This window comes from Theobroma cacao, chromosome 3 (genome assembly GCF_053813885.1).
Source record: "Theobroma cacao isolate CCN51 chromosome 3, ASM5381388v1, whole genome shotgun sequence".
Taxonomy (NCBI): Eukaryota; Viridiplantae; Streptophyta; class Magnoliopsida; order Malvales; family Malvaceae; genus Theobroma; species Theobroma cacao.
In genome coordinates this window covers 3532328-3604416 of record NC_142641.1, presented here as the reverse complement: position 1 = coordinate 3604416, position 72089 = coordinate 3532328, and the positions used below count along the sequence as shown (strand labels likewise).

The window sequence follows — 72089 nt, the reverse complement described above, 5'->3', positions numbered from 1 at the left end:
TAACACCTTGAAACCATTTTAATTGGATTATGCTATATGCGTCATATGCATACGCCACTTCAAGTTATGCTACATAATTCCTTTTGAATTTGGTAGCTTCTTTGTATTTATATTGCATCTCATGCAATTGTATAACATAAAATTTGGGTTCACTCCCTCTAATCTCTTGATTTGTATAAGATAAATATACTTATTCATTCTTTGAATCAAACCTTTTGAATTCAAATAATAGAGTGAAATGTATAACCCCAAGTGGAGTTCTTATACATCAAAAACGTATAGATTACACGTCTTTATGTAAAATCTTAAATGTTAGATTCCTTTGCAACCAAGTGATACTTAAGAAACTCCTTTCTAAGTATCATCATGCTCACACTAAGTCCAAGATCCATAGTAATTGTAATATTCAAACCATCTTGAATATTTCATGGAATCTTATTGGTTTGAATGTTATAATGGGCTTCATGTATTGAAGAGGTATGGACTGATTCATATCATTTTATGAATTTGCATTCTTCTTTGAATGAATATCTTCATGTTTTATTCATAAGAAAGTTCCATTTAATATGAATCTTTGTTCATCTTTGAATAATTAACTATGAGATCATGTAATCTTTCACTAAGATATCATTTAAGTAAAGTTACTTGCCTTAGTAGTTAATATGAATTCTTACCCTAAACTCATTTGAAAATATTTAAATAGTTTGATCTTGAAATTCATAATTGATCAAATATAATTACAAGGATAAATATGAAATGTGGATAGTGAATTGATATAATTTTTCCAAATAATTATTCAAAATGAAACATAAAAGTTTAAACATCCAATGTCAAAACATAAATGTTTCCTCAACCATTCATATGGCAATAATCGAAATATCAAAATGTTTCAAAAACATTTGATCAAATTATGCAACATATCATATCTAATAGGAGTATAACCACCTAATGCAGCATCCAATGCTCCATCTTGTCCATCCATGTTGTCGCCTCCTCAGCCAAAATCCTACACACCTTTCTCCTTGGTTCCTACAACATTTCATACACATTATAACCAATTCCAAGGTATCATATACCTTTAAAGTAAAATAGAATTACTTAGCAAATAGTACTTGAACTTGAACCTTCACCAACCTTTTTTTTCTTGTTCACGATAGCTAAATATTCCTTACAATTCCTTCTTCAATGCTAGGTTTGCCACAATGATTGGCAAGTCCCTTCTCATTGTCCTTGTGCACACTTACCTTAGGCTTTAATGCCTTTTTGGTTTGAGACTCCACCTTCTTCCATTTGTTGGCTTTCTTTTTTTAGGTTTCTTGTAAGCTTTTGAAGATAAAACAAGAAGTAAAACTCTTTTGTCCATCTTGATGGACTTTTCTACCATGTTCAGCATATTCAGAAGCTTAAGAAGAGTAGCTTCCAAATGGTTCATATGGAAGTTCAACATGAATTGAGTAGAGTTGTTAGGGAAATATTGAAGAACTTAGTCTGTACTTAGCTCATGCTCTTACGACAGTCCCAATTGTCCAAGCCTTTCAATGAGCCTAATAATTTTCAACACATGGGCCTTGATAGAACTACTTTCTACCATTTTGCACTAGAACAATTCCTTAGAGATCTCGTATCACTCAATGTACCCTCCTTATCAAATAACTCTTTAAGGTGAAATATCATGGCTCGGACATCCATATGCTCATGTTACTTTTGAAGCTCGAGAAACATGCCCGCCAGCATCATACATGTCGCTTGATCATCATCATCCTTATAATGTTGATACGAATCCCAATTCTCAACACTAACATTATCAACAACAAGTGGTGGAAGAAGAGTGTTTGGGACATATGATTTCTTCTCCTGTTTCAAGACAATCTTGAGGTTCCAAAACCAATCAAAGAAGTTTGGGCTAGTGAGTTTGTTTGCATCTAAGATGCTTCGAAGTAATAAGTTGTTAGCCATTGCAATGTATATAATTAAGCCTGAATAAATAAGCGATTTGTAAATATTATGTATAGACTATTTAAAACAAGGTTTTAATATTTTAAACAACTTTCACACTATTTTATTCAAAACAACAACCCTCGAAGCCATTTTAGAAAGTCTCTACTAGGATCTTTCTAATGGGCAAAGACCCCATTCAACCTACCATGACCTTGAGTTACTCAACAAGCTATGATATACCTAATTGGGTAGATAACTTAGTTTATCGATAACATCTCTTCTATGACTCTTGGATTCTGTTAGGTGACAACTTTTTGCCTAAGTATATCATATATACTTGGTCTAACTATTGCCTCTAAAATTGCATAGTCAAGTGTGACACATCCAATCCATATAATTTTACTTGATTTTTGTTCAAGTAGACATTACAAGTCTCTTGAAAGGATTAGGTGATGTACATTCTGTTTTTTGGATATCCTAATGGCTATTGTAGAATGACAAGGTCTTTTTGTTAACTTGGGGTCTTTTTATTAGAAGTACTTGGATTACTCTAATGAAATGAGAATATTTTCTAATGAAATAAGAATATTTATTATCTTTCCAAAAAGAAAGTAGTGTAATTAGTTTGTACATTGTTTGTACAAATGGAAAGTTAATGGTTTTTAATTACTAAAGAATAACCTTTGATGTGTAAAAGTAAATTTTGGTACAAACGTAATGCACGTTAAACAAAAATTGGTGAAAGTACCCAATTTAGTCCACATATGATAGATCTTTGTTCAATTTAGTCTTTGTATTCTATAATTTTATTTAATTTAGTCCCTAAGATGTAGTATCATAAAAATGACATGGGAAAAAATTTCCAAAAAGTTTTTATCAAAAAAATTTTTTGGGCATGTCATGTCATCTTTGCCATGTCAGCATGTTAGTGCCACGTCAGCTCTATTAATGGTTAATTTGGACGGTAGTAGGAGTGACTCGATTGCACAAAATTTCAAAGTATGGGGACTAAATTGACCAGTTTTGGATTGAAGGACTAAATTGATGAAAACCTCATAGTAAAGAGACCTATTGGGTATTTTGACAATTCAAAAATAGTTGGATCAAGGTTTAGAGTGCCCTCCTAGCGGTATATATAGAAACTATTATATTTTATATTATATTTATAGATATATGTATAATATACAAATAAAGTTATTATTTATTATTAATTAGAGGTATTAACTTAATAATAGAATACATTTAAAAATAATTAAGATGTAATCTAAATTAAAAAATAAAAATTTACATGAAAATTAAATTAAATAATTAAAAAAAAAACAATTTTGAAGTAAGACAAATTGAGCATAGGTTATATATGTTTTTTGGTTCAAGGTTGGGTATTAAAGTTGATAATCTAGTGTTAAGGTGGAGCAGGCTGCCTCCCTAATATCAAGTGGTACCATTGAAAATACCAATAAAAAAAGTAAAATTTTTTTAAAGAAAGTAACATATTAAATGAATTAAATGTAATAGTTTATGAAATTTTCTAAATAAGTTTCCCTTAATATTTAACATACACTTGAGAATTTTAAGGACAAGTAAGATGAGTTACGAAGATTAAAAACCAAAATTATGCAAGAAACAAATAAATATATTAAAGGATTTTTACTCAATTTCCAAGATGTAACTTGTTATGTTATATTTTAAATTTTGTAGGTATGAGTCGCATTTCATTCAAGATATTATTAAACGGGTTCAAAATAAACTCCATTGCACCACTTTATATGTCCCTCCGTATTTAGTTGGGATAGATTTTACTGTGGCATCCATTAATTGGTGGTTGGGAGATGGATCAAATAAGGTTGGCATAGCAACAATTTGCGGAATTGGAGGGATTGGGAAGACAACCATTGCCAAAGTTGTTTACAATCTTAACATCCAAAGATTTGAAAGTTCCAGTTTCCTTGCTAATGTTAGAGAGATTACTCAAGAACACAATGGCTTGATTCGTTTGCAAAGACAACTTCTTTCAGATATCTTGAAGGGGAAAGCAAACAAAATATACAATTCAAATGATGGAATCACGAAGATCAAAGAAGTTATAAGCCGTAGACGTGTGCTTTTTGTCTTAGACGATGTGGATGATTCAGAAAAAATAACTAAAATAATTGGAGTGCAAATTCCTTTCCATCCAGGAAGTAAAATTATCATAACTAGCAGGCAACAATGTTTACTGAGTGATCCTTTTATTAGGCAAATGTTTGATCTTGAAGCATCATCAAGTTATCAAGACTTATGCAAGGTATTTGAGGTAAAAGAATTAACTTTCAATGAATCCCTTCAACTTTTTAAGTGGTATGCCTTCAGACAGAATGATCCAATTGACAGTTATATGGAATATGCAAGGAGTATAGTGAAACATTGCGGTGGTCTTCCTTTAGCTCTTCAAGTTTTGGGTTCTTCTTTGGCTGGTAAAAGTATAAATGTATGGAAAAGTGCATTAGAGAAATTGAAAACAATCCCTGATAGCAAAATTCAAAAGATTCTAAAAATAAGCTATGATTACCTGCAAGATGATCATGATAAAAGTCTATTCCTTGACATAGCTTGTGTATTCGTTGGGAAGGATAAAGACTACACAACTACAATTCCAGATGGTTGTGATTACTATACAGTAATTGGTATTGAAAATCTCATAAATATGTCTCTTTTAGTTGTTAATGAGAAAAACATGCTAATGATGCATCAAATGATTAGAGACATAGGAAGGAACATTATTCGTCAAGAATCTCCGAACCTTGGGAAACAAAGCAGGTTGTGGCATAAGGATGCATTTGATGCATTGAGAAAGAAAATTGTAAGAAATACTTCATTTTCTTCTACTTTCTTTTATGCAATATATTTTCTTATGTTGTACTTTTTTAACTAAGTGATTCTTTCTCCAACAGGGTACACAGACAATCAAGTGTCTTACCATGGACCTACAAAGATTATTGGAAGAAAAGTATGAAAAGACAATAGCAAATCATTCAAAAAATCCATTTCTCATGTCAAATGAGGTAGATATAGAAATTGATGCATTTGCAAAGATGCAGAGACTTAAACTACTTCAGTTGGATTATGTAAAACTTAAAGGAAACTACAAAGACTTTCTGAGAAGCTTAATATGGTTGTGTTGGCATGGATTTCCTCAAGAATATCTTCCTACAAATTTAGATATTTCTAAGCTAGTTGTTCTTGAGATGTGCAACAGTAGCCTCAAATGTATTTGGCATGATACAAAGGTGTGATACTATTTCATTTCTCTTTACTTTTTGTGAAGTAAAACAGAATTATATGGCTAAGTGTTTTTTTTCCCTTTTCTACAGTACTTTCTTCCAAATTTGAAGATCCTTAATCTCAATCACTCCGATGGCCTTCTTAAAATCCTTAACTTATCAGGTCTTCATAGTCTTGAAAGGTTGATGCTGAAGCATTGCACAAAGTTGATTGAGGTTGATCAATCCATCGGTAAGATAAAGACTCTTACTATTTTAAACCTTAAAGGTTGCAAAAGTCTTAAGAAACTTCCATGGACAATTAGTTTGTTAGATTCTTTGGAAGAGCTTATTTTATCTGGTTGCTCAACATTTGAAGATGTGCCTAAGGATTTGCAAAAAATGAAATCATTAAGAGTGCTTAGCTTAGATGAAACTGCTATATATGAATCCAATTCATGGTTGTCTTGGCTATCACTAAAAAGAAGCAAAGAGTTGGGTTTCTTTTGGACATCTTTGCCTTGTTCTTTGGTAAAGTTGAGTCTTGAAAGTTGCAGACTATTTGATGATGTTATGCCCACTAATTTGAGCTACTTACCTTCCTTGAAATCATTAAATTTAAGTAGAAACCCAATTCATAGCCTTCCTAAGAGCATTATCTGCCTTACAAAGCTTGACGAACTTCTATTGACTTGTTGCAATGAGCTTCAATGGCTTCCAAAGCTTCCAACAAGTGGCTTACCCATGATAACATCTCCATCGTTGTACAGGATTACAAGTTTGTCATGCTTATTAAATTTGAAAAGGTGTATTGTCTTTGGTTGTGAAAAGCTAATTGAGGTCGAAGGCGTGTTCAAGTTGGAACCAATTGAAAACTTTTAAATGGAACAGATCGAAAGCTTTTTCAATATGGACTTGATTGAAAGCATTGAATTACAAATTTATAACTATCTTACGGACACAAAAATGTTCACTACCACCCAGGTCTTTTCTCAATCTACTAAAACTTTTTATTTTCTTATGTTACATTATTCAATACTTTCATAAATAATGGTTTCAATGTCTCAGGTTTTTCATGATAGCGGCATAACTAGTTGTTTTGTCTTCGAAAATGAGGTTCCAATCTTGTTTGAGTATCGCTCTAAAGGGTCCGAAATTTCTTTTTCTCTACCACAAAATCTTGGTGGAAAAGTTAGTTGGTTAAACTTATGCATAGTCTATTCTCTTCTTAGTGATGAGATATTTGAGTTTCTACCATCGGTGCATATAGTTAATGAGACCAAGAGGTTAAAGTGGTCTTATCTCTCAAGTTTCATTGGAATTCCTGAGAAAACCAATAATAACACAATCTTATGGCTAATCCACTGGCCAGTAATGGATTATCAGTTGGAAAATGGTGATTTGGTGAGCTGCAAATTCGCAACTTCTGGTTTCAACGTAAGAGAATTTGGTGTTACATGTGTATCAGAAACCAAGATTATGTATGAAGATGACATTACACAACACTCTCAAGGTATGATTGCACTAGATAGCATTTATATGAACTTTTTATCTTTTGGCTTGACTTTATATATCAATAGTTTCTTCTATCTTGCTTTTTTCATGGAAATTTTTTATATTAATCTATGAGTATCTGAGAAAAAAAACTAAGCACGAAATATTTTCTAGCTACCAATAAGGGAATATCTAATCATGAACTTTTCATGTAATCAAGTAATTTAATTAGTAACCCAACATATTTAATTATATTTTCTAATTGATTTGATAATTCAAAATTTTAAGTCATAGTTACTCATGTTGTGATTTTTTACACCTGTATACTATATGAAATGAATATATAAAAAAAGTATACATGATGATTTTAAATTTAAAAAAAATGAAATGATAGTGCACCACCTTGGTCCATGACCTAAGAAGAAACATTAGAAGATAGTCTTCATGCTAAACGTTGCTAGTAGATATATTCAAAGGCCGAACATTCTATTTAAGCCTAAAAGCTCGGCTCGATTGGGGTCAGGATTGGGCTTTAATTTTTACGGTCAAATTCAATTCGAAGATATTTTTCTAATGAAAAATATATGTTAAAATATATTGTTTTAATTTTTAATTTTTAAATTTATTTAAAATATTAATATAAAAAATTGGCATAATACTCAAAGAATCCCCTATATTATTCAAGAAAATTCAAATAAACTCTTTTTTTTATTATGTTCCATCAAACCTTTGTATTTTTATTTTAGGTCAAATAAACACCTATGACTAATGATTGACTAATTATTATTAGTTAAACTGTCACTTGTCATTTTATATCTACATGACACTGACATGACATTGATATGGAGAGTGAAAAATATCACATGACCATATTATCATGTCACATTATTATCAATTATGATATGTCAACATGCCACAACATTATAAATTATGACATATCAGCATATTACAATCAGTACCATGTGGCATTAAATGACGAATGACATTTTAATTAAGTCAATCTTTAATTATAAGGACTTATTTGACTCAAAATAAAAGTAAAAGGACTTGATTGAACGTAATAAAAGTATAAAAATTTATGAAATTTTCTTGAATATTTCAGAGACATTTTTAGATATTATGCCAAAAATATTTTCAATATAATAATGAACAAGAAAATAAATAGGCCATGTTGCCCAAACTTTAGTTTTTGACTTGTTAATTGGGCTTGGTTTATCCTATAAACACTTGAGGATGCTTGTTTTAGGTCAATATAATTTATAAATCACTTGAGGTTAAGTATAGTCATAAATATAATAAGAAATGATAATCTTAGATTGTTAGACTGCACCATGTTGCAGGGTACTGTTCTTTTTGGCTCTTTTAGATGTGGAACTTAACTTTTCAAAAAAAAAAAAAGTGAATCTTTTCCCCTGAACATTAAACCCCCACTCAAGAATAGATTGTGTTTTCTTTGAGGGTTAGAGTATGGAGTCCCATGAACAAAGCCATTTGTTAATGTTAAAGTTGTTGGACTGCATCCAATTACAAGATATTATCCATTTTGAGATCCACTATTGTGATTTTGTTCTTTTAAGAAAAGGTACCTCGCAAGGAAAGGGGCATGCCCTTATTTATAAGTAATATATAATCTAGTCCTTGGTTCTTAAAAATGTGAGATCTTTCTCCCTTAGCAATGACCTCTTCACTTATAATATTGTCCATATTCTTATACATAAGATCTTAAGCTACATAAATGAGATGTAGCACTTTCTCGTTTAATCTCATCCTTTTTTCCTACGATTTGAACTTGAGTCTTTTAAATTAATTGGGTTTCAGATTCTTAATTGTTGGGGCATTCTTTTAATATATTAATATTAATTTTAAGTTGGATCATAATTTTAAAATTTAATCATTTTTTTCATATACCACTGTACTATTGTATCTATAAGGGCTTTTTTTTTGTTGTATTTCTAAACTCAACTTATTTATACACGGATACTCTTGGAAACAGAGAATTTGATGATTAAAATTATATAATACTGACTTATCTATTTTTCACATTTTTTAGAAAATGAAGATATTTGGAGAGAGATTGAGTTGAAAGTAAATGAAGAGTTACTCAAATTGAGCTCCAGTGGAAATTTCAAAGTGCAAATTTACAATGATTTAGAGGAATAAAAAATGATTGCTTCCCCTAAGGTTTCCTTGATCTCCTTTCCAACATTTTGGTTTATTATTCTTTTCTTTCTTTTTATAACTTATAATTATTTCAATATTGTTACAGGTGTTTTATGATTGTGGGATAATTAGTGCATATGATATTTATGGCCCTCCGGAGGATAGGTACAATTATCATGCTCATCCTGCTATCGGGAATAAGATTTCATTTGTAGTGGCCCAAAGCCCTGGTCAACATATTGGCTATCTAAACTTGGTGGCCATTCTTTTTTTTGAAAATAATGAAATATTTGATTTTTTATATCGTATTGAGATTGTCAATGAGACCAAAGATACAAAGTGGATCCATTATAAACGTTTCATTGGAATTCCTGAAATCAAGAATAACATCTGTTGGTTTAGTTCTTGGAGATTTATGGGTGAATTGGAAGATGGTGATCAAGTAAGTTGTACAGTATTTTCTGATTTCTGTATAAAAGAATTTATCATTGATATCATATATGAACCGGATGACAATCTTCTGCATAAATGCAACTCTGGTTATCAACATTTGCGAGGTAAAACTATAAGTTTTTGTTGGCTTTTTCCACTTTTTATATATCACTTGTTCAAGTCCCAAAGGACTCTTTATAGGATTAAGAGTTTAGACAAATTAGAGTAACTATATGTAATCTTGTTGTAATTAAACGATTCATGCCTTGATATCAATGCAAGAATTGCCATTGATAGCAAAGGTTTTTGTTTCTAAAATTTTCATATCACCTCCATATTGTTATTTCTCTATCTTTCTCTTCTCTTACTGTATTATTTATTACCATGCCTTGAAAAGGTAGTCTTATATAGGGCCTACCCAAGTCGACAACCCAAAATAAAAAAGATGAGCATGGTTTAGTTTGGCTCAGTTCAAGGGTAAATCTAAACTGAATTGAAAATTTTGTTTCTATTTTTTTAAATAACAAATCAAACCAAATCATATTATAATGAAAATCAAATTAAATCAAACTAAAATATAATAATTCAGTTTGGTTAATTTGGTTTCTTATTCTATTTCAGAATCTTACGACAAAGCCCATAATTTTTTTTCATAACTTTAATATTTTAAATAAATTAAAATTTAAGAACTCATAATTTAAGTCATCAACTATTGTTGGGCACAAAACATCGACAACATGACAATATTTGCTGATTTGATCTTGTTTTCTTATCTATCTTTTCTTATATCTTTGTCTTTAAATTTTTTTAAATCATGTAATCTCGTGTAACAATTTTATACTTTACACTATATAAATATACAAATCAAGCTCTCAATCTTGAAATAGGTGAGTGCATAGTCATTATAACTTCTACGCAAACACTTGTCTCCTTCTAGGTCAAGAACCTCATACCATAGGTTTGCCAACCTGACTTTCAAGCTGGTATTTCGTCTTAAGTCTACTTATTCAATTAACTTCAGCATTTCTTATGCTTAAATATTATAAATGGCTTATATAGGTAGATTATTAGAATCACTAAAAGAATAGATATAGACAGGATGTGTCGTGGAAGAAACGAACGGACTTGGTGGCAATCTTTGTGAGTGATTAGAGGTGGCTATAAACAATTTATGGGAAATATGGGACGGTTTTGGATGCATTTATCTTTAAGAAGAGATACATAAGGGTGAGGAATTTTGGGTTTGTGAGGTATAGCCGTATAGACAGGAAGTGTCACAGAAGAGAAATCTCAAGATTGTAAAAAACTTGATAACCTTCATGTTGATAACACAATGATGAAGAGAAACTAAAAATATATGTTATATATATTTATATATTGTGAAATATAACTTGTAAAAACAATTATGAGAGGAAGTATTTAGAAAGTAAGACTTGTGTTTTTAAAAATGAAGTGATGGAGGATTTGCAAGTTAATAGTCCTTTATCTAAATAGAATTACGAGATAAAAATAATGTTAAAAAGATTTATTTGGATGGATAATATTCAAACTAAATTTTAATTTTAATTTAATCTAATCTACATTTAAATAAAGAGTATTAAAACTCTAATAGCCACATTTTAAACAAAGAGTTTTCAGAACCTTGATAAGATAATAATGATTCTCATTGGTTTCAACTTCTAAATAGATTGAACTTGGGTTGGGTCAAGAATCATTCATTGATTAGCCAAATTTCTCTTTGAGATTGTGACAAGTAGTGGATAGCTAGAAAATAGCTTTAGAAGTTTTATATTCAGTGATGGAAAATTCGTTGAAGTAAGGAAATTTTGTTAAAGTAATGCAAGGGGTTTCAAGGACAGACATTTGAAAGGATTTAGTGTGGACCTATGTAGAGGGTTCTTTTGATAAGGAGAGAGGTCATGTTGCAACAAATAAAACGGAATACACTAGAGGCGATGGAGAGGAAGATTAGAGTGGTGCTTCAAGCATAAGTGCTTTTATGGTAGGCGGTGAGGAATAAGAAATCAAGGAATAAGTGGAGAGAGTGATGGAGCATGATGGATGGAAAGAGCAGAGTAGAGAGAATATTTGAAAAAGCTTTGATAGAGTTTTAAGAGTAATCTTTGATGATTTTCTAATCCTCTACTTAATTGCCAAACTTCTATATTTATACTAAATAGAAGCCCTCTCTTATGAGCAATTGGTAAAAGGAGAGCACTTTTAAGAGAATACGCTTTATGTGTAAGAATATGCTTGTTATGGAAAGAGCATGTCCATTATGAGAAGAATGTTTTATGGGAAGAGAACTTTAAAAGAATGGCTTATTTGACATTATAAGAAGAGCTCAAAATTGATAGTGTTTTAAGGAGAACACATTTTGTATGAAAGTACGTGCTTATTATGGGAAGAGCACATTCATTATGGAAACAATAGCTTATGGAAAAAGCACGTTAAAGAACGAAAATAGCACGTAATTGGATAGTGCATATAAATTTTTAGTGAAGTAATGACACTTAACAATGTGCCACGTATACTCTTAAGAAAGAAGAAAAAGGTAAAGCATATATACTTCAAGGAAAGGTTAAGAGGAAGTCCTTTTAACTACCTCTATATCTGATCCACCAAGTCAAACTCTCTAAAGATAACTCATGAACAATGCCACTCGTCTTGAGTTACTTTCACTTCCTTATGTGAAATGACTATTCTAAGCTTGTTCCTATTTTGTAAGACAATACTTAAAGAAATAATAGTTAGTCAAAATTAGGCATCTACAACCTACAACAATTTGTTCAATAGGTGTTGGAAGGAAATTAGGTTGGTTTTGGTTTTCTGGATCTAGGTTTCTAAATTCAGTATTTGTTTGGGTGGGTTTTTGGACTTTTCTTAAATTTGAAAGTAATGTGTTTAGGGCTTTGGGTTAGGGAGATTGAAAAGAGTGGAATTATTTTAGTTGGGTTGACTTTGGATGTATTTTATATGTGCCATTAGTTTTATTGTTCTTAGGTAAAAAAAAAATTTATTATTGAATTAGTTTAAATTAATAAATTATAAATTATAAATTTATATAGACAATAATAAAAGGAAGGTATAGACACCCATTTAAAAAAAAAATCATCTTTCCTTTTATTCTCCATTTTATTTTATTTTCATTCTTATTTTAATTTTTAGTCTTTAGGCCTTAGTATTTGTCCAACTCAACTTAAGGCTTAGTCTTTAAGGGCCTTTGGGCCTTTTAGTTCAATAAACTAGAAATAGGCCTAATGGCCAGGCCCAAAAACAAGTTTAACTAATTAATCAGACTTAAAGATAGACCAAATGTCATAATTAAATGAAATTAAGCAAGAACCAGAACGAAGAAAAAGAGAACATTATGGAAAAAGTAAAGAAAAGAAAAATAATAATAAAGAAAATAATAAGCAAATGAATAATGGCTAGCTGGACATGATGATTCTCGAACCTAGTCAAGCTAACTAATGGGGTGAGGTGGATGTACGACCACCCACCCCTCAAGAGATTGTGGCTATAAAAACCCACAACCCTCATATCAAAGGAAGAGGCTTTTTTGAAAACAAAAACCCTAGAAAGATTTATGGAAAAGTAGAAACCTTAGAAAAAAATTAAAGAAACCTTAAAACCAAAAAAAATAAGAAAATTGTAGAAAGAAAAGAAAAAAGGAACATAAACCTTAGTTTTCTTTCCTCTAGCAGTTAATATTATACCCAAATATCATAAAAAAAAATTAAAAAGCAACAAAAAAAAAAGAAAAAACTGGGAAGAACAATGATAGAAGAAAAAATATACTAGGGAGGAGAGGTGATTTTTTCTTAGGGTTTTAATAGTAGGGAAGAGCTAAAGGGCTCTAAGGTCATGGAAAGAGGAAAGGAGAGAGAAATCGATCAGGTAACAGTGATTGAGTGAAAGAGTAGCAGCGTTTAAAGAGGGTTGGGTTTCAGTTTGAAAATATTGTTGAAGATTAATACTTAATCTGTGAAGCAAGCATACTGGAGTCATTGGCGGGAAGCAACTGTTCTGGAGGCTAAGGAATTTGTTCAAGGAATGAAACACTATCGTTAGGGACTTAATAAGTTTAGTGATACAATGGTTTCTTGTGTCGTTTAACTTGGTTTTAATTTTTTAGTTGTCATACGCAGTATTATGTTGTCGTTTTGTTTAACTCCACCCAAGTTCACCAAAGAAAACTATTCTTTCTAGAGTGTGAAGATAGAGGCATATCTCAAAGCCTTCACGTTGTGGGAAGTAGTTGAAACCAATGAGGAGCCAGTGCAAAGAAGAGTTAATCCTACTATAGCTCAGATCAAGCAATTTGAGGAAGACAAAGCAAAAAGGTACAAAGCTTTGTCCTGCCTTCATTCAAATTTATTTGATGAGATTTTTGCTTGGATTATGCATTTGAGATCTCCTAAACAAATTTGGGACTATTTAAGGGATGAATTTTTTGGAAGTGAATGAACTAGGAAAATTTAGGCTTTCAACTTAACTCAGAAGTTTGAAATGCTTAAAATGGAGGATAGCGAGAACATTAGAGATTTTACTGGTAAAATGATGGGACTAGTAAATCAATTAAGGTTACTTGGAAAGGAAATTACTGAAAAACGTTTAGTGAGTAAGATGTTAGTGAGTTTGCTTGAGAAGTATGAATCAAAGGTGTCATCATTAGAAGACTCTAGAAATTTGGCTCAAATTACTCTAAAAGAATTAGTTAATGCTTTGGAGGCACTTGAACAAAGAAGAGCCTTTAGGCAAAAAAGTGTAGCTGATTTTGCCTTGATTGCTAAGTCTAAAACTTAAAAGGAGGAGGATAGAAAGTTGAAAAGTGATTCTACAAATAAGAAAAACAAAAGAAAGACAACTGGAGAGAAAAGACAAGGAGAGAAAAAGAAAAAGTTTTCACCATGTTAGTACTGCAAGAAGACTAATCACACTGAGAAGTTTTGTTGGTACAGACCAAATGTGGTATCTAGAACTTGTAATCAAAAAGGTCATGTGGAGAAAGTATGTAAGACTCGTGCCAAAGGAAAAGAAAAAGCTAATGTAGCTGAGCAGATAGAAGATTAATATGATGAGGTTTTGTTTATGACAACAAGTGAAGAAGGTCTGAGTAAAAGTACTATATGGTTATTAGACAATGCATGCTTACACCATTTAACTGGGAACAAGTCTCTTTTCTCCACTCTTGATACAAGTTTTAAGTCAAAAGTGAAGATTGGAGATGGTAATTACTTGGATATATGTGATACCCCAACGTCTATAGGCTTGTAACTAAGTATAGATGTAATAATATGAGCTAGGGGTAGTTTCGTTATTTTCTCTAATAAGCTTCCAGAAGAAAGTTTTATGATATTTTAAGGCCTAAATAGGCATAAGATAGTATAAACGATGTGTGCTGATGAAAACACGAAGAAAACTAGAAGTTTCAACAATTTTCATAACAGGGGCAAAATGGTCATTTTTCACCTCGGGTTAAAATTTTAAGTTTTTATGAACCCGAGCATGTTTAGACCATTATGGATCTTGTCCCAGTGTTAAGAGAGCAAAAAGATTGCATAAAAGATTAGAGGAGAGTAAGTTAATTGGTGGAAGGGTAATTTGGTAATTTTATGGGAAAGGATAAGATTGGCCTATAAATACCTTGAATTTCCAACAGCTTCTAGAGATTTTCCAGCAGCTGGTCTTCTTCTTCTACTTCTCCTCTCTCACGTTTCTTCAAAACTCCATGGAAGCTTGATTTGAAGCTTGAGTGATTTTTTCTCTCTAGCTCTAGTTTTCACACCTTTGAACCCTTTTGACTAGAACCTTTGAATTCTTTCATCCTTTCACTTTAAAACCCTTCAAAAATCTGGTTTTCACACTTTCTCTCACTAGTTGGACATTTTAGAGAGAGAAAGAGAGAATTACACCATTTATTTGGAAGTAATTGGAAGGGAATTTGACTACAAAGGAGCCCTAGGGCAAGTGGTTAACTAAGCTCAATTTTTAGCTGCAGAAAATGGTTAGTAATTAGGATTTATGAGCTGTTTTATTGTTTAGTATGTTCATTACTTTTTAGTGATTAAGATAGTGAACATAGATAGCCATTTAAAGTGGCAATTGAAAACTAGCTAAGAGATAGCTTTTAGAGTTCATAGTTTGTAAATTAATCTATTGTTTATGTTAATGTGATCCTAGGTTTGCAAGGAAGCACCATCATTCCAATTGGATCATTAGGGGAATTTGAGTCAATTAAAAGTTCTATAATCAATTGGTGAGTGAACTACCTTCAAAACTGATTTTGGGAATATGATGGATTTGACAAAGTGTTTGAATGATTTTATACAATTTTTCATGAAAATGAATGCCTTGGGAACAAGCTTTTGAGAAAAGATTTATGTTATGAAATGTGATTATTATGGATTTCTATGTGGCTGCATTATGTTGATATATATACATGCTTGAGTATAATGTTGTGTAATTATATTGACTCGGTTATGTGCGAGTAGGGAGTGCGCATAAGCCGAGGATGACTCGGTTATGTGCGAGTAGGGAGTGCGCATAACCCGGTGATGACCCAGCCATGTACGAGTAGGGAGTGCTCATGAACTGGTGATGATGATGATGAGATGGTGTGATGATGATGATGGGTATGTATGTATATATATATATATGTAAATATGTGTGTTATAGGAAATTAATGGATAATGGGTTATGGTTGTAATGCATGTGAAACTTGACATGTTAAACCTTGAGAAATTGTTATGTGTTTTCATGTTGGTTTGGACCTTTTGGCAGGGTGATTTTTCCTTTGGGAGGAAGGTAAATTTTGCATTGATGCCCTATATTTCGCTGCAACAAGAATCATTCTCTCTGCAGCGAGAAACTCTCGGGTTTTGAAAGGGTAGGCTGGTCAGAAACTCACTGCAGCGAGGATTCATTTTCGCTGCAGCGAGAATGACACTATAGCTTCTCGCTGCAGCGAAATACATTCTCGCTGCAGTGAGAAACTTTCTGTTTTCTGGATTGCAATTTCGCTGCAGCGAGATTCTACAGCGAGAAACATTATGTTTTTGGGTAAAAATTTCACTGCAGCAAAAAACTTTCTGTTTTGATCTCTTATCTTGTCCAATTGTTGCCCTATCTTTCACTTCTTTGCTACCATATGGGAGCATGGACTTCCAACATTAAGGATTAAAAGAGTTAAGTTTAAAATGAGGAGGTTTAGTGAGAAACCCTTGGCCAGTTGAGAAACCCTCGTTCGGTTAATAACTAAATTCCAACGTCGCTGCATCGAAAATTCATTCTCGCTGCAGCGAAGATTTGTTGTTGTATTTGACTTGCTTGTGTAATATTGAAGCTTTCATTCTTCAAATGATTCGCTATGTATGGGTTCGTGATTTTCGAATGATTAATCACTTAAGGGCTCGATAAGGGGTTTTATTAGGAATGAACCAAATTACATTGTTTTGAAACTAGTGCATCATGATTTTAAATTTTCCTTTGTTGTTACTTGTTCCCTTCCTTGTTCACTCACTGGGTTTATACTCACCATTTCAAATTCATGTTTTCAGATCACGAGGCAGCCGGTAACTAGGACGAGGTATCCTTGTAGACTTGTGTCCATCTTTTGGTAGGTGTCTCGGCATTCAGTAGCTATACATTCATCCGAGTCCCTCCACTGGAAGTCAAGTCTTCTTTTTGAGATGTATAGGCGAACCTAATGTACATTATTGGAATACATGTTGTAGACAGTGTATGTATATAATAAATAAGAAATGCCAATACGAGTTGGCAATGTCTATTACTATTTTGATTTTAAGTTTTGAAAAATGACTTAGCAGTTTATGATGGAATGATGAACACGTCGGACTATTAGGCTTGCTTGGGCTTAGTGGACTACGTCCATTGGGCCCATGCGTCGGTCATGGCCCGAAATTTGGGTCGTGACAATATACTTGGTGTTGGCACTGTTAAAGTTGATATTGCCTTTGAAGATAAGTGCATCAGTAGTGTGCATTATGTACTAAGTGCCAATCATAATTTGTTGAGTATGGGACAATTGGCCAAGGATCATTATACTTTTCTATTCAAGGGTGAAGTTTGCACAATGATTGATCCGAATGGTGAGGAATTGTACACTATTGCAATGAAGAACAACTGTTATCCTCTTAATTTAGCTAATAATGCTTCACATTTGGCCTTGTATAATGAGCTGGATGTATCAGAAAGATAGCACAGGAGGTTTAGACATGTCAATTATAGCTCCTTGTCCCTAATGGAAGTAAAGAATTTAGTGGAAGGCTTACTTGGAATTGTAAAACCATCTAAGCTTTGTAAAGCTTTTCAACTTGGAAAGTAGAATAGGAAAACTTTTCCTAAGCAAAGTGGATGGAAGGCTACCAGAAAGCTTGAGCTAGTGCATACTGACATCTCTAGTCCCATGAAGACTTCTTCACTCAATGGAAACTGGTACTATATCATCTTTATTGATGATTATACAAAGTATTATTGGATTTTCTTCCTAAAACAAAAATCTGAGGCATTAAACTATTTCAAAAATTTTAAGGCAGCTGCTGAAAATTTCTCTGGTCAAAAGGTCAGAACCTTGAGGATTGACAATGGTAAAAAGTATACTTCAGCGGATTTTGAGCAGTACCTTAAGTCCTTGGGAGTGCAGCATGAGCTACTTATTCCATATGGCTCTCAACAGAATGGTAAAATTGAGAGAATGAATATAACTTTCATTGAGATGAGAAGATGCTTGTTGTATCAAATGAATATGCCAAGGGCATTTTAGGCTAAACAAAGCTTATACAAGGGTCTTAGATAGTAAAACACCTTATGAAATGTGGTTTAAACATAAACCAAGAGTGTCTCATCTTAGAACCTATGGAAGCATTTGTTATGCTATGGTTCCAAATGCTAAGAGGTCCAAATTTGATCCCAGTCTGTTATAGTAGTGTTGGTTGGTTATTGTGAAGTTTCAAAAGGCTACAAGTTATATGATCCTGAACTGAAGAAGATTTTACAAGTAGGGATGTGGCATTTGATAAGAGGCAAAGTTGGAATTGGCCTAATAAGGGTGTTGGACAATTTGATTTCACTGATACAGCTAATGTAAAGGAAAAACAGACTGCAGCTAATGATGATTCTGATTTGAAGGATGAGAGTAAAGCAATTAGAGGTACAACGAGCTTAGCTGACATTTATAGCAGATGCAATGTGGCATTAGCTGAACCAATAACCTTTAAGCAAGCTCAGCTAGAAGATCACTAGAAATCAGTAATGGATGCTGAAATGGAGATGATATCCAAGAATGGGACATGAATTCTTGTTGGCAAACCAGTTGACAAAAACATCACAGGAGTCAAGTGGATTTATAGAACCAAACTTAATACTGATGGTACTGTAAACAAGTATAAGGCTGGTTTGGTGGTTAAAGGGTATGCTCAAGTTTATGGGGTTGACTACATGGAAACATTTGCTTCAGTGGCCAAACATGACACAATAAGGATGCTTGCAGCTTTGTCATCCAAGGAAGGATGGAGAATTTATCATTTGGATGTCAAATCAGCTTTCCTTAACTGCATTCTTATTGAAGACATTTATATTGAGTAGCTTGAGGGTTATGAGTAGCAAGGGTTTGAGAAGAAAGTATGCAAGCTTATTTAGGCTTTATATGACTTGAAGTAGACTCCAAGAGCTTGGTATACTCGAATTGATTATCATTTTAGAGAGCAAGGGTTTTAGAGGAGCAAAAATGAGTCAACAATGTATGTGAAGAGTGAAAATGGCACTAAGCTGGTAATTGTGGCATTGTATGTTGATGATCTTCTGATTACTGGTCTTGAAGGAGAGTATATAACTAAATTTAAAACTTAGATGAAGAAGGTGTTTGAGATGACAGATTTAGGAGAAATGACTTACTTTTTTGGAATGGAGATTATGCAATCAACTGATAAGATTATGCTATGTCAGAGGAAATATGCTCGAGAGTTGCTGAACAAGTTTAATATGAGTGAATGTAAAACTGTAAGCACTCCATTATGCACTGGTGCAAAGTTCTACAAAATTGATGGTTCTGCTAAAGCAAATGGGCAGTTGTATAGAAGTATCATTGGTTCTTTTTTATATTTAGTAGCTACTAGACCTAATATCATGTTTGCTACAAATTTGCTATCAAGATTCATGCAAGATCCTATTGAAACTCACTTTATAGCTATAAAAAGGATCTTGAGGTACGTGAGAGAAACTATGGATTTTGGACTAGTATATTTGAAGCAGGAAAGTGGTCAACTATCGGGATTTTCAAATGAAGATTGGGCAGGATCTATGGATGATTCTAAAAGCACAAGAGGTTTTTGTTTCTCTTTTGGAAGTGTTGTTTCTGCTTGGAGTTCCAAGAAGCAGCAAGTTATAGCTCAGTCAACAGTTGAAGTTGAGTACATTGCTTGTGCAACTGCTACTAACCATGTTTTATGGTTAAGGAAATTACTAGATGAGTTGGGGTTCAAGCAAGACAAAGGAACATTGATTAATCTTGACAATTTATTAGCAACTGTAATAGCTAAAAACTCTGTTCAACATAGTAGAACAAAACATATCAAGGTTAAATATCATGCTTTAAGAGTGGCTATAAAAGAGGGTGAGATAGAGTTTGCTCATTATTCAACAAATGATCAGTTTGCTAACATTTTCACAAAAAGCTTAGGAAATGAGAGATTTGAGTATTTGAGATCCTGTATTGGAGTTCAACAGAGGTTGTGTTGAAGATTAATACTTAATCTGTGAAGCAAGCATACTAAAGTCATTGGCAGGAAGTAACTATTCTAGAGGCTAAGGAAATTTGTTCAAGGAATGAAACACTGTCATTAGGGACTTAATAAGTTTAGTGATACGATGGTTTCTTGTGTCGTTTGACTTGGAATTTAATTTTAAAGTTGTCATACGCAATATTATGTTGTTGTTTTGTTTAAGTTGAGTTCAGAACACATCATTTTGATGTCGTTTTGTTTAGTTGTAATCTTCTGTTTTCAAGGCCAATTGTTAGGGGAAATTCTTATTTTTTGTTGAAGCTGTGCTTCAATTGTTGTGAAGTTTTCATCTTGATCCGATTTATGAGGAAAGTTTGTAATTAGCTCAATACAAATACAAATTTTAAAATTTGGATCTATGCTTTTGGATTCAAAATTTTTAGTCTAATTTCTTGCTTTTGTTTTTTAGCTCAAAAACTCTTTGAGCTTCTTAAAGTAATATTTCCCAGAAAATCATTGATTAGCTATTTTCTTCAAAGATAAAAGGGAGCAACATGTAGAGAAAGAAAAAAAAAGGGGAGAAATAAGGAGAGAGAGAGAAAGAGGAGGTTAAATACAAAGAGTGTAGGTGGCTAAACGATGTTGTTTTCTGTAGGTTCCATAATAAGAGGACATCAACATTAAAATGGTGTCGTTTGTTTAATGTTTTTGGGCTATTGCTTTGGGCTTTGATGGCTAAATTTCATGTGGGTGGTTGCATGTAGTTAAGCCTATTATGTTATGAGGGAATTTGAAAATAAAAATATATATTTTTTGAAAATATTATGAAGTATAATCTAAAAATATTTATTTTTATAGTAAACAGATTAAGAATTTGGAAATGGAAAATTATGGAAAAAGGTAAGCATAAAAACAATATAATATTTATATAAAAATTAGAAATGATACTTAGGTAGACAAAAAAAGGAAAAGATATGATATTTAATTATATAAAATATACTTACATAGGCATAAAAAATATAATAAATAGAAAAGATAGCATATCTAGTTATACAAAATTTATATAGATTTACATAGAAAAATGAGAAAAGAAAAATATGATAAAATAAAAATTATAAATATAGCATGGTTACCTGATGATGGAATTTCATTTGGAGAGGCAAAAAGTTGAGTTTTCGAGATGATTTTTCTAGGTGCGGAATTTGATTAGTATTTTCACCGAAGCATCGAGATAAACCCTTGGTTTATATTTCAATACTCCGTTAATTCAAATAATTATTCTAATGGGAATAATAATAAAATAAAATAAGATAATGCTAAATTTTTATGAAATAGTTAGCTATATAAAATATAGGCAAGTATACATAAAAAAGAAAGAGAAAAAAGAGAGGCAAGGGAGATAGGATAAAATAAAAAAATTAATTATGAACATACAAATAGAATGGTTATTTTGAGTTAACCCAATGATGGAATTTCACCCGGGAAGTTGAAGAGTTGCGTTTTTTGGATGATTTTCCTAAATACGAAATTTAATTAGGGTTTTCACCTAAGCATCGGGATAAACCCTAATTTTATATTCCAATACTTCGTTAATTCAAATAACTATTCTAATGGGAATAGTAATTTAAATGAATTAATCCATTAAATACTTTATTAAAATTAATTAGTTAAAATTGATAAGTAATCAACAAATAATTCAGGTAATTATTCTAAATAAGAGACTTTTGAAGTTAATTTCATTTAGCATCATCCATGATTTTTGGCATTACATACGACTTGATTATTTCACCAATGGGTATAAAAATCTCGATGATAGGATTTTTTCAATAAGCTTGTAGAGACAAGTTCTCTCGAGAATCTCCCTAAATGAGAAAAAATTTTTAAACTTCACCAAAACGTTGAGATGGTCTATAAATGATTTTTTGGATACAAGATTTTTGTTTCCCATTATTTAAAATTGGAAAGTCATGTCATCATTTTATTATTGCATCAAGTGCATTAGTAACATATTTAGTTCGTGAGTGACAATCTCTAACAATGAAATATTCTCAAGGGACTTGTAGAGACGAGCTTTCTCAAGAAATTTTCTAAGTGAGGAGAAATTATTAGACTTCACCAAAGAGTTGGGATAGTTTTAGAAAATTTCTCCGAGATGAAGATATCATTCATGTACTGTCATGACCCAAAACTCCCCATCGAGCCCGTGACAACCACCGCAAGGCCTCGACAAACATTCTTCACTTCGAATGTCTATCGAAACCTCGCAAGGCTCTCGTATCAGCTTTCGCACTTCCCCGGTGAGCAATAGTTATCAAATATCAAACTTCGAAGGATTACAAATTATTTTCAAAGCAGAACATAACATATTGTTTTCTGGCTCACAAGGGCATTTTCGTCATTTTTGTCGAAAATCTTGAAACTTGCTAAAAATGTAGTAGGTAAGCAGAAAATATATATTTAATGATTTAAAAACAAATTAAGTATCTAAAACGTTCATTTGAAGTGAAACTTTGACCATTTGAATATAATAAAAATATTCAATAAAATAAACTATTTTCTTGTAAAATTAATTTTCATAAAACTATCGGTACATAATTCTTATAGCGTAAAAGTTAATTATATTCATATATACTATAAAGTAAATAACCAAAGCATAAAATTTCTTTTACAGTGACACGTGAGCCCACATCTAACCAAAATGCATCAGAAGTTGGAAACCTACAGCTTTTACCGATTCGAGTCCAAATGAAGGTCCTTGTCAAGTCAGCTAACTATGGAATTCCCTGAGCCTGAAATGTGAGGAAATGAGGGTGGTGAGATTATAACATCCCAGTGAGTAAACAGATACCATCTAAACTATCTAAAGTCGAGTAAATGTAGACAATTGAAATAAGTCATCATACTGTAATTTCATTGCCTTCAACTCATTTCAACCAAATAAAATCAATCCATATAAATCGAGTAATCAACTTGGCTTATGAATTTCTTAAAACTTTGGCTCGTGCCAAAACTCATACTCGGTGATATCTTGCGCAGGGCATCCAATCCAGTCCACCAAGGCTGTTAAAATTTTTGTATACACTTAAAATATATTTTTAGTTTGAGAAAAATGCAGTCATTCCTTGGTGTTGGCTGAGTTCCCCTTCACGTGGTGGTTTGGCGTGAAGTGAACCCTAAGCTTTACCCTAGGAGATACCTTATACGCCTCTCCGTTCGAGGTAAGAATATAATGGAGTTTACCGTGCCCCTCTAATAGGCTGGTCCACGGAACCCCCTTTGCAGCGAATAATTAATATATACTCCACCAATTAATAAATTCATTCTAGCATGACATAGCAATTTATCGCAACCTAGCCTCTCAAGGCTGAATACTCAGTACAAATAATTCTAACACCAAAATTAGTTTAGCCATTCATGCTCATTTATTGTCATAAGCCATTCAATTCAAAACCATAAATTTGCAACACAAGCACGCAGTCTCCAATTACTCTATTTCAAAATCAGTATTCAATTTTTCAAAAAATTTATAAAATCATTTTATAAAATCGCAATTTCTCCTAAAACATAGCAATTTACCATTTAAACCAATTTTTCATAAAATCACACAATTGTATAAAACTACTCTAGATAATTAAGATGATAATAAGTTCACTCACAGTTCTAGGAGTCGATGTACTCCTAATCCTAGTCTCCAAGCACAATCTCTGTACTTTTACCAGTGTACTTTGCTCACCACCTATCCATAATGTACAATACATAATTGACCACATCAATGCTTGACCATTATAAAATCAATTCAGGCTCGGTATATATGCATGATATGATATACAACTTATCAGTCTCGGTAGCAAATTACGAAAATACCCCTAGTGGGTAAAAATTTATATTTTTGCTCTGAAAATTTCCATTATTTTTCTAGGCTCATAATTCATCATTTCTTAACCAATTCTCCTAGAATGAAAATCAAATTCATCCTCACTCAACACATGGTAAATTCGACCATTAAGGGTTGTGGGAGAAAATAAATTCTTTTCTTGTTGTTTTGTTTCTAAATATGCTAAACTAACTTAAAACACTAACATAACTTAAAATCAAATTAATCTAATAATTTTCTCTCTCCTAACCCATTTTTCAGAATTGAATTCATCATAATAACTCAATATTCAACCATGGAAATCAAGAACAAAAGCATGAGTAAGCTAGGTATCAAGGAGAACTAAAGAAATTCTAACTTACTTAACTTGTTTCCTTGATTTCTTCACTTTTTCTTTGAATTTTCACCTAGGTTTTCTTGTTTTTCCCTTTGTTCTTCCTCTCTTTCTCTCTCTTCCTTGCTTGGCCAGCCATATGAAGAAAATGGGCTGATTTTATACCTTTTTATAAAGAAACAATAAAATAATAAAGGTATGACACATGGCATTTTCTTATTGGTCCATTTTTAAAACTTTTAAAATTTTAATCCTTTTTATCTCCACCACACAATTAGTCAATGGTCAAAATGAGGATAAGGAAGACCATGTGATGGAAAAATGTCTTGGTGGTAGAAAATTACAATTTTGCCCATGGGTGGCAAAATTACCATTTTACCTTTTTACTCCAAATTATACCGAAATTAAATTTTTTCACTTCTAAACCTCAAATCTTACTCCAATAAGTCAAATTATACTCCAATAAGTCAAATGGGGCCAAAAAAATCTTTTCTAAAATTCTCATTTTGTCCCTAAGTGGCAAATGACCATTTTGCCCCTAGATAGCGAAAATTTCAGTTTGACTCTAAATTGATACTCGAACTCCGAATCACCATATTAAACCATTCTGGGACTTTAAAATTCTTAATTTCATCGTGAATTCTCTATTTGATCTAGTTCGAGGCTTAAATCAACTTTGTTGCACGTCTAGGTGCAATACCGACTTTTGTAAATTTTTCGGGACTCTCCTAGCATGCAAACATGCTATCCATCACATGTATGTCATGACAAATATTTTATAGAGTCGGGCTTGTCATCTTCTCCCCCACTTGGATCAACCATATGATCCTTCTTCATGACTGATTTCGACATCAGGCTAAATATTAATATTTTAATATTATTTTACTAATAAAATATTATTTTATTCTAAAACTTTTATCTTGTCTCCTTGGTACCCAAAATACCTTATTATGCCTCACTTGACTTCCAAATCGTCTTTTATCTCACAAATTCTCCTCCGATAATATTATTATTATTTTATTGTTATTTTTTCACTTGCGAAATATTTTATCCTAAACTACTCCTTTCATCTTTTATCACTTCTAAACATTTTAATTGACCTCAATTTGCATTCGATCAACTTTATTTATCACCATATCAAAGTATGGGGTATTTCAATCTCCCCCACTTAAATAGAATTCGTCCTCAAATTCCCGTCGATGTTGTGTTATCAATCTCCTTCTATGATCCTACTCCTTGTTCCTTCTATGGGGACAGTCAATTTATTTACCTCGTTCACCTTCAGTTCAATTAAATGCTTTATTTATGGCAATTATCATCCTTTGGAACCGGATCAGTAATACTTTTCACAACCGTGATCTCTTATATCTAGACACTAAGCATGCCTTCATCACCATTATTAAATTTGAACCATAACTTCATCTCAATTATATCGATTTCGATCACATATCATACTTACTGATGTATACCTATTCATCATTTTATTAATTTGCTCCATACCAAATTTCTCAACCTTAATTCATTCATCTTATACTGGTCCATACCCTTCATTTAATAAAGTTCCATTAAGAACTTAAACAATCCAAGGTTTACCTTCAAAGTCATTCATAACTTTAATCGTTCATTGCATGTCTGTTAACACTTTAGCTCACTAACCTCCTCTAGCATTATTTCAAAATCTCCTAATTACTAAGAACAATTCTTCACCTTAGTTAGTTAAATTATCAATTTCATATATACATGTGTACATGTATTTTCAAATGTCAACATCTCTCGTTATGTATAGAGATCCATGTGTTCACATACCTTGGACTACATTTCCCTTTATTCATCCGCATTCAAATCCTAGTTTCAATATAACGATTCTTATAGTGCATGTCAACCTTCTTATTATGCTTGCGTACAACTTCATATCATTCATATCTTTTCCAACCATATGTTTGAGTTTCCTTATACTATATATCATTGCATCACAATGTCATCACCATTGAATTATAATCTATTATGCGTGTATGCTTTATAATCCTAATGATGCCTCAAAGATTTATCTTAACTTGATCATTGCATCTCATGCAATACCACAATTCTTAAGAGTCATCCTTTTGTCCTTAATTATCTTTCATGCCTCTATATTACCTTCTATCTTTCTTGCATTACGATATTGATTTGTCACTTAAGACTCAAACTCATTTGAATCATGTATACCTCAAGCATTTTCGAATTCCAATTTTCGTAATATATATTAGGAAAATTTCATTATTTGACTTCATTTTCAGGGTTAACTTCTATCATCCTTTGTTTCACTCTTTCATATGAACATAACATCATTCTTCCTTAACCAATTTATAAATTGTACTTGAAATTGTAAAACTTAAAACTAGATTCTCCTCAAGTATTTTTCAATATTAATACTAATATCACTCTCAGCTTACAGCTTCCTTTTTATAATCACATAACTTAGTGCTTACTTTAACGAAATCCAGAGCAAAACTTCTCTTGAGTATTTCCATGGGAATATCTATCTTAAACTTATGTCTTACAGCATGTGATCCCTTAACTTGTCATTTAGCCATTAGGCTTCACAGCAAGTTTTAAAAATTTTACGTTTCATACTTGCTGTGTATGATTAGAATCTCTTCTCAAAGATGTTTATGTATTCCTAAAACACTTAATCTTAAAGATATATAAATACGTACTCATCCATTCAATCCCTAACTCATCTTCATAGGTTTCTAGGGTGTCACACAATTAGCCTCATGCTGTTCCTAACTCTTGTCATTTTACTGTATCAAAACAGATATTACAAATTCTCGTAATGATATTCTATATAAACTGATTTTCTATACCAGTCTCGTAATTCTTCCTTTACACTTTCATTACTTGGTATCTCATCTCTATATAGTCATTTCAAGAATCTTTCAATTTTTCTTTTAATTATATGCCCATATACAAGGCAATAAAGAAGTTTTTCAATTCATTTGGGTAAACATTCTCCAGAATATTTAAAACTCCCAGATAACAAAACACAATGACCAATAACCAGAATTCAATTTGTAAGCTCATTATCGTGTCACTCCCATTTTACTCATGTATCATAGGCGCAAGGTATTCGGAGCATCACAGCGTTGAACAGTCAATGCTAAAGTACTGTAGCTATTGAAAATTTTCTCATCAAAGCTATTTGTCTGCATTCAAAGTCACCACATCAATCATTCTCAACCAGTGGTTTCCCTTCTAGATATATATCATGAGTTCCATAAGTATAGGTACCTTCTATTTTCTTGTCATACACACTAAGCCAAATTAATACTTTCATCTCATGTCATCTTTTGACTTTTATCAACATTCATAAAATTTCACCTCAAAACATCCTTTCCATACAGTGTAATAAATTCATGATACATATACCACTCCATACATAAGTTGCTTACTATCTACAACTTTTCTCAAATTTATTGTCATCCCTATCCAATTATCTTCTTTGTCTTATACTCCAATAATTTTATTGACTTTCGGTATAATTAACTACGAAAATAGCCCAGTTTTTTCCTCACTTTATTCTCGCAATCCTTACTGAATCAAAATTTTATATTCCCCATATTCCATAATTTAACTTCATTGGGTTATATTTGTGCCCAACTATTACCTCATAGTGTCATAACATCACTGAATAATCCCCTTCATGCTTAAATTACAATCATTAACGTAATCACATTATCCATTCCGAATGTCATTTATAACCTTATTGCTTCCTTCTATAACCTTCCTCAATAATTATATTACCAATTTATCTCCGTTATACTAAAAGATTCTCATACATATCTAATTATTTAAACAACTATTTTACATTTCGTTCGAGTCATACAAAATAAAAGCCACTCCTGACTCCTTTATACAGGTAACTACCACATTTTCCCTTAAACGATACTTGCCTATATTTATGGTAATACAACTTCAACTAAAGTATTAAACATCTTTAGGTTCCTCATTATCTTGATCCGGGCACATCAATGGATCCTCTTCCTCCTAAGATTTTCTCCTTTGTTCTTCAATCCAAGCTTGTTGCATTCTCATACGTTCCTTATCACTTATCGGTGCAATATTTCTTCCACAACCAGGAGGAAAATGTCGTACAACGTTCACCCCCCTACGGGGTTTACTTACCACTGTTACTTTCTCCTTATTCTTTTCTGGTTGTTCCCTTACATTTCTCCCACAGCCTGGTGGAAAGTGTAGGACTACTGTCACGCTCTTCCTAGAATGAATACCTGCTTCGGCTATCCTTAATTTCTCCCTTTCTTTAGCATATTCCTTAGATTCTCTCAAAATAGAACCTCTCATGCTTACATTAATATTATTACTATCTGCACTTTTGGACTACTCGGTTCGGGCTGCCATTAGCTCATAGCAGTAGAATCTAGCGATCCCTCGCTAATACTATGAGAGGTGTCGGGACTACCTTCTCTCCTAGACACGGTGTGTGTGTCACCAGCGCACCTCAAAACCTATACGCAACCAAGTAGTAATTACTTAATCATTCATGTATCCCAAAAGTAGGTAGGTTTCTATATGTAGATGCATGCATTCTATTCAATCTAACCTAACTTAACTTAACTTAACTTATCTTAACTTAACTGGACTTTGAGCCACGCAATGTCAGTGTAGATTCCTTAAAACAACTTTAAAACCAAAGACTTTAAAATCCAATGCTTTAAAATCAAAATATCTTATCTTTAAACCATGCTCTGATACCAATCTAAATTGTCACGATCCGAAACTCTCCATCGGGCCCGTGACAACCGTCGCGAGCCCTCGACAAACATTCTTCACCCCGAATGCCGATCAAAACCCCGCAAGGCTCTCGTATCAGCTTTCGCACTTCCTCGGTGCGCAATAGTTATCAAATATCAAAATTCGAAGGATTACAAATCATTTTCAAATTAGAACATACCATATTGTTTTCTGGCTTACAGGGGTATTTTCGTCATTTTTGTCGAAAATCTCGAAACTTGCTAAAAATGTAGTAGGTAAGCAGAAAATATATATTTAATAATTTAAAAATAAATTAAGTATCTAAAACGTTCATTTGAAATGAAAATTTGACCATTTGAATATAATAAAAATATTCAATAAAATAAACTCTTTTCTTGTAAAATAATTTTCATAAAACTATCGGTACATAATTCTTATAGCGCAAAAGCTAATTATATTCATATATACTATAAAGCAAATAACCAAAGCATAAAATTTCTTTTACAGTGACACGTGGGCCCACATCTAACCAAAATGCATCGGAAGCTGGAAACCTACAGCTTTTACCTATTCGAGTCCAAATGAAGGTCCTTGTCAAAGTCAGCTAACTATGAAATTCCCCGAGCCTAAAATGCGAGGAAATGAGGGTGGTGAGATTATAAAATCTCAGTGAGTAAACAGATACCATCTAAACTATCTAAAGTCGAGTAAATGGAGATAATTAAAATAAATCATCATACTGTAATTTCATTACCTTTCAACTCATTTCAACCAAATAAAATCAATCCATAAATATCGAGTAATCAACTTGGCTTATGTATTTCTTAAAACTTTGGCTCATGCCAAAACTCATACTCGGTGATACCTTGCCCAGGGCATCTAACCGAGCTCGCCAAGGCTGTTAAAATTTCGTATACACTTAAAATATATTTTTAGTTTGAGAAAAATACAACCGTTCTTTGACGTTGGCTGAGTTCCCTTTCACGTGGTGGTTTAGCGTGAAGTGAACCCTAAGCTTTACCCCATGAGATACCCTACGCGCATCTCCGTTCAAGGTAAGAATATAATGGAATTTACCGTGCCCCTCTAATAGGCTGGTCCACGGAACCCCCTCTGCAGTGAATAATTAATATATACTCCACCAATCAATAAAATTCATTCTAGCATGACATGGCAATTTATCGCAACCTAGCCTCTCAAGGCTGAATACTCAGTACAAATAATTCTAACACCAAAATTAGTTTAGCCATTCATGCTCATTTATTGTCATAAGCCATTCAATTCAAAACCATAAATTTGCAACACAAGCACGCAGTCTCCAATTACTCTATTTCAAAATCAGTATTCAATTTTTCAGAAAATTTATAAAATCATTTTATAAAATCGCAATTTCTCCTAAAACATAGCAATTTACCATTTAAACCCATTTTTCATAAAATCACACAATTGTATAAAACTACTCTAGATAATTAAGACGATAATAAGTTCACTCACAGTTCTAGGAGTCGATGTACTCCTAATCCCAGTCTCCAAGCACAATCTCTGTACTTTTACCAGTGTACTTCGCTCACCACCTATCCACAATGTACAATACATAATTCACCACATCAATGCTTGACCATTATAAAATCAATTCAGGCTCGGTATATATGCATGATATGATATACAACTTATCAGTCTCGGTAGCAAATTACGAAAATACCCCTAGTGGGTAAAAATTCGTATTTTTGCTCTAAAAATTTCTATTATTTTTCTAGGCTCATAATTCATCATTTCTTAACCAATTCTCCTAGAATGAAAATCAAATTCATCCTCACTCAACACATGGTAAATTCAACCATTAAGGGTTGTGGGAGAAAATAAATTCTTTTCTTGTTGTTTTGTTTATAAATATGCTAAACTAACTTAAAACACTAGCATAACTTAAAATCAAATTAATCTAATAATTTTCTCTCTCCTAACCCATTTTTCAGAATTGAATTCATCATAATAACTCAATATTCAACCATGGAAATCAAGAACAAAAGCATGAGTAAGCTAGGTATCAAGGAGAACTAAAGAAATTCTAACTTACCTAGCTTGTTTCCTTGATTTCTTCACTTTTTCTTTGAATTTTCACCTAGGTTTTCTTGTTTTTCCCTTTGTTCTTCCTCTCTTTCTCTCTCTTCCTTGCTTGGCCGGCCATATGAAGAAAGTGGGCTGATTTTATGCCTTTTTATAAAGAAACAATAAAATAATAAAGGTATGACACATGGCATTTTCTTATTGGTCTATTTTTAAAACTTTTAAAATTTTAATCCTTTTTATCTCCACCACACAATTAATCAATGGTCAAAATGAGGATAAGGAAGACCATGTGCTGGAAAAATGTCCTGGTGGTAGAAAATTACAATTTTGCCCCTGGGGTGGCAAAATTATAATTTTACCCTTTTACTCCAAATTATACCGAAATTAAATTTTTCACTTCTAAACCTCAAATCTTACTCCAATAAGTCAAATTATACTCCAATAAGTCAAATGGGGCCAAAAAAATCTTTTCTAAAATTCTCATTTTGTCCCTAGGTGGCAAATGACCATTTTGCCCCTAGATAGCGAAAATTCCAGTTTGACTCCAAATTGATCCTCGAACTCCGAATCACCATATTAAACGATTCTGGGACTTTAAAATTCTTAATTTCATCATGAATTCTCTATTTGATCTAGTTCGAGACTTAAATCCACTTTATTATACGTCTAGGTACAATACCGACTTTTGTAAATTTTTCGGGACTCTCCTAGCATGCAAACATGCTATCCATCACATGTATGTCATGACAAATATTTTTATAGAGTCGGGCCTGTCATCTTCTCCCCCACTTAGATCAACCAAATGATCCTTCTTCATAACTGATTTCGACATCAGGCTAAATATTAATATTTTAATATTATTTCATTAATAAAATATTATTTTATTCTAAAAATTTTATCTTGTCTCCTTGGTACCCAAAATACCTTATTATGCCTCACTTGACTTCCAAATCGCCTTTTATCTCACAAATTCTCGTCCGATAAAATTATTATTATTTTATTATTATTTTTTCACTTGCAAAATATTTTATCCTAAACTACTCCTTTCGTCTTTTATCATTTCTAAACATTTTAATTTGACCTCAATTTGCATTCGATCAACTTTATTTATCACCATATCAAAGTATGGGGTATTTCATAATCTCTTAATTATCCAAAGTATAAAATAATGATAGGTGAAATTTATGGGCTTGACAAGTGTTATGGTGGTGTAAAATTCTAAAAATTTCAATTACGTCCTCATGGGCACATAAAATGACTGTTTTGCCCTTATGTTCGAAAAAATCTCAGAATTAAAATTTTTCATTTCTTAAATTCAAATCATGCTCCAATTAGTCAAACTTGGCCAAGAACTTCATCCAACATTCCCATTTTGCCCTTGGGTGGCAAAATGACCATTTTGCCCCTAAGTTATAAAAATTTCCGATTGGACTCCAAATCAATCCTTGAACTCCAAATCACCATATTAAGACATTCTAAGATTCAATAACTCTCAAATACATCCTAAAATCTCTATTCAAACTAGTTCGATGTTTTAATCGACTTAATTGTACCACTAGGTACGATCAAGACTTTTAACGATTCTCCGAGGCATCCCAGTATATAGATATGTTATCAAGTACATGAATGACATGACAAGTATATAATAGAGTAGGGCTTGACAGATAATTTATGATTAAATGATACCATTCATAGAACGAGTGTCACGGGTACTAATCTTTCCCTTTGCGTAACTGTACTCCCAAACCCAACTTTAAAATTCTTAGATCAGGTTTTTTTATTCTTTAAAGGAACCTAAAATCAATTTAGCACTTCGTTGAATAAAACCAATTTAATAGGTGGTCAATCACACATTGATAAAAAAGATTAGTGACAACTCCCCAAAATTTCAACGTCGCATGTTGTGACAGAAGGAAAATAGACAATAAATAAATCACTATAATAAAAATTATAATGATGATAAGCATGAATGTAATTAATATGTATACCAACGGAGAGGCAAAAAATAATTTTAGGATGGGATCAAAATTGAAACATCCAAATAAAATATTATCAGTTTAAATTAAACAATGATAAAAAGAAGAAAAGAGAAAAAAATTAAAAAATAGAAAAGTATAGTTTGGTATAATTGGAAAAAGATAAAGAGTGACATTAGTATGAATTGAAAAAAGTAAGCATGAGGAAAAATGAATTTTTCCTGAATTTTCTTTTTCGGTTTTTCGTACGTATGAATTGGTGTGGTATGTGGAGTGATTGACCCGCAAGTATATTTGCAGTAGAAATGCATTTGCTTGAATTGACATTTTACCAGAAATTGATTGCCAGAAACGGACGGGCAAAACCGTTTAGATCTCAACTCACTTGCAAGTTGCAAAAGAAGTCAGGAGATTGGACTAACAGTGTGTACTGTCATGTTCAGGCTAAGAAAATGAGAGACAGCAAATTACGTCTTGGTCTGAGATTGGAGTATTGAGAAAAAAAAGTCAAAAATTTTACTAATTATATATTCAAGTTATTTGACCTTTATTTTGAATTTTTAACACCAAAATTTTATAGTTATAAGATTGAATTTTATATAATATATATAGGATGCGTTTGGTGTGTAAGTTGTACGAGGATGAATAAGGTAAGTGAATGGTATTAGATAATATCATCTTATTGGCCGATGATGGGTGGGGAGAAAAGGAAGGAGGAAAAAGAAAAAAAGAGAAAAAAATTTGGAGTTCGCTAATCAAATAATGACACTTGTCATTTTTAGATATAAGTTTTAAGGGTAAAATGAAACATGTGAAGCCTTCATCATACTATTTTATGGATCAACAATAATACCTGATTAAAAGTGACAAATAAGACCATAGACTCAAATGTAATTATCTCATATAAAAATAAGATTATGCATGCATTTTTTATTTATAAATTTAAAATCTGAACTTTTTAATTATTTCAAAAGATTTTTCTTTGGTTGCGAAATGTACTTGTTAAGTAATAGTAGCAATATAAAAGAATCTTTGATAAGCTATTGAAAAATTTTAAGTCATAGAAAATTAAAGTTTTCAACGATTTAATTTTTTAAAGATCGAATAAAATATTATCAATTTAAGTTAAATAATGATAAAATGAAGCAAAAATAAAAAATAAAAAGCATACACTACAACATTTTTTACCTTTGGCTGCAAAAGAAAATTGCAGTCATAGGTGAAATATATGTAGCCTTAGGTTAAGGCTGCACTTTTTTAGTCAATGTATAAAAAAGTATGGCTGCACTTGAATAAGGGATTCAACAACAAAATTAAAATGCAGCTATATACTACATAACTGCAATCTTAAATCATATGGTAGCATATAAAATATGCAGCTAAAAGGTATAAGATAGAGACACATAAGTCCATCCTCGAGTACGACGTAAAAGACATTCAGACACTGAATTTCAATAGATAAAATACTCAGTCTAGCCTCAGATAGAGCCATGGATATGGGAGAAAATGGTGAGGCCTCGGAAGATGCCATCTCGGTGAATTTTACAACGAGTTGGGAACGCGAGAGGTATTTCTAGTCATTTCGAAACCCATGGTAGTTGCTTCTAAAGTCAATTTTATTCACATAGATTGTTGTAACATGGAAGTGTTTCAATTTTATGATGATAGTAAAAATTATGGTCATAAAATGAAACACTCCATTCTAGGTGCTTTTCTTACTTACTTTTTCTATTTTAAATCTTATTTTAGTGTATTGTCTCAATGTAATAGTAGGGAATATTTGTTTTACTGTAACATCAAAAGTTATACATGTAAAATGGATTTCCCTACTCTAAGTATTTCTCCAAAACTTTCTTACGATCATGTAACTTGGAGGTACGGTTTATGTCCCCCTCCTTTGTTCTTTTTATTTCATAGTTAATAAACTTTAATAGGGTAGCTAGACCCTATTATAAAAAAAAAAGATAGACACATAAAATCTTCTAATAGGTGCTAAAAACGCATGCTTACAAATCATAAAGTGCCTTCCAAGTCAAATTGCAGCAACTAATGCCCCAAAAAACATATGCCTTAAAAGCCATTTTCAAAGGTCTTTACAATATGTACAGTATGGGGTTTCCTCAACTAATTTTAGTAATCTCTTTCTTTCTTTCTTTTTCTTTCCAATTCCTCTCCATACATATTTATTTGTCCATTCTCCAACCTAACAAAACCATCTGACATTGCAGTTCTCAGCCTTCCTTACTTGCAAAGATTAAGTTGCAAGATAATATTCATTTGCAAGTAGTTCATAATGTAATTTGAGACAAAGCAAGATAATATCTAGTTAACTGCAAATAATAGGTAATATTAACAACATTTTGAACTAGATTTATGTGCAAAAACTGTCTTTGTGTTTTAACATCTATGATAAGGCCTCTTATGAATCAAATATAGCTTGAATGCATGCTATCTCAATGATTTTAGAGTAGCTATATTTGATATCCTATAAATCCAGCCCCTAGCAAGAAACCTTCTAAGAGTAAACAACCAAGCAAGAGCCCTGCCAATGGCTTATGCTTGGAGATTACAGGGAGGGTGCAGCAAGACAGCAATGAACTGAAATATGTTATGTGGAAAAACAAATAAAAGCAGCTTGAAAGGGATATTTAGCAAGGACACTTTAGTAAATGACTAAAATGGTGGTTTGCATGCAACAGATAGTGGTGAATATTCTCTATATTACTATTCTTGCTTTCTGCAATGTTTGTTTCAATCCTCTATACATCTCTCATCGATGAATCAAAACCACATTTTGTTTCTTTTTTTAAAAAAAATCCAAAACTCCATTCATGTATAAATTATGCAACACTTTAAGAATTTTAATTAAATAATAATTCAAAAAGCAACACAACAATCTAAATATGTCTAGCCATGAACAATCAATTAATCAGAAGCCAAATACCATTAATCTAGTTGATGCCATGCCACAATAATCAGATTGAACAAACAATAAAGCCATTACCGGTCACTTTCATCAAATTCCGATGATAATGCCAAAACAAAATTATCTTCAAAGCAATTACATAAATTAATGTACTACTTTTGTTGTTGTGTAATAATTAACATAAAATGACTTACAGAATTTATCAAGAGCAACATTTGGAATCAATTCTTCTAGGTATCTTTTTTTTTTTATAATTAGGGAAGGGGGATTTGAACCCTGCTCTTTAGGTAGAAGGATAATGCACTAACTAATGAGCCAAATGCTCGGGGTGCATTCTTCCAAGTATCTTGTTAGGCTCATTTGTTCCAAGTTGTGTCTTTATTCTTCAGAGAGAAGTTGAGGAACATTGACTTCCACCATCTAAAAAAGATAAAAATGACATCACAAATCATATTATAAATTAGAACCTCAAAATGGTAAAATTTCTTAAAGTGATTGCAAGTTACTAACTTTAAAAATTTGATTTAGACATATATTATCAATTGTTTGTTCCATTTCCTAGCAACCAATCAATGATGATTCATGAAGCTACAAATTATTATAAGTAAAGAAACTTGAGAATCGAAAGAAAATAAAAATAGTTGCAATAGATGATACCATTTGTGAAAAAGTTGATGGCTGGTCATTTTCACGTACTACTAAGAGTACTAATTTTTGTGATATCAAAATCCAAATTTCTATATCTTTCTTGGCCTCTGGACTCAAATCCTATCACCTTCTAAGCAAACCCATTCCCTTCAAAATATCCATCAATGAATAGTTTCTTCCAGGTGTTTCAACTTAAATCAAAGTCCACATGTCCTCATTATTTTCATATTGGAAACCACCAATGTCCCTTTTGCTTCCAACATGTTCTTCCACTTCAAATATACAATGGCATGTACATGCGCCTAAAAAACTATATTTGAAGCTACAATGAATACATGCGCTTAAAGAAATATATCAAAATCCTCTCCTTACTCACGTGGTAGAAAGAGAAAAAGAAACCTAACCAACATATCATTCCATTATATTCAACGAATACATTCCTTAAAATCAAACTGTTTCTATTCAAATCTTTCTATCTTATGATAGAAATTTATTGAAAATAAAATAAAATTAATCCATTGAGGATGTTAAATTAAAAGCTTTCATCCTTGTAAAATTTTTTAAAAAAATCAAAGAAAAATTAAAGCAGAATCGAAGAAGTTACACACCTATCACTTGAATGGAAGAAACAATAAAAACTGTTGGGGTAACTAAACCTTTAAAATTGAAGAGAAACATAAAACCGAACCTTTAAAATCTGAATCAAAAATCTAAAGGGGAAAGAAACTATGAGAGAGAATAGAAAAGAGGAAAGACAAGAAAAGAAAAGAAAACAAGAATTTGAAATCTGTTGGAAGCAAGAATTTGGTGTATTGTAAGAGTGAGAGAGAGAGACAGATGAAAGAATAGTGAAAGAATAGAGATTTGAAATCGGTAGAGAGAAAGAGAGAAAGAAAGAGTACACGTGACAAGTATGGTTTTTAATTAAAAAAGTATTTTTTAACCTTATTTTTTAATTAAAATAAAAAACCATAAAAAGTATTAGATTTTTATGAGTTGTATAAAAAAATCATTTAAATCTTAAATTCAAATATTATAACTAAATATTTAGATGCAAAAATAAAAGTGCATCTCAAATTGTGTCATTAAAAGTTGTTTATGTTGTAGTGTATTTTACAATTAAAATTAAATAAGCACATATTATTTATTAATAAAATAATCTAATCATGTCAGGCCGGGCTTAGATTTGAAAATCTATGCCCAACTTGTGAGCCTAGGTGGCGAGTAACCCAACCCTTTTGACACCTTTAGTAGGAAGCATACAAGCAATATAATGGTTGCACATTGTTAGGTGGGTAGTTTTTATTTTATATTTGTATGTTAATAGAAATTTAAATAGTATAAATGAATGGATAATTTATTCATTGATTTCTAAACAAAGAATAAATAATAAAAGAGGTACATTTGAGTGTTTTTGTTGAATAATGCATACCATAACATAACATGGAAATCTTTGGTTATAACTTCTAAGTTCAACTTCCTACAGAGAGTTATGCCTAAATAAAGAAGATATTTAAAAAGGAAATTCATCAATTAAAATAAATTAAAGGTAGCACATGAGCATTTGGTTTAATAGTAGTTACATGTATCCTTTGTTAAAAAAAAACGTAGTTGAAATCCTTTCTTTCCAAAGACAAAATTAGAAGTACCTTTTGGGCTTTCCTTATAGTGATAGAGCTCTTGTTCTTACATTGTAAGAGTGCCGACTGATCACAACAAATGTTTGATACAAACTGATCACAATAAAGGGAGATCAGTACAAGAAAAGAAAACAAGCACTTCACCTTAGTTTACAAATAGCCAGAAAATCAAGGGGAAATTCAGCACTAGGTAGGAAGGGGCATAAAATTGGGACATGTCATCTAGAAGAAGGGAAATTGAAATCTCATGCAGGCGCTAGGTAGAAGTTTGCTGAAGAACCCGCAATCAAACAAGACAGAACATGAATGGCCAACGTAGTGAAAGCAAAACAAAAAAATGGACCCTATTTTATTTTATCATAAAAATAAAATCCACATAACAGAAAAAAAAAAGGAGAACATGACAAGTAAAAAATAGAATTCACATATGGCATAATAAAAAAGAAAGAAAAAGAATATGATTGATGCTTCACAGAAATTTGTGAAAAAAATTTATAGAGATTTAGAACATAGAAGTAAATAAAATAAAAATGAAAACAAATAAATATAAATAATAATATAAATCCAAACCCATTAAACTTTAATATAAATCTAAGCCTATCATAACATATTATGTCTTAACAGTCTAACCTAATAGCCTATCTGTAGACACCTATTACCCAAATAAAAATTAATCAAAAAATAAATAAAATAATCAAATAATACAATAAAAATACAAATTAATTAAAAAATAATAAAAAAAGAGAGGGGAACAGAGAAGGGAAAAGATTGAACATTTGTTCAGCCTTTTTCTCTAGTCACCTCCAACTACTTGTCCCGAGCTTGCTTGTGCCAGGAGTCCTGCAAAATCACATGATTGCACTCCTTTTGGACAATCTAGATCTTTTAAAATGTAGGCAAATTCAACAAAAAGAAAAAATGATTTTGAAAAACCAGAGAAAACGATCCAAAAAAATAATCCTTCAAAAAAAAACACAAAAAGCCAAAATCAAAAGCCCTAAGTCTTCTAGCAACCAAAACCACAAATTCTCAAACAAAAAAATACAGAAAAATCAAAGAAAAATACAAAAAAATACACAATGGCTGGCACTGAAAGAGTGATTCTTGGGCTTTTTGCCGTCGATTTTGGAGAATAAGATTTGGGTTTATGCCGTCGGTGTCGGGAGAAGAGCCTTGGGTCTCTTGCCGCCAATTAGAAAAGAGATTCTAGGGGAGGTTTCTAGGCTACTGTTTGAACAGATCTAGAGCTAGATTGGCCGACGAAAGGGAGGAAAGGAATAGAGAGAGAGAGAGAGCACCAATCGATGCCAAAAGGAGAAAAGGAATAAAGAGAGAGGGAGAGAACCAATCGGTGCCAAAGGGAGAGTCGATCGGCGGTATTGAGATAGAGAGAGAACTGGCAGCAAGGTGAGCTGGCTTGGGAGGTCGGCGGTTTGGAGGTCTAGAGGTTTCTGTTGGGAGGCCATCTGCAGATCGACGGCAAAGAGGAAGTCATCGGCATGAGAGTGAGAGAGAAAGGGGAGAGGAGAAGTTGGGGGTTTAGAGAGAATGAGGAGGGTCCAGCGGCTAGAAAGAGAAAATGAGGGGAAAAATGGGAAGAAAAGAAAGAAAATGGGGTTTTATATCTAGGGTTTAAAGTGAAACAGCATTATTTTGGGGAAAGTGTAGTGGTGATCAAAACGGTGTAGTTTTGGGAGGCAAGAAGGCTTTGGTTTGTGCACCAAAGCGGTGCGTTTTGACAAGAGGCTACGCGGGCCTTAAGGAGGCAGTTTAGTTGGAGCAAGTCGGCTATCTTGGGCTGTTTTTAACCCAGCAAGGTAAATCCTTAACCTTTTTATGGATCTGTTTGTGTTTTAAGTTGGCCCATTTTATATGTTTTTTTTTTTAAGAATATTAGGTAGAATTAATTCTCAATTATTATAGCATAATGTTCTAATTTTTTTTCGATGATATTTTAGACTTAGGAAATTAATACAAATAGAAGAACATAGAAATAATAAAGCATAAAAAATAAAATAAAATAATAATATTTTAAAAAATGTTTAGTCATACAAAGAACTTAAGCTTAGGAAAATATTTACTACAAATATATATAAAAAAATAATAAAAAAATAAAAAATAATAATATACCATGACATTAACTACAAGTACAATATACCGATGATGGGATGTCCATTCGAAGCGCGAGAAGTCGCAATTTCAAGCAAACTTCCCTAGGTTAGGGGTTTCAATTAAGACTCCACCAGTACGATGGGAGGGTCCTAATTCAGAATTCCAATGTTCCTAATTGTAAATGAAATAAAAACTATATAGTTAACCACCAATTAATCAAAATATGCAAAACAAAATAAAATAGAAATCAATGATAACAATAAATTTGTTAATCATAATAATAAAAATGGAAAACACATATGCATGAATAATAATAATAATAATTACGGATAATAGAAAAAACTTGATCTAACAAAATATATAGTTCTAAAAAATTTCATATAGTAAAATAAATAAGCACTTATATAGCAAAATGCATAATGAAGCAAAAAACAATAAGTAAATGTAAAATATTTGTTCATAATAAATACGCACACAAAGAAAAGTAGTAAATTTTGTGAAAGATAAGAAACAAATATCGAGTGTACGAGTGCATCACGTATCATCGTTGCATTGTTAAATGTCATGGCATATAAATATATTCCGTATACGAGGTATAAACCCCGATGATGGGACTTTTCGAGAAAGCTTACGAAGGTGAGTTTCATCGGTAAACTCCCTAGGTGAAAAGATACCTCCGAACTCCACCAATACGATGGGAGGGTCCGGAGAAATATCTTTAATAAAAGGCTTTTATCCGTATTAGGATTTGCATTCATGAAAACACTATTTTTTTACTCACAAATGACTATCCCGATGATGGGATCTACCAAGTAAACTTGCGAAGGTGAATTGCTAAGTATTTCTCTAGGTGAGAGAATACTTCCGGATCCCACCAGTATGATGGGCAGATTCGAAAAGTACGCTCAATAAAAGATTTTCGTTTAACATTATCTTGATTTCATGCCATGCATTTCACAATTGCATCACGTGCACGTCAAATTCGTAAAACAAATGAAACATTTTAACTTGTTAAAAGAATCAAAGATGAATTAAATAAATCAAGTTAAGGAAGTATAAAAATAAAATTAATGGGTTAGGATAATATATGATTAAGTGGTACCGTTCGTGGAACGAGCGTCACAGGGGTGCTAATCCTTCCCTGTACGTAACCGTACTCCCGAACCCAGCTTTAAATAAAATACGTAGACTAGTTTATCGTTCTTTCGACGAAATTAAAATCAATTTAGGATTTCGTCGAATAGAACCAATTTAATAGGTGACCGATCACACCTAATAGGAAAAAAGATTGGTGGCGACTCCCAAATCACTCCGCTCCTAGCGGTCGGTTTCCCGAACTCGCACGTTACGACACTATCATAACATAATATATCTTAATAGTTCAACTCAATAACTTAATATGTTAATAAGCAATTTAAGAGGTAAATAGAAAATAAAAAGAGAGTTAGAACATACAAAGTAAAGAGGCAATTCATTTGAGTTTGAAAAATTGTTTTCTCATCTACGATTATGCTCAAATAGTGAGAAAGACTCATTTTATAGTTCCATTCAGTCATATATATAACTGACACCACCATTACTGTTAATGTGCATTTTTTTGTATGTCCAATATCTTTTGAATTTTATTGAATGATTTAGATGAGTGATAATTGAATTATATATAAAGTTCTCTTTAACCATTTAGTGTCTCTTTCTATTTGACCCCCTTTTAAAAATGCTCTAGCTTCGCCCCTGCCCTTGTTTTTAAGTTCTATTAGTTCGATTAGAAATTTTTTTAATTAAAACCAAACCAAATTTAATTGTGATAACCAAACTCTAATGTCTAAACTAATCGAAAACTCAAACTAACTTAATTGAAAAAATCAAACTTACTTTGGCTTGATTTGGTTCTTCGATTCGGTTTGTATTTGCACACCCCTAGACATGGAGTATGATCCAAGGATGTGATGGCAACAAGGTGCTGGGGCTTAAGGGATTTAAGTTTAGTTTTCCAAACAACAGTGAGGTTATATCAAGGATGAGGTTATAAGTTTTCTACATGATGTCTTCCATTCATGCACACTCAAGGATAGTATCAATGCTTCTTTCATTACTCGAATTCGTAATCGTAGTTCACCAATAGAGATTAATGACTATAAGCCCATAAGTTTGGTTGGGAGCTTGTACATAATTGTAGCTAAAGTGTTGCTCATATTAAATTATCATTATAAATTAATTTTTATTATAATCTTAAATTTTAATTAATTAGTGAGTGTTAATTTCTGTTAAATTTTTTTCTTCTAATTTAAAATAAATATTACTTAAGTAAAAACTAATATATGTAATGATAGACAAACGAAATCTGTCAATAAGAATTATGATAAGAGAGTCATTATCACCCTATCAGGATTAAAAAATCTTGAAAAAAAGACATAAAAAGAGTACAAATATCACAATAATTTGCAGTATGTATTATTGAAAATTAATTGATTATAACAGTAATTTTTATTTGTACATTTAATATTATAAAATAATATACTATTTGTATTACAACAATTTAGAAATATAGTAAGTAGTCCATCGAAAAACCAGCGTTGTGGTGGGGTACCGGGTGCTTTTTTATCTGGTGGTCTATTTGGTTTATTTTTATGTGGTGGCTTGTTTGGACTTGGAGAGGGGGGTGGCTTTGGATCTTCTTTATGGCTGATGCTGACAAACCTCACCATAGTTTTTGAATCTGCAAAACCCCACATTCGTACATATAGTTGGTCAAGCAAACAACAAATCTTTTTCTATATATGACAATATTTTAAGTACAGCCAAAAGTTAAAGAAAGAGAACACGAGACAAGAAATGAAAGCCAAATAAACCGTTGTTGCTCTTGCAACGTGAATTTACAAGGAGAAGAAATGATTGGAACCGGCATCATTAATGGAAAGATGGCGCATGCTTGAAACAGAAGTTATTAGAATGGCTAGAACGAGGAATCGGTAGAAGAAATGCAAAGCCATTTCAACTTGCAACTACAATTTTGGGAGTCTTTGCTTTCTTTCTTCCTCATCCTCGTGTTGTTCCCATTTATATACACCTTTAGAGTTGAAGAAGTCAGCCTCTTTTGAATGCCATCTTTCTAACTTGTACTTATTTTAATGCCCATTTTTTTTATTATCTTAACTAGAAAGAGAAAATGGAAAATTTATAGCTGTCAAATATATTTTAATATGCTTAAGTTTTTCCTAATTGATATATTTTAATTGGGGGAGTACGTATGATTTGTTGAAAACTGAAATATTCAAATAATTAAGTTTGGAGATAGAAGAGAAACAAATGCCCTGATGTATATACTTATAGGAGCGAAGGAAAAATAAATTGAATTGACTCAAGCTTACTTTTGTATTCAACTTCTTTAAATTGAGAAAAGACAAAAGGTATTGCATCATCCGGAAAAGAAGTAAAGGAAAAATACAAAGAATTTAATTCTAATTAAGTTCGACCAAATAACTTAAAGGATGACTTTTTTGTTTTGACCAAGATACATGTTAGAAGTAAAAGTTCCATTCAAAAACATATGCAATTTTATGTCACATAATATATACATATATACATAAAAAAAATTAATTAATAAACAAATTAATAAAAAAAAGTTTACACATTGTTGGACTGAGTCACACATGATAAGATTGAACTTAAGACCTAACGACATGTTTGGTTGGGCTTTTTTGTTCACAGGATGACCATTTTGATAAATGATTATTTCGAGAGAAGATGGAATAGTCATTACCTAGCATTCTTTCGGTAAAAACTATATCGCGAGCCACAACATAGCTAAAAAAATTTTAAACAAAAATACCCTTTATTATTTTGTGATATTAATATTCTACATATAATGAAATATAGCCCTAGCATATAAAAGCTTTTCATTTTCATTTTGTTCTTTCTTTCTCTACCTCATCAGCCCCTTTCCTTCTCTCTCTAAATTTCCTCCACAGCCAGATCTGGTAACAAGTTAGCATTGATTTGGGTTTAGGGTTTAGGGTAAAGTTAGATCGACTCTCCATTGCACTGATCACATGTTTAGATAGATTCATAAATAAAAAAAAACAAAAAAAAAAGAAAAATGCAATTAAAACAAAAAAATTATATTAAAATTTTAGTTATAAATTACAAAAATGAACATTTCAAATTATAGAAACAAATTAAAATTTTAACTATAAATTACTAATATTTTAAATAAATTATAAAATTTGAATATTTTAACATTTTTAAAAAATACAAAAAAATAAATTAAATTAAATTAAGTAATCAAAATAAAATTTTCATTAAAATTTATTAATATTTTTAATAAATTATAAAAAATTGAATATTTTAAATTAAAAATCATAAATTATAATTAAGGAATTTTTTATCACATATTCTTTTGTTATTTCAAAACTTGTTTGCAAACCACACATTGGAATAATATCATAATGGCAATTCCATTCTATGAACCAAACTACATAATAGTTATTATTGCCTTAAGTTAGTCTCACGAAATAGCTATTTCATTCTTCCTGTATTCCATTTCGCGAACTAAACATGTCATAAAAGTTTCAAAATCTCCTCCTTAACTTAAAAAAAAAAAAAAAACCTCATTGATTTAAGCAAAAGTTAGGATCTTGGAAGGTGTTGAGTTTTTAAGTGATTCATACCTTGGTATGTAACAAAGTGATTCATGTCTTAACAGGTAACAATTATTGCTAAAGTGATTAATGCATTGGTGTGTAACAAGGTGATTCATGCCTCAGTGTGTAAGAATATGAGGATGAAGAAAAAAGTGGGAGCGTAACAACAAGCATGATGTTTTCTTTTATGTTTAAAAGGCAACTTTGTTTTGTCGTGTTGTTTTTGTTTTGAAAGCCGTGGGAGGCTAAGCATTTTATTCTTTTGTTTCTTTTTGTTTTGTTATTGTATTCTGAAAACCATTGTTGGCATAGAATCCCATGTTTAGAATACTATGCTCAGCTATATTCCTTAGAGTTTTGCATTATCCAATACCGACTCTCAAGGAAAAATTACTTTTATTGTTGGTGTGTGAAAAATAAGAATCCATCTTGTAAATTCCATTTCTTACTATGGTCATCCTCTCTATTCTTCTTTTATTTGAGCTTTTTTACATAGTATCAGAGCAATGTTTCTTGAGGGACTTCTGATTTGATCATTTTTTTTTCAACTTTTTTCAGAATATTCTCCACTCTCAACTTAAATGGCAACAACTGGTTTTTCAACTTCAACTCCTCCTACTTTTTCTAGATCAAATTATTATATCTGGTCTATGAAGATGAAATCATATTTGAAAGCATTTGATCTTTGTGATATAGTTGAGGTTGGTGGAGAGCCTCTTGTCCAACGACACGCATATCCTACACTAGTTCAGATCAAACAACATAGCAAAGAAGTTGAAAAGAGGCATAAGTTTCTCTTTTGTCTTCAATCTGTAATTTTTTATTTTATCTTCACAAGGATCATTAATTTTAATGATCCAAAAGTAGTTTGGGATACCTTGAGAGAAGAATTTCAAGGTAATGATAGAGCAAAATCATTCAGATTTTGAATTTGTCTAAAGAATTTGAACTGTTGAGAATATAAGAGAGTGAAGTGATTCAAGAGTATTTTAATAGTGGTAAATCAACTCAAGTTGCTGGGAAAGGAGGTGTCAAAAGGGAGAGTTGTTAACAAGTTCTTGATTAGACTTTTAGAGAGGTTTGAAGCAAAAATCTCCTCTTGGGAAGATTCAAAAGATTTAACTAAGATTTATGTGAATGAGCTAATTAATGCTTTATTGGCTCAAAAGCAGAAAAATGCTTTAAGGACTTATGATTTTGTTGAGAATGCTTTAATTGCAAAGACAAAGGTTTGAAGGTTAAAACATCTGGTTCAAAAAAGAATGAAGTTAAGGACAAAGGTAACAAGTTTGGAGATGAGAAGCAGAAAAAGCAAAGTAACAGATTACCACCTTACCTTCATTGTAAGAAAAGGAATTACACAAGCAAGTACTGTTATTATAGGCCCGATGTCAAGTGCAAGGTATGCCATCAGATGGGACAAATTGAGTAGGTATGTAAAGTCAAGAAACCAGAAGCTGAAAATAATGTTGCAATAATTGAGGAAACTAGTGATGCTAAAGAACTTCTATTCATGGCTAAACTAAATGATGAGTCTACTGCTAACAACATTTGGTTGATCAATAGTGGGTGTTCAAATCACCTTACAAGTAATGAACACTTATTCACTGAGCTTGACAAGAGTTTTGAAGCTAAAGTCAAGATTGGAAATGGTGTTTTTTAAATATACTTGGTGTTAGGACAGATGTTATTAATACTCCTGCTAGTGTTTATTATATATCTGGTGTGCATTACATTCCTAAGGCTGATTAAAACCTATTTAATGTAGGGAAACTATGTAAGAATCATTATGCTTTCCTATTTAAAGATGAGTATTGCATCATATATGATCCCATTGGCGTTGAGTTGTTAATAGTGAAAATGAAGAATAATTGTTATCCATTGGACATGATGAATGTTGAGAATATAGCTTTCTACAGTGGATATGATGTCTTAGATATTTGGCATAAAAGATTAGGTCATAAAAGCTATGATTGCTTAGCTAAGATGGCCTTTAGTGATGTAGTTATAGGTCTTTTGGGAATAACCAAATTTGAGAAATTGTGCAAAGTATGTAAGTTTGAAAAGCAATGCAGAAAGCCTTTTCCAAAAGAGAGAAGTTGGAAGGCTATGCAAAAGTTAAAGTTGGTTCACACTAACATTAGTGGACCTATGAAAACTCTGTCATTAAATGGTAGCAGGTATTATATCTTTTTTGTTAATGATTTAATCAAATTCTATTAGGTGTTTTTTCTGAAGCAGAAGTCTAATGCCTTAAAAAACTTTTTAAGGTTCAATGCAATGGTAGAAAATTACTTAAGATTGAGCATCAAAACTCTAAGGAGTGACAACGATTCTAAATATAGTGCTATAGAATTTGAAAACTATTTGATTGGGTATAAAATTTAGCATCAACTTACTGTAACCAAAAACCTAGATTTTGATAGATACACTTGATGTTAAAAATGTTATTGGAGTCAAATGGATTTATAGAACCAAATTAAATTCAGATGGCTCTATCAACAAGCATAAAGCTAGATTGGTGGTTAAGGGCTTTGCTCAAGTTTATAGAGTGGACTACATGGAAACTTTTGCACCTATGTCTAGACATGACACCAGCAGGATGCTTGTTGCTCTTACTGCAAAAAAAGACAAAAAAATTTACCATTTAGATATCAAATCAACATTTTTAAATGGTTCCTTGAAAGAAGATATATATGTTGACTAGTTAGAGGGATATAAAGAAAGTGGTTCAGAGGGAAAAGTCTACAAGTTGATTAGGGTATTATATGGCCTTAAACAAGCACCTAGAGCCTGGTACGATAGCATGGATGAACATCTTAGAAACCAAGGTTTTAACAATAGTTCTAATGAAGATACTCTTTATATAAAAAGGTTAGAAGAATTAGTTGAGCATGTTGTAGCCTTATATATAGATGACTTGCTTATAACTGGTATTGAGAATGACAGTTTGATAAACTTTAATCTTTAGATGTTGAATGTTTTTTAGATGACTGAGTTAAAATTGATGTCTTATTTCATATGAATGGAATTGATACAATCTGCAGCTCTGATTTTGTGCATCAATCTAAGTATGCTCATGATTTGTGGAAGAAGTTTCATATGAACTTCTATTAAGTAGTCAGAACTCCATTAATTGTTGAAAGCAAGTTATGCAAAGATGATGGTTCTGCAAAAGCAAATGCAACACTTTTTGGAAGCATCATTGGCTCCATATTGTATCTTGCTACAACCAAACTAGACTTGATGTTTGCTACAAGTCTGTTGTCAAGGTTTATGCAAGCACCATCAGTGCTGCACTTTACTGTAATAAAACGTAGTCTCAAGTATGTCAGAGGCACAACAAACTTTGGTTTGAGATATCTAAAAGTAGAGAGTAATGAACTTCAAGGTTTTATGGACAGTGACTAGGTAGGCTCCATTGATGACTCAAAAAATACTGGTAGTTATTTTTTCTCTTTTAGAAATGTAGTATTTGCTTTGAGCTTTGACAAACAAGAAGTAATGGCTCAATAATCAACTGAAGCTGAATATATTGCCACTGATTCAGTAGCAAATTAGGCATTGTGCTTAAGAGAGAGTTGTTAGTTGATTTGGCATTTACTCAAAACAAGGGAACATTGCTCAATGTAGATAACCAATCTGTAATGGCAATTGCTCAAATCCAATGCATCATAGTCATACCAAGCATATAAGGGTCAAGTTTCATGCTTTCAAGGATGCTGTGAAGGAAGGTCACATTCAATTGGAATATTGTCACACTGATGAACAAGTGGTAGACATATTTACTAAAGGTTTAAGTGTTGATCAATTTGAATTTCTGAGAAACAAATTGGGAATTTACCCGTCTAGAATCAAGGAAGGGTGTTGCGTTTTTCAATGATTCAAGTCCGGTAGAAGATGCCTTGGCATGTAACAAAGTAATTTCTGCCTTAGCGTGTAACAAAGTGATTTCTGCCTTAGTGTGTAACAACTACTACTGAAGTGATTCATGCATTAACGTGTAACAGGGTGATTCATGCATTAACATGTAACAAGGTGATTCATGCATCAACGTGTAACACAGTAGGATCAACAAAGAAGTGGGTGTGCAACAACAAACAAGATGTTTTTTTTTTATGTTTAAAATGCAACTTAGTTTTGTCGTGTTTTTGTTTTGAAAGGCATTGGTGGCTATGCATTTTATTCTTTGGTTTCTTTTTATTTTACTATTACATTCTAAAAACTATTACTGGCACAAAATCTCATGTTTAGAATACTGTGCTTAGCTTTTTTCCTTAGAGTTTTTCATTTTCCTATACCGACTTTCAAGGAAAAATTAGTTTTATTGTTAATGTGTGAAAAATATAAATATGAGAATGAAAAATAGGAATCCAACTTGGAGATTCTATTTCTTGCTCTGTTCATATTCTCTATTATTCTTTTCTTTGAGTTTTTCTACTGAAAGAAGGCTTCTACCATGTGAAGGGAAGGTTGATATGTTGAAACTGATGCTAGCAAGTTTATCGATCATTTACATGAGTTTATTCCAAATTTCATGTGAAGTTACAATGGAGATTCTAATGGGGAGGCATTGTAGTGAATCGCAAGCTACATTTGGTTGATTGGAAATCTAGTTGTAACTATAGGGATAATGGTTAGACTGGAATTAATTGATCTGCATGTTAAAAATAAAATACTTTTAAATAAATTGATTTGAAGATACAACAACCGGAATAATTGCATGCAGAGGAGAAGGATTGTTGAGAAATACGAGTGAGGAGGAAATTAACCACTAAACTCCTTTTCTTTCTATGTCCTAAAACGTGGATGCTATAAGGGAAATAGTGCAAGTGTTGAGGAATATGTGGGTTTCTCCAAGCAATGCGAAGGACTTTATGAATATTCAGATGGAAACCAAAGTGAGCAAAGATAATGTTATGGCATGGAGAATGGCATTTTTGTCATGGTTTGGTCCATTTGGATGCAAAGGAATAAAATGGTCTTTAATAACAATGTGGGACATTGAGCAAACTTTTGACATGATAAAGTTGAGATTTGCATGGTGGCTTAAAGCCAAGTGTACGGTAGCCACTAAGTCGATCATGGATGTCATACATCTATAAGTTAAATCCCGGATCCATGTGCGAAGATTAGAACGCCAAATTACTTAATTAATGTTGCATACCTGTTTGAATCATTGAAATAGCCATTACTCGTAATGAAATAACAGAGAATTTATGGTCAAGACTAAGTCTTCCTCTCCGCACTTCTCTTTGGTTATGACGACTCTCAATGGGTAGATACTATGCGATGAATGGAAGAGGGGACCTAGCCATATATATAGTAAAATAAACCCTAGTACAAGCCTCCCCATTAAAGGCTTACTAGGCCAAGGCCTACACAACTGCTAAACCACACCGACTCAATTAGACATGCAGAGCTCATCATTAATCAATCACTTTAATATTAGTTGAGCTCTCATGTTTTGTCTCACAATGGAAATAAATCATCAGTCTATTTTATCAAACCAAAATTACTAATTAATAATAGCCCACAACAAAAAATTCTAACATTCTCCCACTTGGGCAATATTAATTGGAGTTTATTTTGACCTTAAGAAAACACTTTAAAAAACAAGACTCCCAACTAATTAACTTGACTTTGATGTGGCCATAATATAAAGAAAAAACTATTTAGCCCTTATAGACAATGTCTCAATGATCTTGTCCAAAAAACAAAATCTAATTTTGAATTATGGCAGCCATTATGTCACTTATTGACATAAGACCAATCCATAGTTACAAGTACCAATGATCCTATCGACAATGGATCTCTATGTGGCTATGTAGCAAGAAAATAACATCCAAATGTGAACCCAATATGCTATTTTCATTGTCAATCCTCTTACTTATTTCTCTAAACCTAATGAGAAATGTATGCAGCATTAACAACATGCTTGTATGCCTCTGACTTATCCTTAAGGTTCCTTGCTGATGTCATTTATGAGACACACTACTAAAATGACTCTTGAGATTAAAATCACTCTTGAGATAGACACCAATCTCAAGATTTCACAAAGCATATAAGCAATATAGCAATTTCGATAAATCAAGTGTACATATACAAATAGTATCAAATAACAACATGAATTATCAATCAAAGATGATCATCAATAAATATAAAATTAAACATCTCATCGATGTCCAAAGACATAGAAAAGGGTCTCAACACAAATAAATGCAAACCATGATGTGAGAGTTTAAAAATATAAATAACATACTCCCACTAACCAAGTATATCAAAAGACCCCAAGAATACCCATGCTTTCAACATGTCTACTAAAAGTTGTAGGTTTTAACCCCTTAGTCAAAGGATCAACCAACTTGTCATTAATGTCAATGTGCTTAACAACAATGTCACCTTTTTTTTACAAAATCTTTATCTGTCAAATATTTTATCTCTATATGCTTAGCCCTTGTGATACTTTTATTATTAGTAGTAAAAGAAACTACTGCAGTGTTATCACTATGAAACTGTTTAGGTCTAGATATAAAGTCAACCACCAACAATTCTTTAATGAGATTTCTTAACTAGAAAACTTGTGTAACTACACCATAGTCTACTACAAAATTATGCTTACATAATGAATGAGGTCACAAATATTTTCTTTATGTCTTTTTTAAGATAGTACACCATCTACCAACATAAAAATATATCCTAATGTGAGCTTCCTATTATTTAAATAGTTGGTTAAGTTAGAATTTATATGACCTAGTTTAAAGTCTTCAACCTTTTTGATAAACTAGCGTATAATCCTTAGTCATATTCAAGTATCTCATCACATTCTTTGCAATTTCCTAATTATCTTTATTGGGACTAGATAAATAGCTTCCTAAAAGACGCAGTGCATAAGCAATGTCAAGTCTCATGCACACTTGAGCATACATCAGGCTCTTTATTACACTAGTATATGACATTGTTTCCAATATTCTTTCTCAACAACATTTTAGGATATTATGCCAATTTCAATTTATCAATTTTAACAATTGGCCAATCTCCACTTTTTCAATCAAGCATATAAAATATATTTAACATTCGATCAAAGTATGCACACTAAGAGAGTCCAAACAAGTGATGAGATCTATCTTTATAGATTTTAATCCTAAGGACATAAGATGCTTTCCCAAGATCTTTGTTGTCAAATTCCTTAGATGCAACTAGCAAGATATCAATAACATACACAAAAAGAAAGATAAACTTGCTCCCACTAATCTTGAGATCTATACATTAGACTATCTTATTCTCAACAAAATAAAAAAAAAGGTTATTACTTCATCAAATTTAAGATATCACTAGCGAGAAACTTGTTTAAACCCATAAATAGACTTTTAGTTCTGCACACAAGATGATCTTTATCATTCTTTTTAAATTATTGACGTTGCAACATGTAAACCTTTTCAATAAGATTCTTAATTAGAAATGTAATCATAACATTTATCTAGTGTAGTTCTAAATGATAATGAGCCATTAATACCATAAATACTTTAAACAGTATCCTAGTAGGATACAACAAAAAAAAAGTTTAATTCTAATTAAAATCTTTGGCAACCAGTTTGATGTTAAGCCTTTTAATCTTTTTTTTTAGAATCTTTCTTGGTCTTGCATACTTATTTACAACTGATGAGTTTGCAACCATTATTTAGCTTAACAAGCTCCCATAAACCATTGTATAACATAGATTTGTATCTTATCCTTCATTGCATCTCACCACAAATCTAATTTAGGATTGAAAACAACCTTTTAGAAAAGGTAATAGATATATTACATGACCAATATCATAATCACCCTCTTAAAGATAGAATTTATAGATGCCTAAATAAAGAGCAAACTTCCTTATCCTTATGGATCTTCTTTATGGCATTTATTATACAACATACTAACATTGAGGGATCTCATCAAGAAATCGTTGAACTTATTCTTGTTCCCTAACTGGTGTATGTGCCATATTATCCTTCTATATAGGTATAGGCATATTAAAGTCTTCATATGCTTTCCTCCATCTCTATCATGAGGCCAACTACTATTAGCCATATTTAATTTTAAAAAATTTAGTTGTTTTTACCTCAACAATTTTACCACCTCTATTATGTAGTAAAATTTACAATCCTAAGAACAATCTGAGCTCCCAATAAAATGACAATAAGTGAAATGATAGGCACACTTTTAAAGGACATCCCCAAATACATAAGTGATTAAGATTAGGTTTCCATCAAGTCCAAAACTTAAAGGGGATTTTAGGCATAGATTTAGTAGGGATTCTATTCAAGATATGTAATTTTATTTTGATTGCTTCTCCCTACAAAAATTCTAGTAAACAACCCTATTAATCATACTCCTCATCATATCTTTAAGGATGTGATTCTGTAATTTAGCCACACCATTTTGTCCCAAACTACTTAACATATTATATTGAGACACCATTCCACAAGTTTCTATATATTTGACAAATAGGCTTAATCTAGGGTTTTGTTTATTATATATATCTGGCTAGGTCCCTTCTTCTCTTCTAACCAACGGTATCTAGCCATTGAGAGCTGCCACAAACAATAGAGAAGTGTGAAGAGGAAAATCTAGCTTTAGACTAGGAATTCTCTATTTTTTCGTTATGAGCAATGGCTACCTCTATGAATCCAATAGGTACGCAACAAATAGTTAATACTTTTAGTATTCCGATATTCACACATGGATCTAGGGATTAAACTTACATGTGATATCAGAGCAACTTGTGTAGAATTAGAATCCAATAAAATTTAGGAATTTAATGAATTTACTTTGTAAAATTGTATGTTAGGGCATACTTATTTTGATCGTTAGAATCCCATTTTTCAGCCACCGTTTATGGACATAAGGTTAGGCCTTTTGTTCCTCACAATGCATAAATTAATTTTGTATAAACTTTTTCTCTTAACTCGTATGGTAGAGATAGGAATTAGATAATAAGTTTTGAGTTTGAACATAAAACCCAAAATCTAGTTCTTGATGAATCACTTATATTTTATGTGTTCTAATTTAAATTGGACTCTTAAAATCAACTTACATTTATTATAAAGTTGATATAGAAGTTTAATTACATAAAATATATATGTATTGGAACCAAATTTAAAGAAAACTTAAAATGGGTTAAGAATGGGTTTTCAAAATTAATTTTCTTGATTGATTGATCGTAGTTTTGTAGTTTTTTGATGAATTTTAATGATTGGGCATTATAAAACAAAGTCTTAATTGAGATTTAGAAGGGTCAATTTCATTAAAACTTGAAACTGCAAGAATTAGAGAGAAATTAGCATAAAGACCCATATGGGTTGAATTTGACCCAATTGGAAGTTAAAGAAACAGAAAAATCAGTTGGACAACAAAGCCCACTCTCAAGCGTGGAGTGTAAGGCGCGTGGGGCCATTAAGCTTATGATTTTCGAAATATGTTTTGGCAGTTCACCTCCACTTGCCAACTTTACATGTTATACTATTTTTCTAAATTTTTAATGCACGTTTAATATTTATTTATTTTCATTTGCATTTAATTAATTATTTTGAATATTTTGATGAGATATTTCCAGAATGCATGTAATAAAAAAATAATATGCATATATTTGAGTTTAATGGCTATATGTACTCTCCTTAGATTAGTCTCCAAATTTGTATACTCTTGGGTTAAAATTATTTACATAATTTAGAGAATATATTGCATTTTTTTTAAGGTCAAGACCCTAAGTTTTAATGCAATGAATGCTATTTAGGACTAAATGAGACATACCCAAGCTTAGTATCTCAGCAAGAATGATCTGTTGCATACATTTGGTTGAGTATGCAAATTAAAGGATTAGGACAAATAATTAATTCCCGATTTAAGAAAATTTTATTAATTGATGTAAAAGCTTGGCTACCAAAGTGGCTTATTTACTGTAATTAATGGATTATTTTTTTAAGCAAAAGGTTACGGGATGGTTTTTTCAATCGCTTTATACAATCACCTGCACAAAGGGGGTTATTATGTAAGGCAATTTAGAGTGGGACATGAAACATCATGGTTGAAAGTATACAGATTTAAAAGGTCTGTCTACCCAAAGGGGATAGTCTTTTCAAAAACTAAAATGTTCTCATATTTGCTTTATGTAGAGAGTGCCTATTAGCGTGCCATATTCTCTGCCCAAAAGGGAGTCTGTGATCATGCACCTAGACTCTTCAGTTATTTTCCTTTAGCACATTATGGACTGTTGCTAATTATTTTGCTATTGCCCAATTAACTAATAGTTGCATTTCTTATTTTGAACAATGACCTTTACTATGAATAATAATCAAGCTACTATTGAGATTCTTATTGGGTCTAATTTTAAGAGATGAAATGAGGACTTGTCTTTTGCCTCCGTTATGAGTGAAATAAACATAGCCTTGTGAGTTGATAAGCCTACTACCCTACTGGCAATAGCACTACTAAGGAAAAAAAGTTATTTCCTAAATGGGCTAGAGCAAATCGCATTTGTTTTCATGCCATTAAAAGATCTATTTCTGAGCAGTTATTAAGTGGGTTGCAAAAGACTGAAATTGCTAAGGAACTTTATGAAGCAGTAGGTGAAAGATACCAAAAGTCCAATAAGTCTGAGGCTGGGAACCTTATGAGTGAGCTTACAAGTATGAAGTATGACAGTGTTGGAGGGGTTAGGGATTTTATCATGAAAATGGTCCACATTCAAACTAAATTAGATTCCCATGGCATTATCCTTCTTAACATATTCATTGTTCATCATGCATTTAATTCCTTTCCTATTGAGTTTACCCATATCAAAACTGCCTATAATGTTGTGAATGAGGTTTGGAGTGTTAATGACCTTATTCCTAAGTGTGTCTCTGAGGAAGAAAAACTCAAGAAAGAAAAAAGTGAGAGTGCTTTGCTTACCAATAATTCCAAACCTTACTATCAAAAGAATTTTAAGAAATCTAGAAATGCTCATAAACAAGACAATAAAAGGCATGGTAATGGTCAGATTAGAGGAGTAGGAGGTCCTAAAGCTATCATAAGGTAAGAGGTTATGTGTTTTTCTTGCAAGAAGAAAGGTCACATGAAAAATGAGTGACTTAAGTATAAGTCTTGGTTAAAGAAAAAGAATGAACAAAAAGGTAAATCACTAGCTCTAGTTTGTTTTAAGTCTTATTTTGTTAGTGCACCACCAAATTCGTGGTGGCTTGATAGTGGTGCAATTGTTCATGTTGCTGTTACATTAAGAAAAAGGCTAAGCTTAGAGTTGGAAACAATGTCAAAGTAGATGTTAATCATATAGGAACTATAGGTTTAAATTAGAGTTTGATTTTGAACCTGTTTTGGAAAATGTTTTTCATGTACTGACATTTAGGTGAAATTTGATTTCAATTTCTTTTATGGATAAACTTGGTTATTATTTTGGCATTAGTCATGAAAAAGTTGACTTGCTTTTACATTCTAAAGTCATTAGAGAGTTTAAGCTAGTTGATAATTTATATAGATTATGGTTAGTCCCTAATAATGAATATAGTTGCATGAATGTTAAAAACATTGTGTCTAAAAGATCTTTTATTAAAGAAAACTCTTCCTTATTGTGGTATAAAAGATTGGGTCACATCTCTAATGAGAGAGTTGGAAGATTGATAAAAGATGGCATTTTACCTAATCTTGATTTTGAAAGTTAGACACTTGTGTAGATTGCATAAAGGGTAAAATTATTAAGACTAAGAAAAATAGGGCAACTCATAGCAATGACCTTCTAGAAATTGTGCACATTGATATTAGTGGACCTCTTGCACCCACCTTGTGTGGTAACAAGTATTTTGTTACCTTCACTGATGACTTATCTCGTGATGGTTACCTTGACTTAATAGATGAAAAATTTTATGCTTATGAAAAAATTAAAAATTTCAAAACTGGGGTAGAGAAACAATTAGGGAAAGTTATCAAAATTGTTGGGTTTAATCAAAGGGTTTAGTATTATGGTAAACATGGTACAATTGGACAACACATGGAACTATTTGCCAAATACTTACAAAAATGTGGAATTATTGCCCAATATACCATGCTTGGCAATCCTGAATAGAATGGTGTGGCCGAAAGGCGAAATTGCACCTTGAAGGAAATGATAAGGAGTATAATGAGTAAAATTAATCTTCTTAAGTCCCTTTGAGGTGAAGCCATTAAAACTGCTTAGTACATTCTTAATAGAGCGCTTAATAAGTCTATTCCTGCAACACCCTTTAAGTTGTGGATCGATAGAAAACCTAGTTTGAACTACTTTCGAGTTTGAGGATGTCCTACAAAAGTTAGAATTTATAATCCTTTTGAAAAAAAGACTAAGCCTAGAACTATTCATTGTTATTTCATAGGTTACCCAAACCATTCTAAAGGATATAGGTTCTTTTGCTCTACACGTGAAACTAAAGTTGTAGAATTACAAGTGGTAAAATTTTTAAAGTTAGATGCTGCTGATAAGGCTACGACTGAAGTTGTTGATGGTGGTGAGCCTATAGACATGTAACCAATCCTTTGCCAACTTTAGAAGGTAGTGTAGTACTTGTGGCTATTGAGAGAGAGGATCTTGGGCAACATGATATAAATCTTCCTTCTTAAAATCCTATTCCTACTCCTATTGATGTTCATCCTGTTCAAAAAAATAAGGTTAAGGTGCCTTTGAGAGGATCTTCTAAGTAAAGGAAGTCTGCCATTCCTATGATTATATGGTTTTTCTTGGAGAGAGTGATTATGATATCAATCATGTGGTGGACCCTGTGACTTTTAGTGATGCCATTAATAGTCCCCAGTCTACCATATGGATGGATGCAATGAAAGATGAGACTAGTTCTATCGCTCATAATGGTATTTAGGAGCTAATTGAACTTCCAAAGGGATGTAGGCCAATTGGTTGCAAATGGGTGTATAAGACCGAGAAATATTCTAAGGGAAAACTTGAAAGGTTTAAGGCTAGGTTGGTGGCAAAGGGATTTACTCAAAGAGAGGGAGTAGATTATAATGAGACTTTTTCACTAATTCCTTCCAAGGATTCTTTTAAAATCATCATTACCTTAGTAGCATATTTTGATTTAAAACTTCATCAAATGGATGTGAAGACAACCTTCTTGAATGGTAACCTTGAAGAGGAGGTTTATATGGTTTAAACTCAAGGATTTAAGGAATTAGGGAGTGAAAATTTGGTATGTAGACTTAAGAAGTCCATTTATAGTCTGAAGCAAGCTTCTAGACAATGGTATTTAAAGTTTGATGAGATAGTTATTTTCATGAGTTTTGAGGAAAATAAGGTTGATCAGTGCATATACCTTAAGATCAGTGGGAGTAAGTTCATTTTTCTTATGCAGTATGTGGATGATATCTTGCTAGCCAATAATGATGTTGGATTGTTGCTTAAAACTAAGCAGTCATTGTCCAAGACTTTCGACATGAAAGATCTTGATGATGCCTTATTTGTACTTGGGATTAAGATATACAAAGATAAGTTCCAAAATATATTAGGGCTTTCTTAGAGGGCATACATTGATCGTGTACTCAGCAAATTCAACGTGCAGAATTGTAAGATTAGGGATGCACTTATTGTGAACCATGATAAGTTTAAGCTTCATCAATGTCTAAAAAATGACTTGGAGAGAGAATCTATAAAGGAATTCCCTATTCTAATGTAGTTGGAAGCTTTATGTATGCATAGGCTCGCACTAGGTCAGACATTGCTTTTGCGGTGGGGATTCTTAGTAGATATCTTACTAATCCTGGTCTGCATCATAGGGTTGCTGCTAAGAAAGTGATGGAATACTTGCAAAAGACTAAGGATTATATGTTGGTGTAAAGAAAGGTGGATACCCTTAAGATTGTTGGTTAAATAGATTCTGACTTCGCTGGTTGTCAATATGATATGAAGTCCATCTCAAGGTATCTTTTTATGTTGACTAGGGGAGCTGTTTCTTGGAAGAGTGTTAAGCAAACGCTCTTGGCTTCCTCTACTATGTAGGCTGAGTTTGTTGCTTATTATGGGGCTGTCATGTGAGCTATTTGGCATAAAAATCTTATTTTTGGGTTATGTGTTGTTGACTCTATCTCAAGACCTTTTAAAATTTATTGTAATAATAAGTATGCTGTGTTGTTCACTAAGAACAACAAAAGCACTAATGGGTCTAAACATTTAGAGATAAAATATCTAAAGGTCAGATATTTTGTTAAAAATTGTGACATTATTGTTGAGCACTTTGACACTGACAATATGTTGGTTGATTCTTTGACTAAGGGGTTAAGACTTACAATTTTTAGCAGACATGTTGGAAGCATGGGTGTTTTGGGTCTTTTGATGTCTTAGTTAGTGGAAGTATGTTATTTATATAACTCTTACATCATGGTGTGAAACCTCGACCTCCATAGATGCGTAACTAGAGGTAAACTGATGAGTGCATCAAATTCACATATTTAATGGGAGATTAAATACCTAATTAGTCTAAGTTGGACTAGATTTAGGATTGAATTTAGGTATTTTTATTTATTTTATTAGTTTAGTTTAATTTATGTTTAAATGTTTATTTTAAGTTAATGATGTTAGTTTTACGTTATTTATAACTATTTTATGTTTTTATAGGAGTAGAATAAAAATTAATTTCAATTAGTGAAGAAATGTGCATAATGGACTGTTGCTCTATTTGCATATATATTAGATTTTCAAGCATATCTCCCACTATAGAAGTTCAAATGACATGATTTTTAGACCATTAGAAAGCTAGGAGGCAGGGCTACAACTTTAATGTTTACTACTTTGCTAAGTTCTGATCGGTAAGTAGTCAAAATCTTTGTCAAAATGAAAGTACTGCACTAGAAGAATAAAAAGGGGTATTTTTGTAAATTACGTGAAACTTTGATTGACTTTAGAGATAAATATCTACAGTTTCAGCACCTTCTTCATCTTCCTCTCGTTTCTTTTCTCCTTTTTGCAGAACTTTTCATCCTCCATGGAAATAAACCTTAAAACCTCCATAACCTTCTTATACTAACTCCAAAATTCATGTTTTTGCACACTTTTTCATAGGGTTTTTTCTTCTCTTTCACTTTTTCACATCAAAAACCCTCAAAAAAAGTTTTTCCTCTACACTTTCTTACACTAGCTGAACATTTTTAGAGAGGGAAACTCTTCAAATTAGCTTGAAAACTCTTGAAGGAGTTTTCCCCTTTTAATCCTTACTAAGAAAATTCAACTACAAGTCCACCAATGTGAGAAATGAGTTAGGGTTGATTTTAAGTTGTTAAAGATGGCTAATAATTAGATTTGTGGGCTGTTATATTTTTTATGATTATATTGTATGTGATAGGTTTCAACTAGGGCCCACATGTCCATTTGGAGCATTAGTTGAAGTTAGAGTCAATCAAAAGAATCAACAAGGACAAGTGAGTGAACTTGCGTTAAATTATTTTTGGGAAATACATATATGTTGAGATGAAGCACTTAAATGATTATATTTGACTTTTTTTTCTCTAAATCATGCCTAGGAACAAGCCCTTGATGAAACATTTTATATTGTAAAATGTGTAATGTGATGAACCCATGTGTTCCTATATTCTGATGATATATATGTTATGCTTTGAATGATAATATTGTGTGATAATTGTAACCGCACGTGTGCAGTGTGGGAGTGCACATGTCGATGATGACGGGTGATTCCAGCTATATGCGGTGTGGGAGTGCACATGAGTTGATGACTGATGGATGATGATTCCAGCTATGTGTGGTGTAGGAGTGCACATGAGCTGATGACCGGTGGATGATGATTTCAGCTATGTGTGGTATAGGAGTGCACATAAGCTAATGACTAGTGGATGATAATTCCAGCTATTTGCGGTATAGGAGTGCACATGAGCTGATGACCCGTGGATGATTACATGTTTACACATACCATAAAAATGTTAGAGAAAATATTATGTGATTGCAATGAATGCTTAATGTTGAAATTGTTAATTGCTTCCAATTGATTTTCAATGTAGTGAGAAACTCTCTGTCTTGCTTATCTTGCTTAGATATCTGCTGTAGTTTTCACTCTTTTCAACTTCGTTGTTGATCATTGATCCTTCAGTCTAAAGGATTAAATAACCAAAGGTTGACTTAAGGGGCTTTATAAGAAATTAAGCTAAATTACATTGTTTTTAACATAAGTGCATCATGTTTTCTACAACTTTCCGTATCATTTGCTTGTTCCCTTCCTATGTTCACTCATTGGGTTTATACTCACTCTTTCAAACTTCATGTTTTTAGAGTCGGAGGTAGTTGGGACCTAGATTGAGGTGTCCACGTATATTCGTCTTTTTGGTTGGTACCATGGCATTTAGTAGTTATACCTTCACCCAAAGTCACTCCACTAGTAGTCAAGAGTCTTTCGCCTATGTATGCGTACGCATGATGTAAATCACTAAGATTCATAGTATAAACAATATATGTATATTTTGATTGATGATGCCACTATGAGTTGACAATGGGTGATATTATTTTGGATGATCTAAATGTAAGTAATTGATTACCATAGTATATCACTGAATATTTTTATAGTTGAGAATTACGAAATGAGACTTTAGGAATGATTGTTGAAATAACGATCGGGATTACATAAAGAGGTTTGCTTGGGCTTAATGGGCTATGCCCATTGGGCCCATGCGTCGGTCATGGCCTGAAAATTGGACTGCGACACATGGTTTACATTTAGTTGTGCTAAAACCTTTTCTATTTGTTTCTAAACATTCATGAGATATTGAATTTTATATTTATTGATGATCAACGTTATTTAAAATCCATTCTATTATTTGATATTATTTGTTCATGTACATCTAATTGCTATTTTGCATATATGCTTTATGAAATCTTGATTCTGGTGTTTATCTCAAGAATGATTTTACTAGTATGTCTCATGAATGATACCAGCAGAGAACCTCGAGGATAAGTGGGAGACATACAAGCATGTTGTCAATGCCGAATAAATTTCTCACCAGGTTAAGAGAAATCAACAAGAGGACTGATAATGAAAATAACACATTGGAATCACATTTAGGAGCTGTTTTCTTGCAACCAAACCACATTGAGATCCACTATCAATAGGATCACTGGTACTTATAACTATGGATTGGTCTTATGTCAATAAGTGGTATAATGGTTGCCATAATTCAGTATTAGATGTTTTTGTTGGATAGGATCATTAAGACGTTGTCTTAAAGAGCTAATTTTTTTTTAATTGTGGCCATATCAAAATTAAGACAATCAATCTGGAATTTTGTTTTCTAAAGTGTTTTCTTAAAGTCAAAATAAACTCCAATTAATATTGCCTAAGTGGGAGAATGTTGAAATTTTCTATTATGTGGACTTCTATTAATTGGTAATTTTGGTTTAACAAAGCAGACTGATAAGTCAATCTTACTATGAGACGAAGCATGAGAGTCCAATTAATATTAAAGTGATCAATTAATGATGAGCTTTACACGTCTAATTGGGTTAGTATGGTTTGGCGGTTGTATAGGCCTTGGCCTAGTATGCCTTTAATGGGAGGCTTGTACTAGGGTTTCGTTTATTATATGCATATGGCTAGATCCCTCTTTCCTTTTAACCAAAATAGTATTTGCCTATTGAGAGCCACCACAAACAATAGAGAAGTACGAAGAGAAAGATCTAACCTTAGACTAAGAATTCTCTATGTTTTTGTTGTGAACAATGGCTACCTTTATAAATCAAACAGATACGTAATAAATAATTAATACTTTTGGTGTTCAAAATCTAGGATTCAACTTACATTTTGAACATAAGGGAATCTCATCAGCTAGTGGATTTGTGCTTTTGACTATCAGAACAGTACCCCCCGCACTAGAAGGGGACAGGACTACTGATTGTTAACCGGAGCAAGAAGGGATGTGACTGCAATGTACAGAAGCAAGAGAGGGAAATTAGGAGTAGTGATTTTGTGCTGGTATACTCTCTCTGTTTTTGTTCAGGGGCATAATTACGTAAAATTGTCTGTACACAAATGGAGGCGAACTGTTCCCTCTTCGATTGATATCTCTCGAATTTTCGAAAAACAAAAAGAACACACTCGTACTACTGTGCGTTGATTTGCCTGGTAGAATGTAGATATTAAAAAGGTAAAAGAATTATGACAAAAGGACCAATAGACGGATTTTCCAGAGATTTATACCAGAAGTAAATCTAATATATTATAATAAAAGCTTTAAGTGAAAATACCAAGTCAGGGAAAATCCCAAACCAAATATATATATATTTTTTTGAAAGTCCAAACCAAATATATATTAACATGGTTGAGGCATTACAACCTGCTTTTTCCATATATAAGATGATTAAAGAGTTTTACATTAACTGGAAATTAGAAGTACAATATATTTCTTTCCTACTGATCATAGCATTGCGAAGGCAGGAAAACAAGAAAAATGCAGAAGAAAAGAGAAGTGGATCATTTGCTTTTGAGCAAATAATTAACAGACTGTTAACCCCTGAAAATCCAGTCTCCTTTCTCAGCCGTCTAAATTGCCTAAACGATGGGAATTAGCTTTTGGAATTCTCTTAAACAAGTAAACGTTACCATTGCTGAGCTGTGTAAAATGTCCAGCGAAACAAAGCATCATCTCCTCATATGAATCTCTCCATTTTCTCAGAGGCTCAACTGGCGAAGCAATATTCTTTGGGACCATCACTTTGCTTTTCCACCCCCTTCGGCGATACTCTTCTAACATCGAAGTCGCCTCACTTTCTTTATCTTCATGAGCAGCACTGATCACACGCTTCAGCCTCTGGTACTTTTTCCTCCTCCTGTACCTCTTCATGCTCAGACAAACTGGAAGTTTAGCTGCTTCCATGTTTTGAAAGAGAGAAAGTAAGGAAGACAAGTCCATGAGAGCAAATCAATAATATAAGCAAATGGGAGCTGTAAAGAAAAAAAGAGTTACATGATCAATGAAAAGACAGGATATGAAGCAGATGAAAATGGGGTAATGGATCTAAGTTTGTCAACAGAAAGATGGCTTCAAGTCCAATACATCAAAGGTAAAAAAAAAAACCAGACAGGTAAGTGAACTTAAATGGAAGGAGTTGCAGAAGTTATTGTGGCCAACTGCTGACAAACTAAAAGTTATTGTTTAGGTTGTGACACGCGTTATAAAGTAGAGTGCTGGTAGAGTCTAGACAGACAGATCTCTGATAGCGACATCTTAATATCTTTTGGAAGGCAACCTATGCATTGGTAGCCTTGCAAAGCTAAACCAAGGATTGGGATGAAGGTGAAATCCCACTCTATCAATAGCATTAAACATTTTACAACCAGTATGGGAGCATGGGTAACATGGGAGCAAGATTTAGGTCAGGTTTATTAAATATATGATAAAATTTTCATCCTTCAACATGTAGTGTAGACTAATTTTTACATATTATGATTTTTTTTTTTTAATTTTAGCAATCTATCGATTTCAATATTTAAAATTAATTTTCATTTGATCAAACAAAACCTTAGGAAATCAAGAATTTTATCTAAGTTTTGCCCTGGATTATGAGCTGGAATATGCCTCTTCTTACAAGATTCAATTTGTACAAGAAAAATACCAGGGTTGCAGTGGTTGGCCTAAACCAAGAGGGAGTCTTCTAATGGGGCCTCAAATTCCTTACAAAAGGGAGAAAAAGAATGGATATTGTAAAGATTACGAAATGATCAATGATATTTTTGGTACACATATTTAGCATGAAGTACAAGTGGCCAGATAATCCAGCTGACTGTTCCAAGAAAGTTGACAGATGATCCAAAAGACTAATTTATATCAGCTGTATTGTAATTAATTTTCTACATAATATGAATAAAAAGATTTCTAATTATCACAAGAAATAAATGTCCATAATTATTATTTATTATTCTCACATCACTTTCAAATAGTTGAAAGGATTAGATAAACTAGTATTACACATCTAATAGATATGGATATGCTGTACATAAATCCAACTAAATGCTTTACGTTACATAAAAATAGGCATATCTTTCTTATCAAAAAAGCTAGACATATCTTTAGAGCTACAACTGGGAAGATATGCAACATAATTGAGTAGACAAATTTCAATTTCAAGTTTCAATTATGAATTTGAATACCCATTTTCATCTTCAGCCATTGAACAAATGAAATTTCATAGTTGCCCTCCCAAAACCCATATCGAACTAACTAATATTCTGAATTTGGTTAGGTTCCTGTCTTGCCAAGAATTTCTGCTTGGTTAGTTGTAATTAATAAGCCAACTGGACAAGCCAATCTTCAATTGCAACATCAATTAGAATTCAACATTCAGTTTCAGAAATCAGAGTAGCCTGCTGAAGTATTTACAAGTCAACTGAACCAGTATTAGCACTTCAAATTGAACATCTTTCAGACAAAAAAAAAACTTTCAAATCAATGTCTTTTTCCAAGGGGTCATTGCTTCAATATCGGGGCTTGAATCTACTGATCCACTGCCTGATACCATAGGTAGTATTTCAATATGTGTTTGGTGCTTACGACCATGGGGAGAGATGGCTCTGGTTCCTGAAGATTGAGCAGTATGCCTGTCTGCCAGCATCTGGAAATATGCATGAGGTGCCCAACCTGCATGTTCAAAATAAGTAATAACACTGATTTGCAAACTAATCTTCGAAATAGTTCACGATTCAACAGAAGAATGTGCAATTTCCCTCCTTTTTCTCTAGCATATGCGTGTTGTGAATTTCAAGTCCCTGAAATTTTAACCTATGGGATTGGCAAAGTTAAGCGACTGATCGAAGCAGGATTAATAGTTGTGAGGGATGAAATAAAACACAGGCAGGCCCTTGTGACATTCTAAACAAAAGCCCCATTCTCTAATACAATTGCTTCCATCTGTACATTCTAGAGAATACAACACCAACAAGTAAAAGGTAGACCATTAAATTGTTAAAACAGGAAAGAGAAAAAGATGCATAACTTACCAACATAACAATCAACACTATAATTTTGGTCGTTCACCTACTAGGGCTACACTCACGTGAAAAGTGCAAAAGGAGCAAGCAAGGAATAAGGTGGCCATAAGATGAAACTTTCACAAGAAAAACTTGTGATGTCTTCTCTACTCATATTTTTTTATGGGGAAACCCCATAACAAGTTAAAACTTTCTCTATTATATTTATTTTCTTATACAAGCTCAAGAATATATAGCACTTAGCTCATGTCTAACCAATGATAAAGTATGTGTATTTTCCAATTCAAAAAAGTTATTATATTCGAATTAGAAAAACTCTAAATAACTGCTCTCTCAAAATTATATCACCCATATGATATAACATAGAGGAAACATTGATCTTTGTAATATGCTTTTTTTAAACGGTAGACACACCAATATTGCTCTTAAAACCAAAACCTACAAGGGAGCGCTAGAAGCAACCACCCCAACAAACGCTTTTCAATACTTCTGAGTTTTAGAGTCACATTGAAAATATCATTTTATACGAATTTAATTATCAATTTATGCTCTATAATTGTTTTCCGAAAGTATATAAAATGAACATTTTTTAGCAGTATCAACCAGAAGTGCAAACCAATGAGAATAAATTCATTTGTAATTTCATTAGTACACACTTAGAGAGACAAACCTTCGTCATTATGTGGAGAAGGAAAGAATTGCAAGTAACAGAATGCTGCCATGGTTGATCCTGCACCAAGAAAAAGCGAAACGGGTACTTACTTATTCCAATGCTAATCAGCTTCAATCTCATTAGGAAACAAACCTATAAGAGCTCCAGCGAAAACATCTGTCCAGTGATGCCAGTAGTCATCCACCCGAGAAACACCCACAAGAGCAGCAACAAGTACTGGTAAAAACACGACGCAGAGTTTTGCAACATGGCCTCTACGATCAAACACTCTAATTTTTCCTGACATATACCATGAAAGGAACGAAAGACCTGCAAAAGACCCTGCATATCCATATGCACCACTGTTATGTACAGAACACAGCAAGAAATCAAACAATATCAATTAAAATTTTAATGATCAATCATTTGCAGATGTGTAACACTCTTTCATAGTCCACCGAGAAAATGTTAGGAAGTATCAGGCAACTTTCCTCAAGTTTCCAAAAAAGAATATGTATAACGAAAGCATTGGCAGTCTAAAACAATGGACCTGCGGTTAAACAGGGGACCATCAACTGTGAACTTTCGTCTGGTCAGATGAATAAACTCAAATTATTTGCTTATCTCCACCATTTAGACGTGAAATGTTGTTGATGGTTTATACATTTAATAGCTCCAAGGAAGACAATCCAGAACTCTTTAACAATCGAAAAGGACATGTTAAACTCACATGAAGTGTGACCACTGGGAAAGCTTTTGTATCCTTCCTTTATATACTTTTCATTTCCATGACAAACAACATCCCCTATAATTCTGTCAAACACCTGCACATGCCAATGACAAATGGAATGAAAAGCAGGCAATGATTGATACAACGAGTCAAGAACATGCCGTAGCTTATTAAAAAGTAATGGAAGCAATTGTCAAGAAGCCTCTTTCCACAAATGAATACAGAGCGGCTGTTATGTGTATAGGCAGGAGATGACATGAAAACACACCGCCTTTCCATCAGGGAAACAGCGCCAGAAGAAATTTGGCCTCGGCCTACCAACAGTATCTTTGATTGAATCCGTTATAACTCCAGTTACCAGGACAGAAAATAGAAGACCTAAGTGCATGTTAAAGCATTTCAATAAGTAACCATGAGCATTGTGAAACACAGCCTAGTTTCTGAAAGCAAAGAAGACTGTTAGGTACCTAGTACAGCATGATGGAAATCATATACATCCTTCCTGAAATAGTAGTATATGGAAAAAATAACTAAAGGCAGCAATACTGCAAGAAACTGTACCAGGTATCAGAAAATTATTATGAATTTTTAATGGAGTAGAGGGGATTTCAAGTAACCATATAAGGCACATACTGGAATAGCCCAGAAAGGGATGGTATCTTTGTGGAAGGGGAATTTCAAATCTGTCATCATTTCTTCCCCAACAAAGCGGTGAAAGGGCTCAATAAAATTCAGAAGGCCATCAATAACAACAAGAAATACAAGAATTAGCCAGTCATATAGATGTATTCTGGCCACCTTCACTCCATGAGATGTCAATGTATGAGCTCCCAGCAGGATCTCTGACATCTTTCCAACTGGACACAGACAAGAAGATGTAGCTCAATTATTTATTATGAATTTAAGAACAATTAGGACATATGAAGCATAAGAGAGAACAGAACAAATTATTTTTTTTTATTCCCAGTTACAGCCATGCTATCTTTCTCCCTTCTAGATGCCCACTTTCCAGCAACAGCCAACAGACACCTCAGAAAAACTATCTCCATTAAAAAATGACCACTATCTATAATTTCTTGCAAGTCTTTCATATTGTTATCCATCTCTAAACAAAGAAACATTTGAGTTTTTTATACTGATTCAAACATAAACTTTGGAACTTGGGATCGAACTTGCTTTGGAAATTACAATTGATTAATGCAATGGAGAAATGAAGCAGTGAAATAACTGTTAATTTTTGGTCATACTTGAAAATTGAAACCAAAAGTTTCTGGTGTTTGTCCCACTCTTACCAGAGGAAAACGAGTCATACATTCAAGTATGGCATGCCATGTAAATGAATGCTATGCTAACACAACTTTGTTACTAAGTTACAGCTATTGAAACCATTCTTAAAACAAAAACAGCAAAACAAAACTCTTCTAGACCTAGAACTTTGTTTAATTTTACCTTTTCCTTGTTCCTTTCTTCCTAGTGGGAAAAACCCTTTCATATGTAATTTCTGAGATGTTTGAATACCACTGGTACCTTAAGCTAATCTATAATGCGTAGAACTGATATGAAACTGCACCCTGAGAGAGAGAGAGCATATAAGGTGAATAAACTTAAGAAACTAATTAACAGCTTTCCATTATAAGCTTAAACAATTGATGCTATGCCTGATCAGGGTTGCAAGAAAATTCAATTTTGGCTAACCTTAAACTTCTGGGCCTCAAGATTGAGGTGTTGCAGGTGTAACGTGAATTTAATTCAAACAGAAGAATGGGGATCCAGGACTGAAAAATATTAATCTATCATAAGGAAATTCGTAATAAACGAAATAAACATAAGAAAACAGTTCTCATTGTTTACGCCGTACACAATAATCAACATTGAATCAAACATAAAAGGGTGAATGTCCTTTGTTAAACCATAAAATTAATGCGCAGCCATTAACATTCATGCATACGGTAAAAAGACAGAAGAGGAAAATAACGTACGTAGCCTTGAGGATGATAATCGTGGACAGTGGGAATGGCCGAGAAAAAGAGAGGTTTTATTTCTTATTTTTCGTGCTATTAGTAAGATGTTGAATTTCGTTTTCAGAGGTGAGTTAAATCAATTCTAGATTTTCTAATTTTGGCTCCAAATTCTGTAATTTGGGTGTTTGATTATTTTCATGGCAGCAAACAAATTTCCTGAAATTATTTTTTTTCCATTTTTTTTACCATAGAGAAACCAAAATTGTAATTTAGTTATAATAGAAAGATATGAAGTTTCCACTACATCTGTCTTCTTTTTTCTTAAATTAAGTCTTGCAGGACACATTCCAGATGAAGGACTAAAATGGAATTGAAGCACTACCAACATGAACTGTAATTATTAATTTTAAAAATATTTTGAAAAGAATATTTTTTTATTTTTTTATTTTAAGAATATCTTCGAGAGAATAGTTCTTTATTTACTTTTTACTTTATTTATACTTTAAGAAAGTTCTTATTTGCTATTTACTTTACTTGCACATCAACTAGATTTAGGTTTAGTTAGTTATTATAATTACTTTACTTACACAACAAGTTAAGTTTAGTTGGCTAAATAGCCTTTTATGTAGTTCTTTATTTTTCATTAAACGGTTTAGATCTTTTCTTAGGTTCTAAATGTTTTCTACATGGTATCTAAGTAGTTCTATTCCAAAAGGAACTCTCTAACACGAATCTCGTATTTCGAAATTCGTATGGACTACATGAAGACTTTAAGAAAAAGTCTACATGAAGTTACCACCAGGAATTAAACATAGTTTTTTGTATAGAAAGAAAGTTAGTAAACTTAAGAAGTTATTATATGGGCTGAAACAGTCACCTAGAGCTTAGTTTGGGATGTTTTCTTCTATAATTAAAGGATCTAGTTTTAAGCAAAGTAACTCAGACCATATTTTGTTTATAAAACATAAGAGGAGAAAGTAATAACTTTAATCGTGTATGTCGATGATATGGTCTTGACGGGAGATGACCCATGTGAATTGAAAGCATTACAAGAATATTTGGCTACTAAATTTGAAATGAAAGATTTAAGGTAACTTAAATATATCTTAAGGATTGCGGTTGCAAGATCGAAACAGGAGATTTTTCTTTCGTAACGGAAATATGTGCTAGATCTCTTAACCTAAATTGTAATGCTTGCTTACAAACCAGCAAACACGCCCATAGTGATAAATCATAAGCTTAGAATTTTTCCAAATCAAGTTCTAACAAACAAAGACTAATTATAGCTTATGCTGTAAGTGTCGTAAGTCAGTTTATGTATGCACTAAGTGAAGAACATATGAATGCACTATATCGAATCTTAAGATACTTGAAGAGTGCTATGGGAAAAGGTTTGTTATTCTCAAAAAATTGTATTTGTAGCATTGAAGGATTTACGAATTCTAACTAGGCAGGTCGTCAAACAACTAGAAGATCCACATCTGGTTACTTTATTTTTGTGGAAGGTAATCTTGTCACTTGGAAAATCAAGAAGCAGAAGGTTGTGGCAAGATCAAGTGTAGAAGCTAAATTCAAGGTATGGCTTATGGTGTATGCAAATTATTGTGGATTAGAACTATTCTTCAAAAGTTGAGAATTGAATATGCAAAACCTATGAATATTTTTGCGATAATAAGGCAGCCATTGAAATTTCGCAAAATCTTTTACAACATAATCGCACCAAGTATGTTAAAATTGATCGACATTTCATCAAGGAGAACCTCAATCAAAAAATTATACAATTTCAATTTGTCCAGTCTAAAGGTCAGTTAGCTAATATTTAAAAAAAAAGTTTTTGGGAAAGTGGTCCATGGTATAATTGACAAGTTAAGCATAATTGATATCAATGCTCCAACTCGAAGAGGAGTGTCAACATGAGCTGTAATTATTAATTCTAAGAATATCTTGAGGAGAATATTTTCCTATTTTCTTTTTATTTTGCTTATACTCTAAAGAAGTCTAGGGTTAGAATACTTTCTTATTTACTATTTTTTTTACTTACACAGCAAGTAGGTTTAGGTTTAGTTGGCTATTATAAATAGCCTCTTATGTAGTTCTTTATTTTTCATCAAGCAGTTTAGTTCTTTGCATAGATCTTGAATATTTTCTACAAGCACTTATCAGCCAAAATAACTAACAATCTACACTTAAAAACTACCCACTAACCAACTCATACTTGTGATCCTAATTTTCCTCTTTAGGCATCCCTAAAAAGACACACCACCTTCGATAGGAAGAGTAATATTTTCGAGTTAGCACCACCTTACAAATAATTCATTTTTGTCCACACCCATTTTCACAGGCAAATCAACATAGTAATCAGCTTCTCTGAACATATTTAAAAAAAAAAAAACATATGACATCTCATGAAGTATTTATTTGTTAAAAAGCCTCCATCATTTTAAGGCCTTTTATATGGGTTTAAAACTCAAATTAGTGCAACCATAAAGTCTGATTCAATATCTAAATATGACTTTCCAAATCAATATGAGTCACAAAATATTTCCAAAGCTACTTTAATAGCATATAACTTAACATAATTGAAATCAAATACACTAACGAGTCCAAAAAACATGGCAAGAATAATACCCTCAAAGTTTATCAATACACCACCACAGCTTAAGGGGTCTAGTTTCTCTCTAATGGAGCCATCAACATTAAAGTTGAAGAAATTGGATCAAGGAGGTTTCTACTAAGCATCATTTCTACAAAGTAGATACTTGGGATA

The 72089-nt window shown here is 32.4% G+C and overlaps 2 protein-coding genes, 1 long non-coding RNA gene and 1 pseudogene across 4 annotated transcripts in view; 2 read left to right on the top strand and 2 right to left on the bottom strand.

Moving 5' to 3' along the window:
- Positions 1-9598, top strand: part of LOC18604215 (disease resistance protein RPS4B-like) — a 14273-nt pseudogene extending 4675 nt beyond the window's left edge. The window contains exons 3-8 of the transcript XR_016025280.1: positions 3637-4777; positions 4869-5204; positions 5289-6161; positions 6246-6690; positions 8722-8852; positions 8938-9598. The product of XR_016025280.1 is annotated as a disease resistance protein RPS4B-like (transcript). The remainder of the gene's footprint in view (positions 1-3636; positions 4778-4868; positions 5205-5288; positions 6162-6245; positions 6691-8721; positions 8853-8937) is intronic.
- An 8096-nt stretch (positions 9599-17694) lies between these two features.
- Positions 17695-18872, top strand: LOC148763479 (uncharacterized). The gene is made up of 3 exons (XM_088804362.1): positions 17695-17968; positions 18274-18438; positions 18619-18872. The coding sequence occupies exons 1-3, from the start codon at positions 17695-17697 to the stop codon at positions 18870-18872; spliced, it is 693 nt and encodes a 230-aa protein (XP_088660488.1).
- A 23892-nt stretch (positions 18873-42764) lies between these two features.
- Positions 42765-43354, bottom strand: LOC148763478 (uncharacterized). The gene is made up of 2 exons (XR_016025457.1): positions 43215-43354; positions 42765-43053 (listed from the first exon to the last, which is right to left on the bottom strand). It is a non-coding gene; the product is annotated as an uncharacterized LOC148763478 (long non-coding RNA).
- Positions 43355-65086: 21732 nt separating this feature from the next.
- On the bottom strand, positions 65087-68210 carry LPP4 (Phosphatidic acid phosphatase (PAP2) family protein). The gene is made up of 7 exons (XM_018117187.2): positions 67995-68210; positions 67829-67916; positions 67630-67739; positions 67362-67455; positions 66785-66973; positions 66650-66709; positions 65087-65629 (listed from the first exon to the last, which is right to left on the bottom strand). The coding sequence occupies exons 1-7, from the start codon at positions 68208-68210 to the stop codon at positions 65433-65435; spliced, it is 954 nt and encodes a 317-aa protein (XP_017972676.2). The 3' UTR covers positions 65087-65432.
- Between the last annotated feature and the right edge of the window lie 3879 nt (positions 68211-72089).

What these genes read in the sequence shown, in the direction of transcription:
- LOC148763479 (XM_088804362.1), top strand. Translation starts at nt 17,695, where the DNA reads ATGAAGACTTCTTCACTCAATGGAAACTGGTACTATATCATCTTTATT. An exon ending in ATATGGCTCTCAACAGAATG is followed by an intron (nt 17,969 to 18,273) that starts GTAAAATTGAGA and finishes CCTGAACTGAAG; the next exon opens with AAGATTTTACAAGTAGGGAT. An exon ending in TGAGAGTAAAGCAATTAGAG is followed by an intron (nt 18,439 to 18,618) that starts GTACAACGAGCT and finishes AAAACATCACAG; the next exon opens with GAGTCAAGTGGATTTATAGA.
- LPP4 (XM_018117187.2), bottom strand. Translation starts at nt 68,210, where the DNA reads ATGTCAGAGATCCTGCTGGGAGCTCATACATTGACATCTCATGGAGTG. An exon ending in TTTCCATCATGCTGTACTAG is followed by an intron (nt 67,740 to 67,828) that starts GTACCTAACAGT and finishes ACATGCACTTAG; the next exon opens with GTCTTCTATTTTCTGTCCTG. An exon ending in TTTCGCTGGAGCTCTTATAG is followed by an intron (nt 66,710 to 66,784) that starts GTTTGTTTCCTA and finishes TTCTTGGTGCAG; the next exon opens with GATCAACCATGGCAGCATTC.